Here is a 72,089-nt window from a genome sequence, read left to right as displayed (position 1 = left end):
AGAAAGTTTCAATGATTGAAATAAGAGTTTAGAACACTTAACCATTATTGGATTGTGACATGTTGTGTACTCTTGCACATATGTTGTCCATGTCCGGGAACCATAGTATGCGTACCCGTATGCGTACCTGTTGGTTTGAGAAGTCCGAGAACCTAAGTACGCGTACCCGTATGTGTACTGGCGTAAGGTTCATGTCCGAGATTTTCAGCTGGGATTGGTGGTATGCGTACCCGTTCACGTACTGGCGAAACCCAATTTTAGTCCGGGTTTTCAAGTATGCGTCCCCGTTTGCATACTTGAAGGTTAAAGTTCTAAAATCGGTTGTGTACATGAACTAATACATTTATATATTAAGGAATGCATTCTTTGCAAACCTTGGCTATATTGTTCATGAATTGATTTGAGTGAATGAAACCGATTTTGCTTTGATTGTGTTCTTGTATACTTCTATGAGAATATAGCAATTGAACAACTCTTTAACTAGTTTTATTTGAGTCATTTGAACTAGTTATGATTAAGATGAACAAGGTTGATATGAGAGTGTTCATATAGATAACCTTGGTTAACTATTGTTGAGCCAACATGGTGTACACGTTTAGGTACAGCTACATAAACCTAAATGAAGGTACATTTCATTTGTGTGTAACAAGCTAAGTTCGATCTGACGGTTGAAAGATATTAGCTTGAATCTAATCAGGTTTTCATCTAACGATGAATATTGAATGATTTGTTATCAAGGTAACTTAGATTGCAAACCCTGATTTGAAAACTATATAAAGGAGAACTATAGAAAATGTGAAACCTAATGCCCACACCTCCTGTGTGATACTAGTTGCATAAGCTAGAGTCGATTCTCCTTTAACCTTAGGTTTTTCACGAAACTCTGTAGGTTAACGACTTAAAGACTTCATCGGGATTGTGAAGCCAGACCCAATTATTTTCTCTGTAGTTGCGCGATATGATCTTGCATCTTCTATCGTGTTTGAGTATTATCTTCTTTAAGATTGGCTCGAGATTTATTCTCCGACAGGAAAGATAAAAAGTAGTCACATACATCTTCGTCTCATCGTTTGTGATTCCACAATATCTTGTTTCGTTACCATACGATTAAGATTATTGTCAGTGATTGATATTTCTAGGTTGTTCTTCGGGAACATAAGTCTGGTATATCAATTGGTTCATGTTCACCTTGATTTATCAAAAGACAGAATAAAAACCGAATAAAGAATAGACATATATGTGGGAGAAAAATTCGTTTATAGGTCTTCGACTTTGGGTCGTAGCAACTCTTAGTTGTGGGTGAGATCAGTTAAGGGAATCAAGTACGAAGAATCCGATGTGGTTCTAGAGGCGTAAAACGTTTATTAATGTTTTCCATAAAGTGAAGGACCGTATCATCTATCAAGAATGTCACAAGTTTGATATTAATCTGGTTCATAAAGTTTGTTATACCCACCAACTGCCTTAATAACTATGACACGAGAAAAGGTCAAATTAATATTATCTACTTCAACTTATTGATCAACTTATATAGCAACTAACCCAATTAATTCTGTAGACTATAGTATTATATTTCGTATCAAATTATACATATTATTTATAAATGCCAGTTGAAGTTTATCTAACAACGTCATTTCGGTGCTCAAAATCAAAGCCACTTGAATGAAGTTTATCTAACAATGTCATTTCGGTGCTCAAAATTAAAGCCACTTGAAAGTGTAACAATACACAAAAACGACAAACATTTAGTATGTTTTTTCAAATTAAGAGAAAAGCTTAATTTATGACAAACAAGTTTCAATAACACAAAATTGGTTAAAAGACCAAAATCAACAATTTTTGGGTAAAATGGACAGTTAGATTTTGATACTGTTTAAATGGCCAAAAATGTAAAAATAGACAGGATGTAACCAATTTCATCGTGACTTTTTTCAAATATTTTTTCATATTTTTAATTTAAACAGGATGTATCCAGTTTTATCCTTGTTATTTTTTAAATTTAAGCTACTATTTTTTTTTTGCCATTTTACCCAAACTTTTTTTTAACCGTCCATTTGAACCGTGATTTAAAAATATTTGGACAAATGACCCATTTCAGTTTCAATAATGTTTACACAAAAATCATGTCCGTGATATATGAAAGTCTTCCAACTAAGAAAAAAAAGACCAAGATTAGTTGTAACAATATATTGAAAGCACCTAAACTAGAACTCCATGAAAAAAAAAGGCAGATTTAATGCCCTGAATAAGTTCATCGCTAGGTTTTTGTCTACTCCCATATGCTCTTTCCAAATTGATTATCAACAAAAATGAGAAACAGAACGGATATATTAGTTCTAAATGACTGATATGACTGAAATATATAAACCGTCCCGATGCTCTGATACAGTAGTCAAACACTGAGTACTACCATGCTTGGTCTGAATGTGTAATTGGCCTGGTTTTTTTTCTTTAATAAGTAAAACTTATTCCTTGGAAAAAAACAAAAGAAAAATTAAGATACGGTGTACATGTAGTGGCCTTGGAAGAACTAATGAGGATATACGTACATAATTAAAAGTGTGGAAGAAAAAGAAATCAGTGTATGTACGCGATAACGATGATTTGTCCTAACGTTTTGGCGATAAGATACCCAAAATAGCAAGTATGACCACGTTAATTAGACTAATATATAATATGGTAACAAAGACTTGATAAGTAACTAATAGTTGCGCAACCTAAAGTTGGTGATGGTTGTATTAAAGACATTGATCATCGAGTCACTACCTCTAGATCTCTTCTCTCTTTACAACTCTTAACAAGTTGAAGTTTATCTATATATATATATATACATCTTAAGATCACTCTAATCAAGCCAACACTAAACGACTCTTTCTCTCTCTCACACACACTCACTCCCTCTCTCTCATGGAAGATCATGTAATGATAATATTCGTACTACCATTTGTGTTTTCTCTAGTGTTTTTACTCTGGAAGAAGTTGGTTGAGAAATGGAGAGGTCAAGCTTGTTATATATTGGATTATGAATGTTACAAACCAACCGATGATAGAAAACTTGATACACACTTCTGTGGAAATCTCGTAATGAGAAACGAGACTTTGGGTCTTCCGGAATACAAATTCCTTTTAAAAGCCATTGTCAGCTCAGGCATTGGTGAAGAAACTTATGGACCTAGAAACATCATCGCAGGTCATGAGAATACTCCAACTCTCAAAGATAGTCTCGTTGAAGTAGAAGAATTCTTTTACGATACTCTCGATAAGCTTTTCGCGAGATCGAATGTTTCTCCAAAAGACATTGATATCCTGGTCGTTAATATCTCCATGTTTGCTACTTCTCCTTCTTTAACTGCAAGGATAGTTAACCGTTACAAAATGAGAGAAGACGTTCAAGTGTTTAATTTGTCAGGCATGGGCTGCAGTGCTAGCTTGATATCAATCGACCTTGTTCGAAACATCTTCAGAGTTCGTAAGAAAAGATTGGCGATCGTCGTTACCTCCGAATCTATAGGCCCCAACTGGTATTCAGGAAACGCCAAGTCCATGATTCTTGCAAACTGTCTATTTAGATCAGGTGGGTGTGCTATTCTTTTATCAAATAATCCACGTTTAAAACATAAAGCCATGTTTGAATTGAAATGTCTAGTTAGGACTCACTTAGGTTCAAGTGATGAAGCTTATGAATGTTGCATGCAAAAAGAGGATGAACTTGAAAGACCAGGATTTCATCTAGGCAAAAACTTACCCAAAGCTGCGACTAGAGCATTCATAGAAAACTTAAGGGAACTAGGACCTAAAATATTACCATTACCGGAGTTAATCCGTTACGTTCTAGTATCAAACCTTCGTCGGTACGTGACATCAAAACAAAGTGGTGGCGGTGTTGGTAGTAGTGTGAATTTTAAGACTGCCGTCGATCATTTTTGCCTTCACACCGGTGGAAAGGCGGTTATTGAGGGAGTTGGAAAGAGCCTGGGGTTGGCAGAAGACGACATAGAACCGGCTAGGATGACACTACATAGATTTGGTAATACATCAGCCAGTAGTCTCTGGTATGTCTTAGGGTATATGGAAGCAAAAAAGAGACTTAAAAAGGGAGATAGGATTTTGATGATAAGCTTTGGTGCTGGTTTTAAGTGCAACAGTTGTCACTGGGAGGTCTTAAGAGATTTGGATGATCCAAATGTTTGGCAAGATTGTATTGCTAGTTACCCTCGAAGTAACTTAAGTAACCCTTTTATGGAGAAGTATAGTTGGATTAATGAAGCTGATCCAAACACAAGTACAGATGAATTGATAAAGAAGATGAAATCACAGTTTTTGAGTGACTCTCACACTTGTTAATGGTGTTTCTTTACGTTTATATTACTTTCATTAATTAATTGGTTTATATTTGATTTGTTATTATGTAATTATAACATTGACTACATATTGTAGTCAATTACATATATGTTGTTTTTAAGTCATCTGTTTGTCACTTAAATACACAGATTAAAACGTTTTTCGTTGTAACTTGTTTATTAATGGATATACTATGAACGAATAATGTTGTGTTTGTTCTTTGTTTCAATTAATCCTCCTCCGATAGCTAGCTAGCTAGCTAGGGGCAGACAGACCCACAAGAGCTAGCCTGTTCACATTTAAAATAGTACTACCTGCTACTAATTAATACTGAGTTGAGCTACATTCATGAAATATCAGTATTTGACAGTTCATCTATGCACGGCAATTGGTTTTATGAAGAGAAAGACATTTCTAAATGTAGCAAGATAGGTACAAATAGTTACAACTACCTGATATTTGTAATTAATTTTGCTTTACAACCTTTACTTTTTTTTTATAAGAAAAGGAGTCACAGCGTCTAGAAAGACAGCCCACTCGTGGTTACATCCAGGGTATTGTCTGTGTTAGCTCTAGTAACAGGGTTATCCCTCAAAATAAAGTTAACGTTATTACAGTAATCCTCGACTTGATCTGTCTGCTCTGCTGGTTCCAGTGGTAAAGTCCTTGAAGTTTCTGGTTCCCAAGCATTGACCTGTTAAGGACACAACAACAAGGGAGTAGTTAGTATAAGGTTGAGCATCACTAGTAGCCTGGTACATATCAGCTGGATCAATGTGCATGCTAATAGCGATTCCAAATTTATCAGTTGTGTGTCTTTGTTGGTTGTAGTTCTCAGGAGGAGAATTAGAGTTGTTAGACTGATAGTAAAGATTATTGATAATATGCCCTGGCTTATGATGAATTCTTGAGTGACTGCATAAGTGCTGAATTATTTCTTTAGCAGTAACAGAGGCAATAGGAGAGATTTTCCTAAAGACCCAGTCACATCTGGCTTTCCAGATGAACCAGCAGATAGTGGCATAAGTTTCATTCCAGCTGGCATTAACATTATCAGCCTGGAACCAGTTGTTGAGCCACTTATGAAAGGAGTTGAAGGAGGAGAAGAGATTATGATGAGCTCCAAAAATATGCCTCCAAACTTCAGAAGCAGCAGGGCAGGATAATAGGACATGTGTTATATCTTCAGCTCCATTCTTGCAGTAAGTGCAAATTGTATCAATGTAACTCAGGATGCTATCTGTCTTAGCATTAGTTGGGAGAATGCCATGGCCACATTTCTAGATGAATAGATGTATAGCAGGATTAGTATCAAGTCCCCAGATTTGATTCCAAGGGGCTATTTGAGTATCCTTAGCATATTTGTCTTGTATCTGTTTATCATAGAGAGACTTGACATAGAACTTGTTGTTAGAGGTGAGAGACCATCTGATATCATCCTGCTCATTTGGGAAGTGGGGTGTTTGAAGAATAAGATTTTGGATATCAGGTATGAACCATTGGTTTAAGATGCTGGTGTCCCATTCCCCATAGGTGTTGAATAGTTGGTTAACTGTTCTGAGATTTTCTGGGCAGAGGATAGGTTTTTGAAGTCTTCCAGAGTTATTGGGAATCCACCTGTCATCCCATATGTGGATTTGCATTCCATTTCCAACCTTCCAAATGTAGAACTGTTGGATTAGAGCTATGCCTTCCAAAATTCCTTTCCAGATCCAAGAGTCAGTGTTCTTTGGTTTTGTGTCTAATCTTATAACTTCAGTGTTGGAGTAGTGGGAGGCCTTCATAGTGCTGCTCCATAATGAATCTGGTTCTGAGATTAGTCTCCAGGCAATCTTTGTGAGCATAGCCATGTTGAAGAGTTCCATATTTTTGAATCCCAGACCACCCAATTCTTTAGGTTTATTTACTGCTTCCCAAGCAAAATAGTAGACTCCTTTGGATTTGTCTTGTTCTTTGTTCCAGAAGAAGTATCTTTGAATGGCATTGATCTCATTGCAACTAGTTTTTGGGATTTTGAAACAGTTCATCTGGTAGATACTAGATGTGGAAGTCACTGATTGGATCATTGTCATTTTCCCAGCAGTTGAGAGATTTGTCTTCCATCCAGCAAATCAGAACTTGAGTTTGTCAACACAAGGCTTGAAGGCTTGTATCTTGCTCTTAGTGGTGAAAAGAGGGGATCCCAGATATTTGTCTGATGTGTTAATCCTTTGAACTTTCATAGTATTACTGATACTGTCAGCTAAATCAGGAGCAGTGTTCTTGCTGAAGAAGATGCCATATTTTGAGAAATTAATTAGCTGGCCTGAAGATTGACCAAATTCTTTAAAGATCTGTATAAGATTATTGCATTCCTGTAAATTAGCTTTGCAGAATATCATGCAGTCATCAGCAAAGAGAAGGTGGTTGATTGCTGGAGCATCCTTTCATATTTTGATTCCATGGATTTGTTGTTGGGTTTCAGCATGAGTCAGGTATCTGGAGAGGGCTTTCATGCAGAAGAGAAAAAGATAAGGGGATAGGGGATCCCCTTGTCTTAGGCCTCTAGAGGGTTTGAAAAACTTGCCTGGAGATCCATTAACAAGAACAGCCATGCTTGTGGTGGAAATGCATTGGTGTATTAGATTGAACCACTGAGAACTGAATCCCATTTGGGACAGAACTTGAAGGAGAAAATCCCAGTTGACTCTGTCAAAGGCTTTTGCCATGTCTATTTTTATGCCTACTGTGCCATTACTCCCTTTTTTCCCTCTTCTGGTATTCATGTGGTGGATAATTTCATAGGCTATGGCTATGTTGTCAGATATTTTTCTTCCATGTATGAAGGAAGATTGAAATGGAGATATGATTTTAGGTAGCAGGGGTTTTAGTCTTTGAGCAATGAGTTTAGATATGATTTTGTAGGTGGTGTTGCACAGAGAGATGGGTCTGAATTGAGCTGGAGTGGTAGGCTTATCAGTTTTGGGAATGAGAGATATGAAAGTGGAGTTCATTTCTTTGAGGATATGTCCATAGGTAAAGAAATTTTCAACCATGTGAATGATGTCTTCTCCCACAATATCCCAGTTGGCTTGAAAAATTTTTTTGGGGAACCCATTGGGACCTGGGGCTTTGTCTCCAGCCATGCTAAAGAGAATGTTTTTAATTTCCAGAGGTTCAGCTGTTCTGAGAAGATTCTGGTTCTCTTGTAAAGTAATGGTAGTGGGGATAAGCTTTATAATGAATGGATTAATGGTTATGGTTTCAGCAGTAGCCATATTAGCAAAGTGATTAGTGAAGGTCTTGGTGATTTCAGCATTGTCTTGGATCCAGGTGCCATCTTCTTTTTGTATGGAGTCAATCTTGTTCCTTCTGTATCTTTTCTTAATAGCAATGTGGAAGTATCCAGTGTTTCTATCCCCTAGCTTGATATTGCCATAAACTTCTTTGTTCCACTGCTTCAGTCTGACTTTTATATCTCTAAGTTTCCTGGCTATTTTAATGGATAGAGATCCTTTATGAACTGTATTCCAGCATTCAACTATAATACTCTTGCAGTCTTCATGGTTGATCCAGGGGCCAAAGAATTTGAAGGGTATTTGACCTAGTTTCCAATTGGGATTGGTATTGATGATGATTAGGTTGTGATCAGAACCTATGGCAGTGAGGTTTGAAATAGTGGTGTTGGGTTGAATATCTAACCAAGCTTCATTAGGTAGACCTATGTCTAATCTTTGCTCAGTGAGATGAGGACCAGTTCTTTTGTTAGTCCAGGTGAAAGGGCATTCAGTATAGCTCAAATCAGAGAAATGAGCTTCTTCAATCTTTCTTAAGAATATATCAGCTTCAGCTTGATTAATAGGATGTTGGCTGAATTTCTCATGTTCATGAAGCACAAAATTACAGTCACCCATGATCAACCAAGGTAGAGAGTTAGTAGCACATGTATTTTCAATCATATTCCAAGAGTGTAACTTACCATTAGTAGTAAAGGGACTGCCATAGTAGCCAGTAAAAAGCCAAGGTTCTCCATGCAAAGGTTTAATGGTGGCATTAATGTGATGGTCAGAGAAATCCTCAATTGTGATATCTAAGATGGTTTTCCAAGCAAGAACTAGACCTCCAGCAGTTTTGGCTTTGCCCTTTGGTTCAACAAACCAGAAATTAGTGACTCCTATATTTCCTAGGATTTTCTTAAGATTTCTAGATTGTTGTTTAGTCTCAGAGAGGAAGATGATCTCAGGGTTATGTTTATTTAGCATGCTTTCTAGGTATCTAATAGTATCTGCTTGTCCTAAGCCCTGGCAGTTCCAAGCTATGATCGAGTAGAATTGCCAAAAAATAGGATATGGTAGGATATGCGAAAATGATGATTTTGTATCCTAGGATTAAATGCAGTTTCCCAGTATTGTAATCGACGTTAATTCATAGATCAATTTTCATAAACAGGCTGATATATATGGTAATTTGGACAGGAGTTTGTTGTGAGTTACCTATTGATGTTAGGTGGATTATCTCCCTCCAGATTACTAGTAGTAGTGTTCGACAGTTGTTCCTCATCCATTGGGGTATGTTGGTTGTTGCTCCTCTTAGATGATTGGTGCCCATTCCACTGCATAGCTTGATACTCAAATTGGCTGGATAGGTTGTACAATTTACGCTTAGGATCAACCAGCTGAGGGTGTTGTTCGGCATCAACAACTTTTAGTTTCAACTCACTTCGTCTCCTCTCCCATAAAATTTTTTTCTAGTTGTTATGGTCTTCCATCATCTGTTTTTGTATATCAGCTAAAGTAGGAAGGTTTTGGAGCACATTATTTGGAGAAATGATAGCGTTTGGCTGTTGAAAGTTGGTATTGGTTTTAGGGAAAATGGTTGTGGGATCCATAATTTCCTCTAATTCATGGGAAATGGGTACTGTAATGTAACTCTTTCTTGCTGCAGCCTTGATGTTGTTTTTCTTTTTCTTCTGAGATTCTTTGTTTCTGTAATTCTCCACCAGTTTCTTATGTCTTTTTTGACATGCAATGGCTTCAGGGTTGGTAGTGGGGATGACTCCAGTGGTTGGTTTATCTAGACCAGCTTGAAATATTAGATGTTGTGGCGATCCATCCAGTTCTTCACAATGGTTTCTAAGAAGAGTCTTCTGTTGAGCTTCCCTCATCTTAAAAAAAATTCTTCCGCTCCAGCTTTATCAGTGTAGTAGTGGATTGTGGGTGGTTTTTTGGGGCTAGTTGGTGGAGTGATAGTTTTGTTGGAGGACGTTGGAGTGGTGGGTGTTGATGGAAACTTGTTTATGGAGGTGGATGTATACTATTTGACTGGAGTTTTCTGAGTTTTTTCTTCTTCTTCAATGCACAGTGGACCAGGGTGATCAATAATTCTGCAGACTTTACAGAAAGCGATACCATTTAGAGCATATGCTAATTCAATCCAGTGAGAGGTGTTATCATCCTCATATGCATCAACGCCATATTTTAGAGATTTAGTAACATTTATAGTGATCCGGACTTCAAGATTTTTCTCATCATCGTCTCTTCCATAAGCTTTCTTAGATGCTTGGTAGATTCCGGCTGGTCCAATGAGATGTTTATGTCTGGAATGCTGTGAGTTGGAATTCGCTTGACCAGTGCCCAAATGCAGACTTTGTAGAAATTAGCTCCATCAATGTAGTCTGGTCCTGAATATGGCACTTCAGTGAGAACTATGAGCTTTTCAAATATTCCTCTTGTTCCCCCTTTCCTGAAAACCTTGTAGTCTTCAATACTAGTCAGCCTAATTTGGTAGTAGTTTCTTCTTTTCTTCCAGAGGGGAACTTCAGCATTCCTGTGTAATTCCCAGTTGTTGTTGATGAATCTTATTATTTTTCTTGTTTCATAAGAGATTTTGCTGCAATATCTTCCAATGAAAACCCATTTCCAATCTATCTTCTTCTTAGGTAGGATATTATCTTGGTTGACAAAAACTTTTGGGAATAGGTCTTATGGGATAGTTAGTGATGAGTTCATTTGTTTCACAAGGTTGTCTATATTTTCTGAATTTTTCGTTCCTGAAGAAGATGCCATGAAAGTATGGAAGTTGGTTTTAGTGTGGAGGTGTTTGTGGAGGAGGTGTATATGAAAGGAGGTTTCAATTTTGGGGGAAGAGGTTGTATTATTCTGATACACTTTAATTTGAAATTTGAATTGTTGGGTGGCAGTCTTCAGATAGTACAAGTTGTTTTTACTTTGGAGTGAAACAAAATGTAGAGGAAGGTGCCAAGAAATACTAGTGCTATAGGATAGATACCAAGCATAATTCCATGGTTTCCAGCTAATAGGGTCTTTATCAGAGTTAATGTTGACGTTGATGTTGCTCTGGACTACTAGTAATCTGAAGGAGTATAGCCTGCAAAAATAAGCAACACCAATACAATTTCCACTATACAGAGGATAGAAGAGAGAAATATGATAATTTTTTTGATTTGTACTTAATAAGTTCTTTTTGGTCAAATTTTGAACTTGACAAGTCTTGGGTTTTGAGCTCCATGTGATGGGTGTGAACTGTATGGGGTGATAGTGATGTATGCTTTGCATTCTGGTTATGGACAGCATTGAATACCAGTTGGGTTGGTTTGTGCGTGGGTGGTTATGACAGTGCTTGCATTTTGCAGTCCATGTGATGAAGATGTACTTTGTGTGATGGTTGTGAATGAAGATGTGTATCCTAGAGACGGTAAAGCTATTGTACCAGGTTAAGAAGTTTGTAAGAAGAGTGTTGTAGAATCTAAAGTAATTTAAATCTCTCTTGGTTTTGGACTGCAGTGTGACAGCGACTTGAGAGTCAAGGCATTTTACCTGTTTTTGACTAATAGCTAGGATGAAGACATACCTGGTACATGTGCATTTACAAACCTTGTTCTCTATCTCGTAGTTTGTCCTTCCTTTGAACTTGTTGACTGTGATATTGGAGCTTGGGGGTTGTAAGAGGATCCAAAGCCACGCACGATTACCAGCTGAGCACATGGGCTTGATCAGGATGCTAAACGTTTTCTCCTCTATGTGATAGAAAGTTAATGGGCTTCCATTTGCTACTGTAATCCCTTCTTTGTCGAATAGAATGGAGAGCGGTTGTGGGTCGGCATATGGATTCAACTTCCAAGTGTTTGTTGGAAGCCAAAAAGCTTCCAAGTGTTTGTTGTCGCCTCTGAACGGCCTGTGAGTTGGGAAAGCATTCAATAGGTCTTTGCATGCACTTAGTAGTCCTGTGCCTCCTCGTAATCTCGACTAACTGATCTCGAAGATGTAATTTGGATGGTTGAGATGTGTTGATTTTTGGTCTTCTCATCCATAAGGAATGATGGGGAAAGATTAGTTCTAATTTCCAATTCAGTAACTCTGTAACTTCCACTTTCCCTCTCTGCAATTTCCAGTTAGTGCTCCAAAAATTGAAGCTTTGAATAAGCAAGACAAAATTGCGTATCTGAATCAGAACGATCTCCCAGCCATGTCTTCGAATCGGGATACCCGGGTTGCACCAGATAAAAAGAGGGCCAAGGTGAATGTGCAAGAGAAACAGGTATTGATTTTGGATATTCATGTAAGAATTTCTGGTTTTTAGGTGTTGATAGTGGATTTCATAGTTGTAATTTGTTTTATGGGTACATGTTATGATGGTATTGATTGGGATTTTCCCATTTTTCCAATTTGGCAGGTAGTAGATATCAGTAGCATCAGTGAGGTGCCAAATCCCAGCATGCATGAAGGTGCAGAGAGTGTTGGAGGAAGTAAGAAAAGGAGAGTTGATATGCATGATAGATCCAGTGCATATGTGTTGAATCCTCAGCTTCCACAACTCCAGGGAGAAAAAGAAGGATGGGTGGTGTATGTCGTTCACCCTGACAAGGGTCAGTTTGTGATCAATGAGGGTGTGGTGCTTGTAGGGGATGAGCAGGTGGTTTGTGGTGGTGCAAGACATGGATTTTACTCTGCACCAGTTCCTGTTTTGAGCAAAGCCAAGATTCGGGAGAATGATTTCCTTGGTTTCCCCAATGACGTGGTAGTCTTCCCCAATATCTTTCTTTTGGCACCAGAGATGCAGCAGATGGAAAAGGATGTTTATGATATTGCCCTTTTCGGCCCAGTGAGATAACTTCCTCTAATGATGTTCCTGATGAAGTGGTTATGCATGTGTCTACTCCCAGGGGTAACTATTCTGTGCCAATGCGGAGGACTACACCAGAGCGGGATGATGTTGACAAGAAGGCTGCACCCGAAGCCTGACCTGATATCAGCCATCCCCTTCCAGATGGTGAAGTAAGATATCCTGTAAATGTGTTGTCTTTGTTTCTTGCATATGTTTTCCATGGATAGACAATTAGGATTAATGGTATGGATTATGGGTTTGATGTTGGTTGGTTTCAAGATAATGTTGACAATGTTGATTAATCTAATGGTTATGTAGTTCTAGTTTATTGAATTGTTCTTGGTTGAGTGGTTATTGTGTGTAATTTTGGTTTTGAGCTTGACATAGTGACTAAATAATTTAGCAGGGGGAGTTTGGAAGAGGGTTGTCATGAAGGGTTGAGACTGATTTATGGGGTTAATAGTCTTATCAGGTTTTTCATAAGGACTATTCCAACTGGTATTATAGGCAAATTTGCTATCATAGAAATAGATTAACATATGAGTATTGTAATGTAACACAGAGCATTGAAATTTCTTACCAGATACACAAAGAGGTAGTTGAGAAGTAGAATTGCCAGCAAACATAATCCAGGAATTATATGGCTCTTTAGAATCAAATAGGTAGAATCTTAAGTAGTTTATTTTCTTCCAAATCAACTGACTACTAAATAAGTTCTGAATATAGATGTTCTGTATATTTGTGGGATTATTATTGAAAATTTCAAAGGAGTTGTTGAACAGGGTAGACCTGGGATCTTTCATAACTTGCAGAACATGTAAGTCGGATTTCCTCCCAGGGAAAGCTAAGGAATTGGTATTGAGAGTGATGGGTGTCTTGTTTGTGATTTCTGTGTATCTCAAGACCTCATAATGTTCAAGACTTATTGTGATTTTAGTGATTGGGTTGAGGTAGAAAAGTGTTTGGAAATCAATTCTCAAAGTTAGCTTGCCGATTTCAGGGATTTTCTTGGTGATTGTATACTTGCAGGCAGTAGAGTTGTGATTGTGTTCAATGTACTTGCATTGACAGGTGAGAATTTGTGATTTGAGATTCATTTGAAATTTCCGGCTAGCACATCCGATGAGCTCCGGCCAAAAAAGATCGTTGGGGATACCGTTTGAGGAAGAAAACAGAAAGAAACAGGAAGAAACTAGTCGGAGAGAGGAGAATAATCAGGCAAGGAGAGAGGAGAGAGGAGAGAAGGCAGAGCTCGATTTACCCATATTTGATGCTAACATCTATGTTGAGAAATTGCTTTTACAGCCTTTACTTGATCTTTGAAATTCAGCATTTCTGAATTCTACGTTTTGCAAACATCTCCCTTCCTTGAATAATCAATATGTGGGTGGGTACCTTTACCAAGACACTTCAATGGAGGTTCCAATTTATCTGCACCTTGATTGACTACTTGTTTTGCCACTGGACATGGTTTTCTAGTTTTCAAGGGTGACAGAGTTTTACATAGAGATATGGAGATAGCTAATTTTGGGTCTCATTGGTCGCTATTGTCTTGACACTGACAGAGAGTGATTTTAGTTTATTTTTTTCTGTTGCAGTTCTAAACCCACCGTTTTCAATAAGGATGTCCACTAGTCCTACCATGCACGTTAATTCGATGCTAGCTAGTACGACTCATCATTAAAGGGTACTTCAAGGTTCATTGATATAACGTGTCCTTCTTATTATACACTTAAAAAATCTGATTCGACTCTATTAGATGCGAATTTTACTTCAAATTTATTACAACTCGATTTAAATCTCTAACAATATTTATTAGGTATTTAATCGACATCCTTCAGTTCAAACACTGTCCACGAAACTGCACTCGGCTGTTTCCGACTTCTCGCCGTCTTACTGATGCAATGTCGTAGTCAAACATGTAGCCTTGTCCAACCAATAAGCGTTTGTACTCCAACGGTTAGGATAATTGCCTTCCAAGCAATAGACCCGGGGTCTACTCCCGGCAGACGCATGTACATTTTATTTTTTTGCAGACCACTGACAACCTAATAGAGACTTGCTTTTTGTTAAATGTTACAGTTATTCCTTGAGAGTCGTTTTATTAGTTAATAATCTTCAAAGAATGCACTCATTTATCAGTACATATGTATCCAAAAAGCACCAACTCGATCAAAATCTACCAACATGAAAAGAAACAATATCACCAGCTATGCAAAAAAGATCGATTTACCAATAATCCCCGCATGAACAACTTCCATTCTTAAAGTGGTGAAACCGGTGCATATCCCTCACTATGATTTCTCTTCCTGTTACTAAGGAGATATACTTAGTGGCGTTATGGCAATGGCAGTCACCGCATACACGAAGGTTCTTCCGGATGTGGATGGTGGTTCCTGGATTGGTGTTTATAAGCCCAAAAGAAATAGCAAGTTTCTCGCTATGGGTGTTGACAAGTTGTTTCTTCACATTATCTTCGACATCATGTATGGAATTCGTATTAGGTACATAGCCAGCTTTTTTAATCTGGTCGACTAATTTCTCTAGCCTGGCATATATCTTTTCGCACTGCGGGTGACTCGTACTGCCAGAATAAAATGTGTGGATTTCATTTCTCAACTCAATCAAACTTATACCTGGTGTCTTTTGAAGCCCTTTCTTGCTCATCATTTTTCGCACATTAGCTACGTTTTCCCACATTGAAGCATCAGAATAGATATTCGCTAATAAAACATGGTACCCACCTTCTTCAGGGTCCAGTTCAAACAATCTCCCTGCTGCTTTCTCTGCTAACTCAACATTTTTGTGAATCTTGCAAGCTCCCAACATGGCACCAAACACACTAATCCCTGGTTTAGTACGCATCTTCTCGATGAAATCCCAAGCTTCTTTAAGCCGTCCCGCACGGCCAAGAAGGTCAACCATGGCTCCACAGTGATCATTTGCTGGCTCCAACCCATAATCTTGCTTCATGCTGGTGAAGAATTTACAACCTTCATCCACCAAACCAGAGTGGCTACATGCTGAAAGAACACAGAGAAAGGTCACATTGTTTGGTTTGACTACACTGTGTTGCATTTCTTCCAAGAGTTCCACGGCTTCTTTTCCGAGACCATGGGTCCCATACCCATCTATCATTGAATTCCATGTCATAACATGACGGTCTTCCATCATGTTGAATAGTTTCCTTGCCGTGTGAACACCCCCACACTTGGCATACATATCTACTAAAGCGGTCATGACGAAAATATTTTTGTCGAAGTGAGATCTAACAATAAGTCCATGAATCCACTTAGCTTTACGTAAAACCGACAAATCTGCAAGGCCAGCAATTACACTCACCATCGTAAACGAATCTGGTTTTACGTTTTCCTGATCCATTTTGCGGAAGAGATCAAGGGCCTCACTTACTCGTCCATTTTGTGCATAACCTAAGATCATAGTGTTCCAGGAAACAAGAGTTTTCTTCTTTGACTTCCGAAACAGCTCAGCAGCTAAGTCTACACTCTTACATTTGGAATACATCGCAATCAAAGAGTTTGTCACTGAAACATTTGAAGTCAGCCCGACTCTATTAGATAGTTCATGAACAGTTCTCCCTTGTTCTAGATCCCCCATATCAGCACAAGCATGTAATGCTCCCATAATAGTAACATCAGTTGGTTCCACACCTTCCTTCATCATCTTCTTAAAGATCAGAATAGCTGCTTCCGAATCTCCACTCTCAGCAAATCCATCAATCATAGAATTCCAAGAAACTACATTTCTCGTTCTCATCCTGTCGAAAACTAATCTAGTTTTCCCTATCAACCCACATTTTGAATACATGTTCATAAGTGCAGTTGAAACATTTACTAACGACCAAAAACCAGCTCTTATAACATCCCATGAATCGATTTACCAATTCTTGAGGACTTGATATCCCCACAAGCAGGTAAAACTGTAACAACTGTAACCAAATCAGGCGAATTCCCATCTTCTTGCATCCTCAAAACTAACTCCAAAGCCTTCCTTGAAAACCCATTTTGAGCGTACCCAGCAATAATAGTATTCCAGGAAACTAAATCTCTGTTAGGCATTCTCTCAAACATCTTCCAAGCATCGTCAATGTGATGACACTTTGCATACATGTTAACAACTGCTGTCATAGAGTAAACATTTGTACTAAACCCATTACAAATCAACTGAGAATGAACCATTTTACCCATTCTAAGATCAGATTTATCTCCACAAATCTTCAACAAATAAGTAAAATTATAAACAACAGGACGAATATCATCACATAACATTTTAGCGAAGAATGATACAGTCTTTTCAAGTGAAGAATTTTTAACATGACCCTTTAAAATTGTATGATAAAGAGGATCCACTTTATTTTCGATTGGATCAAAAATCACTCGAGCTTCACGTAATCTACCGAATTTAGAGAATAAACTAACTAATTTCGTTTGGAATAAATGTTCCTGGTAAAACCCGTTTTTTATTATTAGAGGAAGGATTTGATTAAGTTCTTTCATGTTTGAACAAATTTCAAGAAGAATAGCAGATGGGTGTGTATATACATGAGATGGTATATGAGTTCTATGAGAATGCGAGGAAATAGTGGCACTAGCAGTAGAAGAAGATGAAAAAGATGAGTGACGTTTAGGAGGTATTACACAATGGCGTATTTTAGAGGAAGATGGTGAAATTATGAATGATGGGGAGAAGGTTAATAATGTTGAGCCCAGTTTCTTCTTCTTCTTCTCTATTTCTCTGGTTCACCCTCTAACTTCTTTATCTTTTCGCGCGTTTTCTTTTCTTTTCATTGATGGTTACATCCACACCGTTCAGCTTTGGAATAATATCCGAATCAACGGTGTGTGCTGGGACCCAGACTCTCATCCCACTCTATGTATGATGACAACTCACTTAGTTTTGAGGTGCCCTTATCCAAAATTGGGGTGTCTTTAGTACCTTTTCAGGCCTCCTAAAACGTTTTTTACCAAAAATATTTACACACATAAAACATCATGATAAGTACAAAATTAAGCACTAACAATATATAAAATTGAGACAAATCATACGTATAAATGTGTCTATCAAGTTGTTGTTGTTTTAATAGAGAAGGCCCGAGTTTGGGTTCCAATAGTTGTTGCCATTGTTGATGGAGTTGATCGAAAATATGATGGGAAGTGTTTTAGAAGTCAGGAAAGTAAGCATCCAGGAGATGCTACTATATCAGAGATGATCCCGATGTTGGCAGGTATTGTTGGTCGTGAGGCTGAGCTGTAGTCGCTTAATTATAAAGATTGTTGCCACGAACTCATTGGAAGGAAGGAGATGAACTCGATGGAAGTGGTTAGCTTGGGGTTGAGTTTGATTGACTGATGATGTGTGCTTTCATCGGTGATGTAGTAGAGACAAGATGGAGTTGAGCACGGTATGGGATGGATTGAATGAGAAGAGAGCATATATATGGGTCGAGTTTAGGAGAAAACACAGAGTCTTGGTGACACGACTTGGAGTTTGAGTTTTGAAATGACGAGGGTGCCCAAATACACCATGTTTATCGTTTAAACCTATAAGTCTGATACCAAGTGTAATCGTCTACGGACAAAGACAATACAATACAACAACTAGGTATTCACTTGATAATAATTACGGTTCAAAACCGATTTACTATAGGATAAACATCAAGTGATTAGGATTAACGTACAAGTGTATTTTTAGATTTAAGTATAATAAAACAATCATAATTGCGGAAATTAAAAGTAAATGACGCAACAAGATTTTGTTAACGAGGAAACTGCAAATGCAGAAAAATCCCGGGACCTAGTCCAGTTTTGAGTACTCTCATAATTAAGCCGCTACACAAAGTACAAAGTCAACTTCGTATAGTTGAGACCAAGTAATCTACCCAAGTTACCTAGTTCTCTCAGTATCCTTGCGTCTACGAACGTCTGGTCTTGCTTTACCGATGTAAAGTCTTAAGCACTCAACTCCTTTTGATCGTCTTCCAAACAGTAAAGGAACAAAGTTGTTTGGTAACAACTTTATTCAATCTTTAAAATAAAGATTCGTCGAGTACGACAAAGGATCTTTCGTTTAAACAAGTAAACTCCTTTGTCTGGTTTAGATCAATTAAGATCCTTATTACCGAAGTAATCAGATCCAGATTTGCAATCAATCTAAATATATCTCAAAGAGAACTAGAAAGAGATGTCGATCTAATCAACTATATAATCACAAGTCTGTCATAGATAAACAAGATTTATTCGGATCCCAACCGATTAAGATGTGTGTACAAATCACGAGATACAAAAATAAATAAAAAAAAATCTTTCTTAGAGCACTGCTCGGTCGAACTCGCATGCGTTGCTATCTCAAGCATGTTTGTCAATGTTAGTGATTAAAACTATAAGTCTTGATTTCTAGCCTATTTATAGATGTCTCGGACTAGGACGTAGATTGTGTAGTTGATATTAGTTTTCACGGCGTTCAACATTTGAAGACGAAGAACTACTAAGGGGATCTTGTGGAACTTCATCGACAAAAGGTATGTGGAGACTTGAACTCATCTATCACTTGGAAAGTCTACTTCTACTCTATATCCTATATTGAGACATAAGTCGTATTACGATATAGTTTTCTATATACACATTTGAGATTTCGAGTTGAGTAGTCAATCCAATTCTCTTCCGAGAATTCTAGAAGAGAGTAATGGGAATAAGGTTCCAGTTGTTCCTAAACGCACTCAGAAGTGGATACCAAAGAAAGTCAATGATGTTTTGAGTGTGGAAAGGAATGATCTCCCAGAAAATTCCATGACTATGAAGTTCTTTGGAAAGATGGATTTGGATGTGAAAGGTTCTAAAAACGATCTCTTTCATGATAATCCAAAAGTCACTTGTGGTGAGCAAGACATTTTTCACCTCAACACAACTTTAGTGTGTTGTAAGTGCAACCTCACCAAGGAATGCCTTGCTATGTATATGGTGAGGGAAGCACGAGAACTGGGGAAGACATATTATGTCCGGTAAGGCTGTAGAATTCGATTGGATTCTTCTAAAAAGGTATGTCTATAAACTTGAGCAATATTTGTGTTTTTATTTGATTAAAGTACTTATAATGATCCGTGTACTTTGCTTATCGTTCATTTCTACCTAACTTGATCTGTGTTTATGGCTTCTAAATGTTTAGGTATGAAAATAGTAGTTCGGGATGTTTGGACTTCATAGTAGTCATACCAAGTACGCATACTATCGTTTAAAATCAAAATCCAGGGGTTTTAGTACGCATACCCATTTGCATACTACCCCAGGTCATGAAAATTCGTTTGCATACCCGTATGCATACTTGCCCGTAGACGTCGATATTCGGTAAACCTGTTTTGGCCGTATCTTCTTTGTCCAAACTCGGAATGACCTCATTCTTTTTTCATTCTCTTTCTATTTGAATTCTCTTCAAAATGGAGATGAGAATTCTTGAATTTGGAAGAGTTAAGACTGGTAATTGTCCTGTCTCTTGTTTTTGAGTGTTTTGCTCCGTTTCGTCCACTTCTCTTGGACTTGGGCACTTGGATTCTTGGAGTACCACTCTTCTCAGCTCATTTGTAGCTTTTACAAGAATGGTGTTGGTGAATCACAAAGAAGGAAGTTCAAGAATGGGCAGTAGTACGCATTGCTATGGGATTCTTGAATGTTCACAATCATCCTGTGTGAACTATGGTGCATGGTCATTAATGGCTTTGTATGTTCTTCTTTGAAAATATTTTTATACGCCTTCAGTAGATATTCTTGGTGTAAATCCGTGCGAAAAAGATTGATTCTACCCTGTAAGGACGAATCATCTTATATGTGCATTACGAGTTTGTCTTGATGCCTAGGAAACTTCTTAGGAGAATTAATTATTGTTTTTGAGAAGGATTACTAGAGTTTGGAATAGAAATTATTTTGATTACACATACCTATTACCAAATGTTTTCATCTTGCAATAATTTAGATTTATTTATTTAAATTCTAAGGTTTTTGGAATGTGATTCTTGCAGTATTAATCTTTATGGTTTCATATATTGCAAATTGTTATGAGATATGTTGTTTACGTCCGTGAACCTGTGACTGTCCCATACTTGTTCAAAAGTTATCTCTATTATGTCGGTATGAAATTGTTGATAAAAGATATAATGAACTTTGACTTACAAAAGTTAAAGCCTTTTATGTCATTATTTGATGGAAGAAAGGATAAAACTTTTGTTTACAAGGATTATGTCTATTGTATGTCATTGAGCAAATAGTGATGGAAAATAGAATAAATCCTTGTGTATTCCGCAGTATTGGTCGATCTCCGATCCACAATTTTTGTGCATATACTGTGTTGCTCCGTAAGTTCTCTTATGTCGAGCATGGCCAATTGAACTGATCACTTTTTGTGTTTAATTTAGTTGTATATTCCAATTGAACTAATCACGGGTTCTCTTGTGGTTATTTCAATTGAATTTTTTGGATACAAATTCATGTTTTCATGTGATTTGGTTTTATCCAAAGAAACCCTTCCTTTCTTGTAAAAGCAAGGACGCCTTTGTTGTTCTTTCGGGAATGGCATTATATAGGGGGGAGTTCTTTTTGAACTTGTACTTAATTACCAAATCTTTGAGGGGGGTGCTGATGTGGAATATTATAGTGGATATCTTGTATCTTCAAAAACTCCTTGATAAATGCATTTAGCTTCGGCTTTATGATTGCATCTAAATTAGTTGGTATGCTATTCTCTTTTGGTCATGAAGTACTCTATGAAAATTTCATGAGGATCCCACTAGTTTTTGTACCTTTGCCAATTTATATTGACAAAAAGGGGGAAAATTAATGTGTAGTTTCATACTATAAATACATATGGTTTACGGATCATTATGTAAGCGGGAGTGGTTTTCATGTTGAGATGAAGTATTGACTAAGGGGGAGTGATACATATCACCATAGTACTGTTGTCAAAGTTGTTATACAATTGAACTTTGATGCTGTGTAATAATACTATGACACTGTATAACGATGATTGAGAGCATTTGTTTTCTCATTGTTATCACTACGGATCTTCAACAACTATCATGCTGAGTTGAAAACGTTTAGGATCATGGAGTACTTGGAAGTGACGAAGTTTTTGAGTCGTGTTGAAGATGCCAAGGAGATCAAGCATTTGGATGAGAAGCTACAATTTTTATTTATTTTGTAATCCATATGTATTGATAGTTTTGTCACTAAAATTGACAATGGGGGAGATTGTTAGAGCACTGCTCGGTCGAACTCGCATGCGTTGCTATCTCAAGCATCTTTGTCAATGTTGTGATCAAAACTATAAGTCTTGATTTCAAGCCTATTTATAGATGTCTCGGACTAGGACATAGATTGTGTAGTTGAGCTTAATTTTCACGGTGTTCATCATTTGAAGACGAAGAACTACTAAGGGGAGCTTGTGGAACTTCATCGACAAAAGGTATGTGGAGACTTGAACTCATCTATCACTTGGAAAGTCTATTTCTACTTTATCTCCTATATTGAGACATAAGTCGTATTACGATATAGTTTTATATATACACATTTGAGATTTCGAGCTGAGTTTAACTGGCTTACATATTTCTCGAAATATGTACTGGAAAGCTTTCGCTTCGACCAAGTTCATCTTATATCATGTGAAAATTGCCGAGTAACATCTTACATGGTCTATGCGATACAATCATTTGGTGTAGACTTGGAATGTTTTGATAATGATTATTTCAATATCTTGAAAATTTCTTTGATGCTAATAGTGCGTGAAAACGGGTATTGTCATCCTCTAAGAATGTTTCAATGATTGAAATAAAGAGCTTCGAATCATGTAACCATCTTTGGGTATAAGCATATAGTGTGTTCTCACATTTGTGTATAAGTCCAAAACCGGGAACCAAATGTGTACATACTTATGTGTGTACTAAATGGTTGATGGAAAATTTCTGTTGAGTTTGGAAATTAAAAACCAACTCAACCAGTTACCAAAGTACGCGTACCCGTACGCATACTGGTGGAAAGTTCACGTTTGTGAATTTTCGCTGAGTTTGAAAAACAAAACAAACTCAAATATGGTTACTTAAGTACGCATACCCGTACGCAATCTTAAGTAGTTACTTTCTAAAATCAGTTGTGTACATGAACCTAAACATTTCTAAAATAAGGAATGCAATCTTTGCAAACCGTGGTTATAATGTTCATGTATTGATTCGAGTGAATCAAAGCGATTTTGCTTCAATTGTGTTCTTGTATAATTCTATGAGAACATAGCAATTGAACAACTCTTTAACTAGTTTCATTTGAGTCATTTGAACTAGTTATGGTTAAGATGAATAAGGTTGATATGAGAGCAATCATATGGCTAACCTCGGTTAACTATTTGTGAACCAACATGGTGTACACGTTTAGGTACGGTTACATAAACCTAAATGAAGGTACATTTCATTTGTGTGTAACAAGCTAAGTTCGATCTAATGGTTGAAATATATTAGCTTGGTTCAATCAGGTTTTTCATCTAACGGTGAATATTGAATGCTTTGTTACCAAGGTAACTTGGATTGCGAACCCTGATTTGAAAACTATATAAAAGATAACTCTAGCAACTGGGAAACCTAATCCACACACCTCATGTGTGTTACTAGTTGCATAAACTAGAGTCAATTCTCCTTTAACCTTAGGTTTCTTTCGAGATCCTGTAGGTTAACGACTTCAAAGACTTCATTGAGATTGTGAAGCCAGACCCAACTATTTTTCTTTGTAGTTGCGTGTTCTGATCTTGCCCGATTCTATCGTGCTGAGTACAATTGAAATAATTGACTCGAGATTAATTTTTCCGATAGGCAAGATAAAAATAATCAGAAACATCTTCGTATCATCGTTTGTGATTCCACAATATCTTGTTTCGCTAGTCGATTAAGATTATTGTGAGGTGATTGATAATACTAGGCTGTTCTTCGGGAATATAAGACCGGTTTATCAATTGGTTCATTTTCACCTTGATTTATCAAAAAAAGGAACAAAACTCTTAGGTATTTCTGTGGGAGACAGATTTATTCAATATATAGACTTTTCAGTGTGAGACAGATTTGTTTATCAAGTCTTCGACTTTGGGTCGTAACAACTCTTGGTTGTGGGTGAGATCAACTAAGGGAATCAAGTGCGTAGTATCCTGCTGGGATCAGAGACGTAAGGAATGCAACTATACCTTGAATCAGTGTGAGATTGATTAGGGTTCAACTACAGTCCAGTCCGAAGTTAATTGGTAGTAGGCTAGAGTCTGTAGCGGCTTAATACGGTGTGGTGTTCAATCTGGACTAGGTCCCGGGGTTTTTCTGCATTTGTGGTTTCCTCGTTAACAAAATTCTGGTGTCTGTGTAATTTCTTTTCCGTATTATATTTGGTTATATAATTGAAATATCACAGGTTGTGCGTTAAGATCAATCAATTAGAATATCCAACCTTTGGTTGTTGATTTACATTGATTGACACTTGAACATTGATATTTGGTACCATTCAAGTAGTTTCACATAATATCAGGCTCGCGGATTTCTATCTGTTTGATTTGCTGATTATATTGTGAAACAGAGATATTAAACTCTTTGATATACTTTAATCTAGATTGAGTCTGACTGTCTAGTTGATTCTCTAGAAAGTGTATTGGAGTAAGTCCTCTCAGATTTTCAAACGAATTGTTGGGTGTGGTTGTTAGACCCCCCGCATTTTCAATCTTCTTGTCTTCAAATCTTCAATTGCCTTCTTATGTACCTGCACGCCACAAACTTGAATCCACTTATGATCGATCACACACAGAACGAAGTCTGTTAACAATGGATGATCACAAGTTGTCTTCAGATCTAAAAACAATTCTAAAGATCCCATTGAAAAAATGAGGGCACCCAAATACACCACAATCTTTTAAATATCTACCTATAAGTCCGGTTTCTTAAGTGATTGTCTATGGACAGAGTCGAGACAATACAACTTAAGTCTTATACCTTGTGTGATTGTTTATGGACGAGGTGGAAACAATACGAAAACAAGATATTTACTTGACAATAGTTACGATAATAACTCATTGACTATTAGGATCAAAGTCAAGTAATTCGGATTAACGTACATGTGTAATTTACTTAATTATAATAAAAATTATAATGGGGAAAACAAAGTAAATGACACAGAAGGATTTTGTTAACGAGGAAACCGCAAATGCATAAAAACCCTGGGACCTAGTCCAGTTTTGAATACTCTCATAATTAAGCCGCTATACAAAATCTAATACCAACTTCGTTTAGTTGAGACTTAGTAGACTACCCCTAGCTACTTAGTTTCCTCAGTATCCCTGCGCCTTCGACTTTTAGAGTCACGCACGTGAATCACCAATCCTTTTGATCATATTCTAAACAGTAAAGGATAAATCTGTTTGGTAAATACTCTATTCAATCTTGGTAATAAGATATATAATTATATATTATTTCAGTTGTTGACAAAGGCTCTTCCGTTTAAACTAATAAACTCCTTTGTCTGGTTAAATTAATCTAAACTTTGATTACCGAAATAACCAAATTCTAGCTTTGCAATCAATCTATATAGACTCAAAGAGTAACTAAGGTGATGTTGATCTCATGCAACTAGACAATCAAGTCTATCAAAAATAAACACGATTCTAGTTGGACCCCATTCGATCAAGGTTTGTGCACACAACTCACAAGATACGAAAACTAATAAGAAAAACTTCGTCGTCTTCAGATCTTCATTTGTCTTCAATAATAACCTGCAAAGCACAAGTTGAATCCTCTTGTGATCAATCACACAGAGAACGGAGTCTATTAACAATGGATTATCACAAGATATCTTTAGATCCGAAAATGGTTCTAAAGATCTCGTCGATACTTTGATCTAGTTTGAGTGAGCCTTATATCAGGAGAGAAGGTTCTCAAGAATAAAAACTAGGTGCAATCAAAGTTTCAACAATCGTTAGTCAATCAAATCAATAATCGAAAATTAAAATATCAGTGTAATTATCTAGTTTCCTACCAATGGTACTCGTAGAGCTTCTTCATCCCACAGAAGTCTTTAAACGAGCGGTCGTAAGAGATTTCGCCTAATTAGGGTACTTTCCTTTCCGGATAGATTGCTCCACTAGAAACAACAAGAATGAAGTTTGCATGGCTTTTAGGATACTTTCCTCAAGCTAAAACTTTTCCTACCGATAAGTCCTTTCTCCGAAAGTGATTGTTTATGGACTGAGTCGAGACAATACAACTAATCGGTTCACACTTCCTGTGATCGTCTATGGATACGAGATCGAGGCAATACAACAACGAAGTATGTTACTTGATAAAAAGGTTCGAACTTAACCAAACACAATAGGATTCACTTATCAAGTAAATAGGAATTAACGTTTGTGTAATTTACTTTAATTATAACAAAACAATTATAATGCGGAAATATAAAGTAAATGACATGACAAGATTTTGTTAACGAGGAAACCGCAGATGCAGAAAAACCCCGGGACCTTGTCCAGAATGGAATACTATCAGGATTAAGCCACTACACAAAATTACACCTAACTTCATATAGTTGAGACCAAGCAACTAAACCTATAGTTCACCTAGTTCCGTCTGTATTCCCACGCCTCCGACCTTAGTCACGTACTTGGAACAATTCCTTTGGTTCGTATTCCAAACAGTAAGGGACAACAAATCTGTTTGGTGTCAACTATATTCAACCAAGTGATATGAGTCGGACAAAGGCTCTTCTGTTTATCTTAACATAAACTCATTCGTCAGGTTCTTAGATCTATCTTATATTCAATTACCGAAGTAATCGTTTAAGATTAAGCCAACAACACTATTAATCCGAAGAATTGTGTTGATGCCGATCTACTCAATTAATCAATCCAATCTATCACAAGGATAAACCGACTATTAACTGGATCCTCTTTTACCGAAACAAGTATTGTGCGCACCAAAGATTATGAACCCACAAATCAGAAATCTTCAATATCTCCTTCGTCTTCAAATCTTCTTAGATCTTCAATAATAACCTGCACGCAATCACTTGAATCTCTTGTGATCAATCACGCACGGAACGGAGTCTGTTAACAATGGATTATCACAAGATCGTCTTCAGAACTAACAACAGTCTAAAGATCCCTGTCGAAACTCTGAACTAGTTTGAGTGAATCTTATATCAGAAGAGAAGATTCTCAAGCATAAAAAAACTAGGTGCAATCAAAGTTCAACCACCGTTAGTCAATCAAATCAATGAAAACAAAAGATAAACGCAATTATCTAGTTTCCCACCAATGGTACACGCTAGAGATTCTTTATCCCAAAGAAGACTTTAGATCGAGCGACCGTAAGAGATTTCACCTAATTAGGTTACTGTCCTCTCCGAATAGGCGGCTACACCAGTAACAACACAACAAAGAGGAAGCCTGAGAAAGGCAAACTTCGAGTATTTATAGACAAGGAAGTTTGGACACCAAGGAATTTCAAAAACCGAAAATATTCTCAAGATATTCATTAAAGCACAAATTCGGTTATCATAATTCCTGGAATGCTCTGTCCAAAAATAATGATCGAAATCTCTCGGAAAATCTCTAATTAGTAAATGCACATTACTAATTCTTATTTCCCTACAAAATGAAGTTAAATACCTTAATTAAAATATTCTTAACTTATTTATGTTTCGATCTTGGGAATCTCTTCCCTTAGCTATTAAGGAATAACTCTGAACAATTAAATAATAAACATTCATAGCACATGTTCAAAGTATGTTGAAATCCTTACTTTGTAAGTTCTCTTTCACACTTACAACCTTGAAACCGATTTGCCACACTTCCAAACAAGTTTAATTAGAATTGGTTCATCTGACTTTCAAGAACTATGTGATTGATCAAATAACATTCAATCACAATCATGGGTTTGTCGGTTCTACCAAGACAAGTTTCGGTTCTACCTTCTATGTGAGTACTGTGCATAGCCACACTAGCTTTCCAAAATTCGGTTGACTAGGTACTAGGATTGGTTCCCCACATATATATGGTATCTAACTTATATGTGTTGCACATGTCCATAGGATCGGTTCCCCTTTGCCTAAAAACGTGTTCCGCATGTTCATAGGATCGGATCCCCTTTCTGTTATAAACCTTATTGCACCTCATACAAGGATCGGTTCCCTTTTGTGATGTACTACACCTCTTACTAGGATCGGTTCCCCTTTCCAATATTTGGTCAGACATAAAATCACAAACCCGATCATACCATCTCAGGTGATTACTTAAGATTGGTTTCCCTAATAAAAGTCATACCAATACATAAGTCAGGCCTTTGTCAATAGTTCTACCAAGAACACAACAAGTCGTGAATATTTATACTCAATCACACATATTGGTTGTTCATAAGATATGCAATGAATAAAAAAACCAATAACGCCTGGCAATTTCCTTTTCGGTTCACAAACAAGTTTATGAACTTACTTCTTTAGAACACATGTAAAACATTGTTCCCTAGGATGAAATCCTCACCTCATACCCATACATAATCACAATAGCATTCAAATGATTATGGGGATGTCTTATCTACAAAGTTTAATGGTTAAGCAATAAACCTCGTATTGTATTCCTTAATACTATGTCTATCTAGAGTTCAAATATGCTTCATAGTTTTGTTTTCAATATACACGACTTGAAAGATACGTTAGGGAATGAAACAGTTCGAGTCAAATATCACTAACCTCAAGTAGAAGGATGATTGTTGTCGTTGTAGCTCCTTGCTTCAAGACTTTGCAATACTTGTAATGTCTCATATCCTAATACTTTCAAGCTAACCTATACGAAGTTGGCTCTAGTACATAATCAAGCGACTCTTAACATGAGTTTTGATTCACTAAAATATGACAACCAAACTTGACATACCAACGCTTGGTGGGTTCAACCGAGCAATGCTCTAACACAAACCATATTTCCGAAAACTCTCTTAGAAAACTTCTATTATTAGTCTAACACATTAATTAATAATATTCTTAGAGGATATGCTTTAGTTGTTGGTAATTAGAACATATATTATGAGAATCATAATTAAATGCTTTTCAAGTTTTCGGTATGGGATCACCTTGAGTATCAAGTAATATCTTTGAATAATTAATGATAAGAGTTTTGTACATGTTCAAATATGTCGACATCTAGAAATTTCTCAGCAAACCCTAATTCCAAGCTTCACACAAAATATAAAGAGATATGTGAATACTGGAAACTCGGTTTTGCTCCTTCGGATCAGTTGTACCAAACACATAATTAAGTTGTGATCGGTTATACCATGCTCCCCAAACTAGTTGTGACCGTTTACACCTTGCTTCCCATAGGTAGCTTGTGATCGATTACACCTTAATTCCCGAGTTAGCTTGTGATCGGTTACACCTTTGTTCCCAAAGAAACTTGTGACCGATTACAAATAACTTCCCAAATTAGCTTGTGATCGATTACTCCTTGCTTTCAAAAGGTAGCTTGTGACCGATTACAACTAAGTTCCCAATGTAGCTTGTGAATGGTTACACCATGCTTCACAAAGTAGCTTGTGACCGATTATAACATGATACACAATATAGGCTATGACCGGTTATACCTCAAATCTCAACAAGTTAAGATAGGTTTTACCTTGTCATCTTATATTGGTCATTCAAAAGATATTCACTAAAGAACCTGACCAATCATGATTTCCTTTCGATCATAAAAAAATTTCATATACGTACTTCCTTTAAACAAATGTTATAAAAACATTGTTTCCTAGGGTGAAATCGTACATATATCTTACTCATAATCAAGTAACTAAATACAAATATTATGTTGATGTCGTATTTACGAAGTTCCAAAAGATAAGCATTTATACTTCGTAATTCAATAAGTTCCTTGACACTTTGATCATAATGATATGGCCAGGTCTAACCGCTAGAGTATTATATATATACAACTTTGCATGTTATGCTTTTGTTTATGGGTAAAAACTGTTTCTGCTGGTTTTGGTAAATTTGGGTGTGTGGATGAGAAACAAATTTAAACCTAAAACAAATGCACTGCACGGGAGTACTTTAGATTCGAGTGATCAATCTGTACAGTCCTGGCCTAAACCAAGAAATGGTCGTTCCAGTCTTGCTCCGGTCACAAAGTGAAGGAGATGGGTTAGTCTTAGGGAGGGAAGATAAGAAGGTGTTGAGACCAGAATGGTTAATTCTGAAGGTGTGGCTATTTTATGACTTTTATCAGAATTTGGAACTGGCTTACGGAATGAAAGCTATCATACCTTAGGTATTTTTCTGGATACTGTGTTGTTGTTCTAACCAAAACCTGTTTCTGGTTTAAATAGGTAAAACCTATTTATACAAGTCATATTGAATGCACCCTAATCTCATAGAAAGTGGGAATGATGGAGTGATGGAGAAGTGGGGTCATGTGTAAATGCCAGAAACCACGTTCCCACTATGAAAGAAACGGGTTAGTTTACACCCACTACTTCTTGCCTCCACTAACTTACCTGCTTTCTGACACTTTCTTATAATGGGCGTGTTGCACGTCGCACGTTGTAAACCGCCAGACCAATACCCTGATGAGCATCCCCCTGTTTGTAACGTGTTTGATGTCTCGAGTATTTTCGTGGAAAACGTGTAGCTGATTGTTATGCGTGGTAAGTCAAAGTCAGGAGACTTGCCGCATGAGAATAGCATGTGATGCTATTAGGCTTGTCTTGGCTGGTCGCAGACTTGCCACAGGGCCTGTCAATTCTGTGGCGAATTTGGACGGCTGAGATTGTAACTCATGAAAAACGGTGGCCATTGATTATGGCCACACTCTGTTGGCGCCTGATAATAGCACAATGACACCATTAGTAGTGGCTTATTTAGCGCATGCCAGTGGCACAATGGCATGGTTGGCATAGTTAGCGCATGCCGGTGGCACGATGGTGCAAGTAGTACCTGGCGTAGCCATGGCCGCTAGATTTTGGCACATTGGTGTTAGACCCAAATATGGCTTGGAAACATTAGTTCCAGTTGCCACATCACTCCCAATGCTCTGGGTAGCATTACTTGGCTTGGTTAGCGTAACAACTTTAACTAAATTAGGGTTTGGCATGCCGAAACCCTAATTAGTGCGTGTGGAATGTGGCCACGGCACGGTGATGTTTTTGTGCAAACGGTGCCATGGCTATGCCAAAGGAACTATAGCAAGGGTATAATGTGGAAACGGCCACATGAGCAAGGGTTGCTATGAGTGGCTATGGTATGACGTCATTCTTAGGGTTTCCTGGGTCCCGCATGGCTCGTGGCATGTTGTGGGGCCCGAAGTGGCGTAATTTGGGCCACGACTGGAAATTAGGGTTTCGATTAACGCCATTAAAGCAAGGTCGTGTTTCTGATTAGGATACCCTAATTGAAGTCTGTTATGGCGTTGGCCATGAACAGAAGGTGGGTTAGCACGTAGGCGCGCTATTTATGGCACGTTGGCACGTTCGGCATGTTGTTGCGGCAAAGTGGCACGTTTGGCATGTTTGGTATGCACGTTTAATGCATTGTCGCGGCATGGCATGTTTGGCATGCCATTAGCATGCGGAGCGGGATGAAACGTTTGGCATGCACGTTTGGCATGCCATTGGCATGTTGGCGCGGTTTTGGAAAGCCAATTTGGCATTGTGACCATCTGGTGTAATTTTGCCTCTTTTAATACTGTGGCAGGTTTAGAGCGACCTGATTGGTCGATAAAAAGAGGGGTCGGCCAAGCATGGGCGTGGCCACACTTCCAGTACGCGTAGCAGATTTAAAGCGACCTGATTGGTCGATGAGAAATAGGGGCCGGCAAGTATGGGCCCAGCCACAACTCATGTGCGTGTGGCGGGTTTAAAGCAACCTGATTGGTCGACGGGAAACAGGGGCCGGTCAGGCAACATGGGGTGTGGCTGCTTGCAAGTGGCGCCGACTGGCCTATGGCATGGCCACACCTCCCTTTGTTGCTGCTCCTATCCCGCGGCTCCTTTTATTCCTTGTTTTCTGATTTTGGGTAGGATTTTGCACCTACTAATCCATGGCGGATAAATTTCCTAGTTCGCCTAAGCTTAATTTCGATCGGCGGGGTATAATATACTGCGCAGGGCGCAAAACCCTAATTTTTGCAAATTAATCAGAGTAATATCTGAATCTTGTGAATTATCACAAAAATTGATTGAATTCTCTGTGTTGACACAGAGTTCTTTAAGTTTATTTCCAGAGAGCAGTGTGCTTTCCGATTGAGTACTTTTATACAAGGACCTTAACCTTGATACTTGGAAATTCTTGCTATTCTGCTGCGAGTGAACACAAATTGTCATGCCATATCAATATTAAGGGTTCAGCCGGGGAACATAGCATAGGGAAAATACTCGGCAGGCTCCGGCATTAATGAGTAATGCAGCTAGCAGCTTATGCACTCATTAGGCTCTATGCTAGTGAACAATTCATCTAGGAGCTTGAGTTTCAATATAATATGAAGAGAGACATAGGCACTCATCAGATTTTGATATATTCTCCAAATCCCCTGCGGAATATAGACATATCAATGTCTACTACATCTGATGTCGGGTCAGGTAGATAGACTTTTACAAATTTATCCCTGAACTAAAAACCACCATCAACAACTTTCAATATAATACGACTTGAAAGATACGTTAAGAATGAAAACAAGTCAATTCAATATTACTAACCTCGAGTGGAAGGATGATGTCCTCGTTGTAGTCGTTACTTCTTCTCATTTTTCAGGTCTTCGGAGTAATACTTGTACGTCTCAACATTCCTAGACTTTCTAGTCTAACCTAAACGAAGTTGACTCTAGTATTTAATCAAGCGACTCTAAATGAGTTCTAGAAAAATATGACAACTAAACTTTACATACTAACACTTGGTGGGTCCAACCGATCTATGGTCTAACAATCTCCCCCTTAGTCAATTTTAGTGACAAAACTCTATTACATATGGAGATAAACGAATTACAAAATAACTCATTCTTCATACGCTTAATTCCAAGTTTCAACAACACAATAACCTGCATATATCCAAAAAATAAATGTCGTTGTTGACATTTGAATAACAAAAGCTTTTAACCCCCCCCCCCCCCCCAAGGGCAAGCTAGGTAAATATTCAATCCGAACATCTTTGTTATTCCCCTTTTGTAGTATGAAATACCACACAACATGATGATATGTTTCTCCCCCTTAGTCTATGCTTTACTCTATCGTTAGATATAGCATTTAAGCACATATATCCTTTCCTACTGATTAAAAATCACTTGTTCACTCCATATATTTTCCCCCCTTTTTTCCACAAAAATGACAAAGGTCCGAGCAAACAAAAGGACAAACCAAAAGGATCTTACAAATCCATAAGACTTGTACAACCTACAAGAGTTAAGCACGAAGGTTTCACATACCATTTTAGATAACCAATACTAAAACCGAAACTAGAAAAGTAATTTATCTTTAGTATGTTATCAAGGAAACAATTGTCCGATGCAATTTTCCCTTTAATCTGACAAAGCGACGAAGATAACTTAATTCTTTTATCGAACCGACTGTGTATGTATAATCGCTTATTTAGATAAGATACAAATAGATATCAGAATTAACTTTATATCTCTTATCATGCTCTAATTATTCCATAAAATAACTTAGACTTTTCCCTTTAGACAAGACAAACACTAGGTTAGTTAACTAGTTTTTCTTGTCAAGGAATTCGATTAGACTTGAATAACCGAATCCTCCAATCGATAAGTCTAACTAAGATCAGAATTTACTTAGTTTCTCTTATCCGAAATCAAATAGACTAAACAAATGACCTCGTAATTTCGTTAAGCCAAAAAGAATAGAAACAACCCAAATAAATTGACTTACTATAGTTTTCGTTAAACGAAAGTAATTGAAATTAATATAACCAATGTAAGCACTACAATTGCACCGAATTTCGTTAAGCAAAAACACTTGATATCAAACAATAAAGAAGATACCAAATCGTAAGCCAAATATATTGACACAATTTTTCTTAACCGGAAACAATTGAATCACAATTCTCAATCCATAGATTCCATACAACATAATGGAACATGTCAATTGTACTGAAATTTTGTTAAGAAAAAGAAAAATATATGTAATAAACTCAAGCTTTTCTTAAACAGGAAAAACGGTTAACTAACAATAAAAATCGTTACCTCAAATTCCGCAGCCACTTCTCCCCAGAAAGATATATCGTTCAAACGCAAGTTCAAATAAGAACTCTCCCCAAGTTAGTTGTTATCTGAAAAGACGAGGGTACCCAAATACACCACAATCTTTTAATTATCCACCTATAAGTCCTTTGCCGAATGTGATCGTCTATAGACAAAGTCGAGACAACGCAACAGATTCGGTTCACACTTCGTTTGATCGTCTATGGATACGAGATCGAGACAATACAACAACAAGATCACTTGTGTGATTGACTATGGATACAAGATCGAGACGATACGACAACAAAGTGTGCACTTCATAATAGGTACGATATTAAACCGAAAATCTATAGGATCAACATCAAGGGTTACGGAATTAACGTACAAGTGCAATTTACTTTAATTTATATAAATCAAAATATAATTGTGGAATAATAAAGTAAATGGCGCCACTGGAAAAGCGGGGGTCTAACAACCTCACCCAATATTTCGTTTAGGCAATCTGTAAGGACAAACTCCAATATAATTCCAAGAGAATCAACTAGACAGTCAGACTCAATCAATGGAAATATATCCAAGAGTTGTATCTCTGTTTGACAATGTAATCAGCAAATCAAACAGATAGAAATCCGCGAGCCTGATTATTATGTGAAACAACTTGAACGGTACCAAAGACCAATGTTCAAGTGTCAACCAGTTTATATCAACAACCAATGGTTGGATTATCTAATTGATTGAACTACGCAGAACCTGTGATATTTCAATTATATAAACAAATATAATGCGGAAAAGAAATAACACAGATGCCAGAAGTTTTGTTAACGAGGAAACCGCAAATGCAGAAAACCCCGGGACCTAGTCCAGATTTGAACACCACATTGTATTAAGCCGCTACAGACACTAGCCTACTCCAAGTTAACTTCGGACTGGAATATAGTTGAACCCTAACCAATCTCACACTGATCAAGGTACAGTCGCGTTCCTTACGCCTATGAATCCCAGTAGGACTATGCGCACATGATTCCCTTAGCTGATCTCACCCACAAGTAAGAGTTGTTACGACCCAAAGTCAAAGACTTGATAAACTAATCCGTCTCATACAGAAAAGTCTATTTGTTAGAGCATAGCTCGTTTAAACCCACCTAGCGTTGGTATGTCAAGTTTGGTTTTCATATTTTAGTGAATCAAAACTCATGTTAAGAGTCGCTTGATTATGTACTAGAGTAAAGTTCGTATAGGTTAGCTTGAAAGTATTAGGATATGAGACATTACAAGTATTGTGAAGTATTGAAGATGTGAAGAAGCAAGGAGCTACAACTACAACAATCATCTTTCCACTTGAGGTTAGTGATATTTGACTTGAACTGTTTCATTCCCTAACGTATCTTTCAAGTCATGCATATTGAAAACAAAACTGCGAAGCATATTTGAACTCTAGATTGACATATTATTAAGGAATACAATACGAGGTTTATTGCTTAACCAGTAAACTTTGTAGAAAAGACATCGCCATAATCATTTGAATGCTATTGTGATTATGTATGGGTATGAGGTGAGGATTTCATCCTAGGGAACAATGTTTTACATGTGTTCTAAGGAAGTAAGTTCATAAACTTGTTTGTGAACCAAAAAGGAAATTGCCAGGCGTTATTGGTTTTGTTATTCATTGCATATCTTATGAACAACCAATATGTGTGATTGAGTATAACCGTTCACGACTTGTTTGTGTTCTTGATATAACTATTCACAAAGGCCTGACTTATGTATTGGTATGACTTTTATTAGTGAAACCGATCTTAAGTAATCACCTGAGATGGTATGATCGGGTTTGTGGTTTTATGTCTGACCAAATATGGGAAAGGGGAACCGATCCTAGTAAGAGGTGCAGTACATCACAAAGGGAAACTGATCCTTGTATGAGGTGCAACAAGGTTTATAGCAGAAAGGGGAACCGATCCTATGAACATGTGAAACACGTTTTTTGGCAAAGGGGAACCGATCCTATTACCTAGTCAACCGAATTTTGGAAAGCTAGTGTGACTATACACAGTACTCACATGGAAGGTAGAACCGAAACTTGTTTTGGTAGTTACGTTAAACCTATGATTGTGATTGAATGTTATTTGATCAATCGTATAGTTCTTGAAAGTCAGATGAACCAATTCTAAACTTGTTTGGAAGTGTGGAAAATAGGTTTCAAGGTTGTAAGTGTGAAAGAGAACTTACAAAGTAAGGATGTCGACATATTTTGAACACGTGCTATGAATGTTTATTATTTAATTGTTCAAAGTTATTCCTTAATAGCTAAGGGAATAGAATCCCAGGATCGAAACATAAATAAGTTAAAAATATTTTAATTAAGGTATTTAAAATCATTTTGTAGGGAAATAAGAATTAGTATTGTGCATTTACTAATTAGAGATTTTCCGAGAGATTTCGATCATTATTTTTGGATAGAGCATTCCAGGAATTATGAAAACCTAATTTTTTCTTTAATGAATATCTTGAGAATATTTTCGGTTGTGGAAATTCCTTGGTGTCCAAACTTCCTTGTCTATAAATACTTGAAGTTTTCCTTTTTAGCAAACTAATCCTTCGTAACAACAGACTTCCTTTTTGTTGTGTTGTTACTGGTGTAGACGCTTATTTGGAGAGGAGAGTAACCTAATTAGGCGAAATCTCTTACGGCCGCTCAGTTTAAAGTCTTCTTTGGGATTGAGAAGCTCTAGCGTGTACCGTTGGTGGGAAACTAGATAATTACGGTTTATCTTTTGTTTTCATTCATTTGATTGACTAACGGTGGTTGAACTTTGATTGCACCTAGTTTTTTTATGCTTGGGAATTTTCTCTTCTGATATAAGATGCACTCAAACTAGTTCAGAGTTTCGACAGGGATCTTTAGACTATTGTTAGTTCGAAAGACGATCTTGTGATAATCCATTGTTAACAGACTCCGTTCTGTGCGTGATTGATCACAAGAGATTCAAGTGATTGTGTGCAGGTTATTATTGAAGATATAAGAAGATTTGAAGACGAAAAATATATTTAAGATTTCTGATTTGTGGGTTCATAATCTTTGGTGTGCACAATACTTGTTTCGGTAAAAGAGGATTCAATTAATAATCGGTTTATCTTTGTGATAGATTGGATTGATTAATTGAGTAGATCGGCATCAACACAATTCTTTGGATTAATAGTGTTGTTGGCTTAATCTTAAACGATTACTTCGGTAATTGAATATAAGATAGATCTAAGAACCTGACGAAGGAGTTTATGTTAAGATAAACATAAGAGCCTTTGTCTGACTCATATCACTTGGTTGAATAGAGTTGATACCAAACAGATTTGTTGTTCCTTTACTGTTTGGAATACGAACCAAAGGAATTGTTCCAAGTACGTGACTAAGGTTGGAGGCGTGGGAATATAGACGGAACTAGGTGAACTATAGGTTTAGTTTCTTGGTCTCAACTATACGAAGTTAGGTGTAATTTTGTGTAGCGGCTTAATCCTGAGAGTATTCAATTTTGGACAACGTCCCGGGGTTTTTCTACATTTGTGGTTTCCTCGTTAACAAAATCTTGATGTGTCATTTACTTTATATTTCCGCATTATAATTGTTTTATTATAATTAAAGTAAATTACACAAACGTTAATTCCTATTTACTTGATAAGTGAATCCTATTGTGTTTGGTTAAGTCCGAACCTTTTTTATCAAGTAACATACTTCGTTGTTGTATTGTCTCGATCTCGTATCCATATACTATCACACGAAGTGTGAACCGGTTAGTTGTATTGTATCAACTCAGTACATAGAAAATCACTTTCGGAGAAAGGACTTTTAGGTGGGAAAAGTTTTAGCTTGAGGTATATTTGGGTACCCTCGCCTTTTCACTATTGAATAGATAAATCTGTCTCCCACAGAAATACCTATGAGTTTTGTTCCGTCTTTTGATAAATCAAGGTGAACAGGAACCAATTGATACCCCGGTCTTATATTCCCGAAGAAGAGCCTAGTAATATCAATCACCTCACAATAATCTTAATCGTACGGTAGCGAAACAAGATATTGTGGAATCACAAACGATGAGATGAAGATGTTTGTGACAACTGTTTATCTTGCCTATCGGAGATTAAATCTCGAGCAAATCTTAGAGAAGATAGTACTCAATATGATAGAAAATAGCAAGATCAGAATACGAAACTACTGAGAAAATAGTTGGGTCTGGCTTCACAATTCCAATGAAGTATTAAAGGTGAATCGACTCTAGTCACAACTAGTATCACCCGGGAGGTGTGGGTATTAGGTTTCCCAGTTGCTAGAGTTCTCCCTATATAGTCTTCAAATCAGGGTTTGCAATCAGTGCTACCTTGGTAACAAAGCATTCAATATTCACCGGTAGATGAAAACTGATTAGATTCAAGCTAATATTTTTCAACTGTTAGATCGAACTTAGCTTGTTACACACAAATGAAAAGTGACTTCATTTAGATATGAGTATCTGTACCTAAATGTGTACACCTTGTTGGCTCAACAAAAGTTAACCGAAGTTAGCCATATGAACACTTTCATATCAACCTTATTCATCTTAACCATAACTAGTTCAAATTACTTAAATGAAACTAGTTCTAGAGTTGTTCAATTGTTTATATTCTCATAGAAGTATGCAAGACACAATTGAAGCAAAATCGATTTTGATTCACTCGAATCAATTCATGAACATTATAGCTACGGTTTCCAAAAGATTGCATTCCTTAATATATAAATATATTAGTTCATGAACAAACCGATTTTAAAAAATAACCTACTCAAGTATGCGAACGGGTACGCATACCTCCAAGCTCAGTTGAATTTTCGGACATGAACTTTACGCCAGTACGCATACGGGTATGCATACTAAATTTCCGGATTTTCATTAACCAACCAGTACACATACGGGTATGCATACTATGGTTCCCAGATTTGGAATAACATGCAACAGTTTAGCATACAAGTACACATACTGTGCTATATCCAATCATGGTTAATTGTTTTAAACTCCCATTTCAATCATTGAAAACATTCTTAGAAGACGACAATAGTTGTCTCACACAAACTGTTAGCTTCAAAGCAATTTTCACGTGATCGAATGATCAATACGAAAAATTCCAAGTCTATATCAAATGACTGTCTCACACAAATCATGTAAGATGTTACCATACGATTTTCACATGATCATCTTTTGACTTTCGTCAAGAATATAAGATGAACTTGGTTAAAGCGAAAGCTTACCAACACATATTTCGAGAAATATGTAAGCGAGTTAAACTCAGCTCGAAATATAAAATGTGTATAATCGAAGTCTATATAGCTATACGACGTTTGTCTCAAATAGGAGATAGAGTAGATAGACTTTTGAGTGATAGATGAGTTCAAGTCTCCAGATATATTTTGTTGATGAAGTTCCACAAGATCCTCTTCGTCTTCAATCGATGAACGTCGTGAAGTCTAATGCTCAACTACACATTTTATCCTAATCCGAGACATAGCTATAAGTAGACTAGAAATCAAGACTTATAGTTTTGGCAACTAAACTTGAAAAACAAGCTTGAGATAGAAACGCTTGCGAGTTCGACCGAGTAGTGCTCTAACAATCTCCCCCTTTGTCAATTTTAGTGACCAAACTATCAATACATATGGATTACAAAATAAACAAACTTTGTAGATTCTCATCCAAATGCTTGATTTCCTTGGCTCTTCAACATTACTCGAAATCTTCGTCACGTCCAAGTACTCCAGTGATTCTGAACGTGTTCAACTCAGCATCATAGTTGTTGAAAATCCGTAGCTATCACAATATATAAAAACAAGATGTCTTTGTATTGTTATACAACGTCATAGTATTATTACACAACATCGAAGTCCAATTGTATCACAACTTTGACAACAATACTATGGTGATATGTATCACCCCTCCTTAGTCAATACTTCATATCCTGTAGATGGGGAAAAATGATTTGATGGTTTTTACGGAATTGAGGAGACGACCATGCGGAGGAGACTCCTTGAACCGAGCGAAATATTTAACCTCACACAGATGCACTGCAAAAAGGGAGTGCTTTAAGTTCGAGAGATCAATCTGTAGGACTCCGGCCTAAACCAAGACAATGACCATTCCAGAGTCAATTCGGTCACAAGAGAGGATGGGTCGATCTGTAGGAGGGAAGATGAGAAATTTGTGAGATCAATGGTGATCAAGGATTGTTGGTATGTTTTTGCTTGAAAATATTTTATGAATGATTGAGTTTACTCAGTTGAGAGTAATTGCTAAGACGATGAGTTCGTGTAGACGAAAGACTGTCTATCGAGAATTGTTTGTTCAAACTGTCTGTTCCTCAATCATGATTCAAAGAATTATTTATATTGCTAGAATTGTAAACGCATTGATCCCATGAAGTCTGACCGTTGCTGGAGTCAAAGAGTGGGGAAATGGAGATCGCGTTTAAACCAGTTGCTCATCGTGCGGAGACTTGGTTGATTTTCCATCCACTACTTTGCTAACTCCTCCAACTGATTGCATGACTTGCTCACATTCTCATCATGGGTGAACACACGTGCCGTAGGCCGCCAGACCAAAACCCTAGTTAATATCCCCCATGTGACACGATTGATGTCTCGTGATTGTGGAGTCTGCAAGGCAGACGTGTATTTAGTTAGTCAGTTGCTGACTTCATGGGACGATGAGTCCTTGCATTGCTGAGTCGAACAAATGTTCCGGGACTCATGAATTGAACATGTCTTTTGAGACAGAAGTACAATTGTCGAATAAATGTTGATAGTTAAGGTGAACAAATATCGTTCATTCGATGAATTGTTGAATATTGATAGTTGAACCAATATTCCTTAGTCTGAGAAAATATTGCTCATTTGATGAATTAAAATATCAATTCAAAATACTGGTAACTGAACCGAGTATAATTAACTAAAATGTTGATCACGGGATCAAGGTAAAATTATTAGTGTTCGAATCTGCTCAGAATTATGTTTTGCAGAGCTTTCAAAACCCTAATTTTGACCAATTGATGATCAAAGACGGAGTGAAGTAGGGACCGGCTACATGGGATGATGAGTCGATCATGTAACGCCCAGATGCTCGAGTGAGCAAAATATCAAAGTCTCTTGAAGACCAGTTGGTGAAAAGATGATTAAATGCTGGTTTAATCATTTATTCAAATAATGTTCGTCTGAACCTTAGGTGATAAAACCTAATAAATTATGAAGAGATGAAGGACCAACCAAGGGGTCATGAAACCGGTCCTGGTTGGTCACGGGATCGACTGACGATTGTTTTCTGAAATTCCAAATTGTTTGGAAGAGTTTGAACCTAATGTGAACAAATTAGGTCAAATGATGAAAAAGTATGGGACTTGCCTCTTGCAAGCCGAAGATCCAACCTTGGTCGGTCAAGTTAACATGCTCACGTCGCCAAAGTGTCCGCATCTCAGTCCTGAGAACTTTGATATTTTCTGATGTGCGTTTGAGCATCATTTTGAGAAAATATGAAGAAATCAAGGATTTTGCAGAAACTGAGGAAACTTCATAAGATAAAGGAAATAATAATAATAACAAAATGAAGGAATCATGAAGTATGGGACCGGCTATGGCCAAGGCATGGCCGGCCGGTCAATGAGCCCGGTCTCATGGCATTTTTCCTAATTTTGTATTATTTTCATGATTTTAGGGAAATATCATGAAATCAAGGAGTTTGTTGATATCAAGGAGTTTCCTTGAAGTGAAGGAGTTTCCATGGGATGAGGGAAACAAATGATACTAATAATCATAAAATAAGGGCGCGTTGGGACCGGCTTGGGCATGGTCGGCCGGCTAGGGCCCGGTCCCGTGAGTCTTCCCTAATTTTATATTATTTTCATGTTTTGAAGGAAATATCATGAAATTAAGGGGTTTCCATGGGATCAAGGACATAATAATAATAAAATAATAAGAACCTCAAGGTGTGGGACCGTCCACAACTAGGGCATGACCGTCCGGCTAGTAAGCTTTGTCCGGCACATCTTTCCTAATTATTTATTATTTCCTTGATGTGAAGGAAACACCATAAAACTGAGAAGTTTCCTTGAAACGAAGGAATTTTGTTCAAATGAGGGAATTTTCATGAGATCAAAGAAAATGATAAAAATATAATAAAATATAGAATTGGGCGTGGGACTGGCCGCGGCACGATTGGCCGGCCGGTGGGCCCAGTTCCCCGCGCCTTGATTAATATTTTATTATTTTATTCCTATTTTTACATAGGTTCATCGTTCCTTCGTGTTTTGGAATGCTCGTTCGTGCATTCAGGTGCTCGTTAGTGCATTATTGTTGAGTACATTTGCACCATTTTGGTCGGGGCTTACTCGATAGTGGGTCAGATGCCCGTATGTTGAATATTTATTACTAACCCATGGAATTCTACTGGGAATAACCATAAATTGAAGTAATGAAATATTATGAAGAACGTAGAATATTTTCTAAGGATTAAGTTAATGAATCTAATAATTTGGAAATAATTAATTGATGGCTCTATACTAGCACTATCGTCTAGGAGCATTAATTATTAGAGGATTGGGTGATATGAGCTAGTTGAAGCGTCATATTTATTATGTATAGTATAGTCAGGGAAAACACGTTGTTGCATCCTGAAGATGTTATCGCTCTATACTAGCAGGCAAGCTGTCTAGGAACCGTCCAATCATAATAATTCTATACACATGTATTTTATATAGTCAGGGAAAACATTGTTACATCCTGAAGACGTTATTGCTCTATACTCGCAGACAAGCTGTCTAGGAGCCGTCAAATCGTTCGATTATATATAAAAGTAATTACTGAAATTGCTCAGTATTCATGAGATATGCCGTTGCCTAAGTTGAGAGACTGCATATTCACGTATGCTCTGAGAGACAATGTACTCAGTCAGAGATTCTTGTGGCATGAGCTTTCATGCTTCAATAAGAGACATGAGCCTCAATACTCATCTGATTGCTGGATCAGGAGCATGTACAATTACGGTTTTACGATTTTAGCTTTTGTCGAAAATACACCATCTACATTAAGTCCCCTGCTTAGTGAGGGACAGTCATGTTCCTCAGTCAGCACTGGATGGTGATTTTTTTTTTAGTTACAGACGAAATAAATAATTGAACTTAGTCGTAAGATAGGATGTTACCGGATTTTCGATTGCGTGAGCGAACCATGGCTTGAACGAAGATCCCAGTGGTACGATAGAGAATCGTCTAAAGAGCGTAAATTGGTGTAGCACCGCTGATTTGGTGATGAAACCTTGGTCGATTTAGGATTCACGGGTCCGGGCCCAAGAAAGGAAATCCGTTTTAGCGCGGACGTTCGTTCGTCCGTTTAGTTTAAGAAACAAACAAAATAGACCTGAGTCTAATGATAAAAATTTTGTCTATGAGCTTTCACGAAAAACAAATATTTATTTTTTAAATATGTGAGATTTCACAAAGTGGAATAAACTCTCGTTTCAAAGGTGGATGCTCGTACGAGAGAATTCTTTTGAACAGACGTGCGTCTGTTAGTAATAAAATTTTGTTTATGAGCTTTCATGAAATTTTTTATCTTCGAGCTTTCATAAATCTTTGAAAATATACTCTCGCTTCAAAGACAGATGCTCGCGCGAGGGAGCAAATATATATATATTATTATTATTTTCAAACTTACGTGAGTTTCACGTTAAATATATATATTTTGTAAAACCAATGTTTTGATTTTGAACAACTGTTGAAAGTAGACAATTATACATGGTGAAATAATGTTTGTATGTAAGTTTTCACAATTGTAGAATGGACGTTTGTCCAATTTTTGAAAAACCAGTGGATGTTAAAATTCACGTGAGTTGTTCACGGTTTTATGAACATCAAGTCATGATTTTGAATAATGAGTTTTGCTCGTCTTTGCAGGTTTGAAGGAACGAGCAAGTTTTCGAAATTCTGACGTTATGATCACTACAGCTAGTGAAATCGTAAATAGGCAAGAGTTGAATTGTTACCATTTTGTTACGCGTTTGTTATTGGTATATCCATGACTCCATGTCTTTCGCCTCAGATAGTGGTGACTTCTGGTTACAACCAGTCTTCTGGCTTTTCCGGGGAACGCTCTATGAAGTCAAAGATGAAGACTTCTGCAGATGCTCATGCCGAGGTGAATCAACCTTTCAGAGACGCTGGAAGGCTGACACATTGTACGTCTCTCGATCATATGGGAGTCGTCCGTGCTAATATATATGCTTTATTGGTATTAGCAGATGCAGAGTGAAAGCAGGGACGTGATGGAATATCACAGAAGAAAAGAGCTGAAGATGAAAAGCCCATATCTCATTAGCAGAAGCACCACCGACTTCAGCAAGTGAGACTATCGGCTGAAGATGAATTCAGGATTTGCGTTGATGGTGTAGATCCTGATTCAGATGTGGATGAACGAATAATTTCGCCATAATTCGTCATCAGAAAATTCAGAAGCCGGTCTTTCAGTAAAAACGCTGTAGAATCTTCGTCCGATGTCGTATTTTCGCGGTCTACGCATGTTTTTCATCCTCGGAAGATTTCCAAGATTTAGTAAAGAATATTTTCTAGTTTTGAGCATGTTTAGGGGCCCAAATAGGCGAAACATTAAACTTGCAAGAGATTTCAAGAAAATTTTCAGCTGGCATGTAGTCCAATGTTTTGGACACATATCTTTGCTAGTTTCTCCAATTGCTGCGAATTTTGGATATGCTGTATATGACATCCATATAAAGATAATGGTATATGAACCATCCCTATATTCTTCACCAATTTTCCCAGCTCGCTTTTTTGTGCGGGACAGTGTAAAATCATCTCAGACGATCTTGTTGTAAAACCATTCACTTGTGTCTTGAACGGTTGGTGAAGGATTTCAATGTCATTGATTCTTTTGAGATCAGGACCCCTTGATTGATAAATGAGCATGGTGCTTGCAGCCATCTTGTTTCTGTCAGTCGTAGAAACATCACTTCTGAAACCCTGGCCACGGGACCATAACTGAGGTTGCTCTCAAGAGGGGGTGGTGTAATGACCATGGATTCATGTCCCGGTGGTAGAATTACTTTTATAATGAATGATTATCACATGAGAGTCTGGTGCCACGGGTCTTGGACTGTGAAACTGATCGTCATGATCAGTGGACCGTCAGTCCCCAGTATTTTGTTAAATCTCTCCTTTTCGTTTTCTCTTCTCCTGGAAAGACTTGGATAGAGGACCCAGGTATAAAAATTGATGTAAAGAACTAGGTGGTCGAAGTTGGAGGTACCTTGATGAAGTACTTAGTGGAAAGACCTGGTGGACACCGATCGACTATGGAAGTTATGAATCCCGTCTAAGAATTGCTGCTTGCATGTTGTATGCTCTGGAAGTTGTAGGAACCTCATACGATGTCGGAATTCGATGCTTGGCGCCATATTTTGAAGCTAAGAGACTGAGTTATCACATGAGAAAATAATCACTCAATTTGGAGTTGTAGAGGTTAGCCAACGCAGCGTGCACATTTATAACTGTAATCATGTGCAAGTTTTCAGATTCCATGAACTTGAGTGTGGAGGCCATATCTTTCAGCTCGTATGTCCGATTTATACGCCCTTTTGGTATGTTATACAAGAGACATAGACGGACATCTTTCATTGAGGAAGTATTGTCCCATTCCTCACTCATTGGTACGTTTTTGTAAACCCATGGGCTGAAGTATGTTGTATCTCATTTGTAGAGGTGATGAGAACATCTTGTAGAAGACTTGGGATTGTGCCTGCATGTTGTGCAAGATTCGGAAAGACTTTCATGTATACACACCTTGATATAAATCATTAGTGCTTGGAGAAGTCTGATCCATCGAGTAACACTTCAGAGAACAGATAGTTGATGAAGCTGGTCATGAGGATGTTTCCCCTAACACCGTCGTTGATGCTGGATCACGATACAATTTTCTCCAGAAATGCTTGTTGATGCCGATACTATGGTCGGAGTTGCTCCAGATACCGAAAAGGATAGATCCATGATTATCGACATAGTCTTTACTCCTTTATCCAGTGAGCCTTTACATTCACGAACTAATTGATGAGTTGAGCGTCCCTAAGATGAGGGTGTAGGGTTTAACCCAAATTCTCCCAAACCTTTACTGTGAAGTGCCTTGTCAGGGAATCGATGTTGTTGCAGTAGATAGCAGTGGCACTTTCCATTCTGGATGTGACCGGTGAAGAGAGGAAGTTCCTCAGTCGTGCAAGGGCTTGTGATGTAGAGAGACCCGTTGATGAAGTTTCATGGAATCACATCAGGTTGCAATAACTTGTTATGTGGATAACATTTATTGAAATAAAATTGATTTCTCCAATAAGATCAAGTCCCCGGTGTAAGTTGAAGGAGTTTGCGCCATCCATGGATGAATGATATTGCATCTGCTTCAGAAGTCTTATCATGGGATAAATTTTGTTACACTTTGATCGTGCTGGTGTTAAATCAGTGTGTCATCGTTGAGATATTTGTGTTGAAGCTAGAGGCGCTATTATAGAAGGTGTACTCTTTGATTGGGAGTACAATTTGAAGGCTTCTTAGAATAAGTCACCGAGAGATGAGCAGTTTTTGATTTTTCAGTTGGCCTTGGAAAAGTAGGCGATTGACTGTTGTAGGGATTTTCTTTTGGTTTGATAAAGATTTTCATTTAAATAAACTGATGTTGATTGCTGAAAGAGATTCAATTACTGAATGCAAGTATTGCATATATTTTGGAGGGATTGATCAAAACACGAATAAACTTCAAACTGAAAGAGATTCAATTACTAATGTTGATTGCTGAAAGAGATTCAAACTTCAGATGCTTGAGGGTCAATGCATCAGATCCCTCCACAGAACGTCTTAGGCATGATCATCTTGGCCCTGAATATCTTCTGTTCGGCTTTTCCTTCATTAGTCCTCCAACGTGTGAGATTTCATGCTCGTACAGGCGTCAGCACTTTTCCATAATTCGGCGGTGGACATTCCTGAATGCGGAACAGAAGTATATCCAAGACTTTCCTTGTCATGATTGCATATCACTCTAAAATGAACATTCCAGTGAGATGCTCATTTCGAAGAGGTGCGACCACTTGATAAAATATTGTTGTGGTGAAGATATCCATTCATGACGTCTTGCAACGGCTAAGTTGTTAGCAGAATTGAGTCCCCATGCTAGGAGAACTTGTAGAAGAATATATGATATGGACATAGGAGGAATGAGACTTGCCTGAGTGCAAAATATTTTGAGAAATGTCAATGCACCTTCTTCGGGTTCTTGTTTCAACCTCATCAGAAATTCCTCTCAGTGCCATGACGACGGAGCGCTCACCAAATCCCCTGGATCGAACCTTCTTCGTTGGAGAGATGTGAAACCAAAGTCGTTTTGTCATCATCCATGGATCAATGTTCGTCCGAGGACAATGTCATATCCTGAATATTCCTTGACTATAAAAAACTTGGCTTCTATCTATTTTCATCTTGAGAGTAATGTAGCCATAAGCATCTCTGAGCGTTCCTTCATGATTCTTGATTGAGATGGGAACATGAGTAGCTTCTTTTCGAGTGATGCCTGCGGCTCTAAGAGTCTTAAGTGGAATTAAGTTGATGACGGATCAACGTTCTTCCAAATTTGTTTCTTTTGAGATCGACTATGGTAAGCAGTCCACGGTCGTGCATCTCCTTGTCTGTGGCTGAAGGCCCAGGGAGTATTTCCGAAAATGAACAGTCATCTCCCTGAAATGATATGATTCAGTATTGTGAACATGTCTTTCCTTTGTGCTTTCGACGGATAAAATATTTCACATATATGTTCGACCATGAACCGCTTCTTTGACAGGTTGTTCAGAGAGATATTGTCCTGACTGAGAGAGGATCCCTGTGCACCCCTTCAGTCCCCAGGTTAAGTTCTCCTGATTCGACCTTTTCCTTGAAGATACGCTTCAAAAGCTTGCAGTCGCTTGTTGGATGATTGACGAACCTATGAAAGCGACAATAACGAGGATTCTCCATTTCTTCTTCAGTCGGCTTTTTCTTGACGTATGGAAATTTGATTGCACCATCTTGGATCCAGACTTCTAGCAGATCATTTTTTCAATGGGAAGAGGGAAGTCCGGGTCTGTCTGGTCATTTTGTTGACGCTGAGTCCACATTTGTGCATTTCAGGTTTGATTGTCCTTCCTTTGTGGAGAAGCCTGGAGAACTGGAGAAGCATGCTTGTGTTGTTGGGTAGGAGTTTGTGCATTGTCATTCCTTTGTGATTTCGAATGAGCTGGAGAAGTATGCTTGCGTTGTGGTTCAGCTTTTCGTTTGCTCCCTTCTACAACAACATTTGTGCAAGGTTGCAGGTTGTACTGTTTGTTGATTAAACGTCTGCTACCTCGAGTTTCCTGTGATTCTTCGGCTTTTGTAGTTTTAGCTTCCTCAGTAAAGCAGGTGTAGTGGTTTCTGATCTCTTATCCGCTTCATGAAGTTCTGAGAAAGTATGGAACCTGAGATTTTCCAGTAAAGCTCTGTAGACTGGAATCATTCCATTAATGCACAAGTCCACGAATTGTTGTTCTGTGACATTTGGATCATGACAGTACAGGACTTGAACTCTGAACCTTTTCACATAATCATTAGGATGTTTATTGCTCCTTTGAAACATCCTTCCAAGATCAGAGAGGGTGAGTTGCTCTGAAACGAAGAAATATTTTCAGTAGAAAGTATTAATCATTTCTCCCCAACTTGTGATACTTCATGGTGTGATGTTGTTGTACTAGGTATATGCTCTGCCTTTCAGAGACTTTGAAAATTCCTTCAGACGGACGACATGGTTGTGCTCATGTTCACCCAATGCTTCCAGAAACCGAGAAATATGTTCTCGAGCATTGTCTGTTCCATCATAAAGGGTGAATGTTAGAGAGGTATAACCTTTTGGCAGAGGAATCCTTTGTGTAGCATCAAGGTATGGAGGTTGGTGACGGTGGACAAAATACGTCTTATATTTTCCACGATCCTCCAAGAGGCGCTCCAGATCTTCACGAGTGATGAAACTTGACGGCTCCTTCGTTGGTTGGTTGTATTATATGCAGCTTTGTGAACTTCATCGTCATCCACTACATGAATTGGAGTGACTTCAGGATCAGCGTTAGCTTTTCCTTTCTCCTGAGTTTTTTCTGACATCTTGTCTGTAAGAGTCTTGAGATAATTGCATAACTCTTTCTGAGTGGCCGCCATGTCAGTCTGATTCTTGACAAGAGTCTCTTGCACCTTGATGAGATCACCTATGGTAGGCGGATTTTCTCTAATTTCTTCAGGAAACCGTCCGTAGAGAGGATTGTTCCCGATGTTGGTTTGAGGAAGAGGGGTACCACTAGTGCCGTTGTTAGAAGCCGGAGCAGTTTCTGGAGTACTACCAGTATTGCTAGTGCTAGCATTGTTTGGGTTAGGATTTGTAACTGAACCTGACCTAAGATCAACCATTTTTGTGAGAATTGTATTGCAACCGAGAGATTAATCTCCCACTGTGGTCGCCAATCTGTAGATGGTGAAAAACGATTTGCTAGTTTTTACGGAATTGAGGAGACGACCGTGCGGAGGAGACTCCTTGAACCGAGCGAAATGTTTAACCTCACACAGATGCACTGCAAGAAGGGAGTGCTTTAAGTTCGAGAGATCAATCTGTAGGACTCCGGCCTAAACCAAGACAATGGCCATTCTAGAGTCAATTCGGTCACAAGAGAGGATGGGTCGATCTATAGGAGGGAAGCTGAGAAATGTGTGAGATCAATGATGATCAAGGATTGTTGGTGTGTTGTGTATTTTGCGTGAAAATAGTTTCTGAACGATTGAGTTTACTCAGTTGAGAGTAATTGCTAAGACGATGAGTTCGTGTAGACGAAAGACTGTTTATCGAGAATTGTCTGTTCAAACTGTCTGTTCCTCAGTCATGATTTAGAGACTTATTTATATTGCTAGAATTGTAAACACCTTGATCCCATGAAGTGTGACAGTTGCTGGAGTCAAAGAGTGGGGAAATGGAAATCGTGTTAAAACCAGTTGCTCATCGTGCGGAGACTTGGTTGATTTTCCATCCACTACTTTGCTAACTCCTCCAACTGATTGCATGACTTGATCACATTCTCATCGTGGGTGAACACACGTGTCGTAGGCCGCCAGACCAAAACCCTAGTTAATATCCCCCATGTGACACGATTGATGTCTCGTGATTGTGGAGTATGCAAGGCAGACGTGTATTTAGTTAGTCAGTTGCTGACTTAATGGGACGATGAGTCCTTGCATTGCTGAGTCGAACAAATGTTTTGGGACTCATGAATTGAACGTGTCTGTTGAGACAGAAGTACAATTGTCCAATAAATGTTGATAGTTAAGGTGAACAAATATCGTTCATTCGATGAATTGTTGAATATTGATAGTTGAACCAATATTCCTTAGTCTGAGCAAATATTGCTCATTTGAGAAAGTATTGCTCGTTTGATGAATTAAAATATCAATTTAAAATACTGGTAACTGAACCGAGTATAATTAACTAAAATGTTGATCACGGGGTCAACGTAAAATTATTAGTGTTCGAATCTGCTCAGAATTATGTTTTGCAGAGCTTTGGATTCGAAACCCTAATTTTGATCAATTGATGATCAACGACGGAGTGAAGGAGGGACCGACTACATGGGATGATGAGCCGACCATGTAACCCCCAGATGCTCGAGTGAGCAAAATATCAAAGTCTCTTGAAGACCAGTTGGTGAAAAGATGATTAAATGCTGGTTTAATCATTTATTCAAATAATGTTCGTCTGAACCTTAGGTGATAAAACCTAATAAATTACGAAGAGATGAAGGACCGATCAAGGGGTCATGAAACCGGCCCTGGTTGGTCACGGGATCGACTGACGATCGTTTTATTAAATTCCAAATTGTTTGGAAGAGTTTGAACCTAATGTGAACAAATTAGGTCAAATGATGAAAAAGTATGGGACCGGCCTCTTGCAAGCCAAAGAGCCAACCTTGGTCGGTCAAGGTAACATGCTCACGTCGCCAAAGTGTCCACGTCTCAGTCCTGATAATTTTGATATTTTCTGATGTGCGTTTGAGCAACATTTTGAGAAAATATGAAGAAATCAAGGATTTTGCTGAAACTGAGGAAACTTCATAAGATGAAGGAAACAATAATAATAATAAAATGAAGAAATCATGAAGTGTGGGACCGGCTATGGCCAAGGCATGTCCGGCCGGCCAATGAGCCAGGTCCCATGGCATTTTTCCTAATTTTATATTATTTTAATGATTTTAGGGAGATATCATGAAATCAAGGAGTTTGTTGATATCAAGGAGTTTCCTTGAAGTGAAGGAGTTTCCATGAGATGAGGGAACACAAATAATATTAATAATAATAAAATAAGGACGTGTGGGACCGGCTTGGGCATGGTCGGCCGGCTAGGGCCCGGTCCCGTGAGTCTCCCCTAATTTTATATTATTTTCATGATTTGAAGGAAATATCATGAAATTAAGGGATTTCCATGGGATCAAGGACATAATAATAATAAAATAATAAGGAACTAAAGGTGTGGGACCGGCCACAACTAGGTCATGACCGTCCGTCTAGTATGCTTGGTCCCGCACACCTTTCCTAATTATTTATTATTTCCTTGATGTGAAGGAAACACCATAAAACTGAGGAGTTTCCTTGAAACGAAGGAATTTTGTTCAAATAAGGGAATTTTCATGAGATCAAGGAAAATGATAAAAATATAATAAAATATAGAATTGGGCGTGGGACTGGCCGCGGCACGACCGGCCGGCCGGTGGGCCCAGTTCCCCAGCGCCTTGATTAATATTTTATTATTTTATTCCTATTTTTACATAGGTTCATCGTTCCTTCGTGTTTTGGAATGCTCGTTCGTGCATTCAGGTGCTCATTAGTGCATTATTGTTGAATACATTTGCACCATTTTGGTCAGGGCTTACTCGATAGTGGCTCAGATGCCCGTACGTTGAATATTTATTACTAACCCATGGAATTCTACTGGGAATAACCATAAATTGAAGTAATGAAATATTATGAAGAACGTAGAATATTTTCTAAGGATTAAGTTAATGAATCTAATAATTTGGAAATAATTAATTGATGGCTCTATACTAGCACTATCGTCTAGGAGCATTAATTATTAGAGGATTGGGTGATATGAGCTAGTTGAAGCGTCATATTTATTATGTATAGTATAGTCAGGGAAAACCCGTTGTTGCATCCTGAAGACGTTATCGCTCTATACTAGCAGGCAAGCTGTCTAGGAACCGTCCAATCATAATGATTCTATACACATGTCTTTTATATAGTCAGGGAAAACATTGTTACATCCTGAAGACGTTATTGCTTTATACTCGCAGACAAGGTGTCTAGGTGCCGTCAAATCGTTCGATTATATATAAAAGTAATTACTGAAATTGCTCAGTATTCATGAGATATGCCGTTGCCTAAGTTGAGAGACTGCATATTCACGTATGCTCCGAGAGACAATATACTCAGTCAGAGATTTTTGTGGCATGAGCTTTCATGCTTCAATAAGAGACATGAGCATCAATACTCATCTGATTGCTGGATCAGGAGCATGTACAATTACGGTTTTACGATTTTAGCTTTTGTCGAAAATCCACCATCTACATTAAGTCCCCTGCTTAGTGAGGGACAGTCATGTTCCTCAGTCAGCACTGGATGGTGATTTTTTTTTTAGTTACAGACGAAATAAATAATTGAACTTAGTCGTAAGATAGGATGTTACCGGATTTTCGATTGCGTGAGCGAACCATGGCTTGAACGAAGATCCCAGTGGTACGATAGAACATCGTCTAAAGAGAGTAAATTGGTGTAGCACCGCTGATTTGGTGATGAAACCTTGCTCGATTTAGTATTCACGGGTCCGGGCCCAAGAAAGGAAATCCGTTTTAAAGCGGACGTTCGTTCGTTCGTTTAGTTTAAGAAACAAACAAAATAGACCTGAGTCTAATGATAAAATTTTGTCTATGAGCTTTCACGAAAAACTAAAATTTATTTTTTAAAAATGTGAGATTTCACAAAGTGGAATAAACTCTCGTTTCAAAGGTGGATCCTCGTACGAGAGAATTCTTTTGAACAGACGTGCGTCTGTTAGTAATAAAATTTTGTTTATGAGCTTTCATGAAATTTTTTATCTTCGAGCTTTCATAAATCTTTGAAAATATACTCTCGCTTCAAAGACAGATGCTCGCGCGAGGGAGCAAATATATATATATTATTATTATTTTCAAACTTACATGAGTTTCACGTTAAATATATATATTTTGTAAAACCAATGTTTTGATTTTGAACAACTGTTGAAAGTAGACATTATACATGGTGAAATAATGTCTGTATGTAAGTTTTCACAATTGTAGAATGGACGTTTGTCCAATTTTTGAAAAACCAGTGGATGTTAAAATTCACGTGAGTTGTTCACGGTTTTATGAACATCAAGTCATGATTTTGAATAATGAGTTTTGCTCGTCTTTGCAGGTTTGAAGGAACGAGCAAGTTTTCGAAATTCTGACGTTATGATCACTACAGCTAGTGAAATCGTAAATAGGCAAGAGTTGAATTGTTACCATTTTGTTACGCGTTTGTTATTGGTATATCCATGACTCCATGTCTTTCGCCTCAGATAGTGGTGACTTCTGGTTACAGCTAGTCTTCTGGCTTTTCCGGGGAACGCTCTATGAAGTCAAAGATGGAGACTTCTGCAGATGCTCATGCCGAGGTGAATCAACCTTTCAGAGACGCTGGAAGGCTGACACATTGTATGTCTCTCGATCATCTGGGAGTCGTCCGTGCTAAGATATATGCTTTATTGGTATTAGCAGATGCAGAGTGAAAGCAGGGACGTGATGGAATATCACAGAAGAAAAGAGCTGAAGATGAAAAGCCCATATCTCATTAGCAGAAGAACCACCGACTTCAGCAAGTGAGACTATCGGCTGAAGATGAAGTCAGGATTTGCGTTGATGGTGTAGATCCTGATTCAGATGTGGATGAACGAATAATTTCGCCATAATTCGTCATCAGAAAATTCAGAAGCCGGTCTTTCAGTAAAAACGCTGTAGAATCTTCGTCCGATGTCGGATTTTCGCGGTCTACGCATGTTTTTCATCCTCGGAAGATTTCCAAGATTTAGTAATGAAGCTTTTCTAGTTTTGAGCATGTTTAGGGGCCCAAATAGGCGAAACAGTAAACTTGCAAGAAATTTCCAGAAAATTTTCAGCTGGCATGTAGTCCAGTGTTTTGGACACATATCTTTGCTCGTTTCTCCAATTGCTTCGAATTTTGGATATGCTGTAGATGACATCCATATAAAGAGAATGGTATATGAACCATCCCTAGATTCTTCACAAATTTCTCCCAGATCGCTTCTTTGTGCGGGACAGTGTAAAATCATCTCAGACGATCTTGTTGTAAAACCATTCACTTGTGTCTTGAACGGTTGGTGAAGGATTTCAATGTCATTGATTCTTTTGAGATCAGGACCCCTTGATTGATACATGAGCATGGAGCTTGCATCCACCTTGTTTCTGTCAGTCGTAGAAACATCACTTCTGAAACCTTGGCCACGGGACCATAACTGAGGTTGATCTCAAGAGGGGGTGGTGTAATGACCATGGATTCATGTCCCGGTGGTAGAATTCCTTTTATTATGAATGATTATCACATGAGAGTCTGGTGCCACGGGTCTTGGACTGTGAAACTGATCGTCATGATCAGTGGACCGTCAGTCCCCAGTATTTTATTAAATCTCTCCTTTTCGTTTTCTCTTCTCCTGGCAAGACTTGGATAGAGGACCCAGGTATAAAAATTGATGTAAAGACCTAGGTGGTCGAAGTTGGATGTACCTTGATGAAGTACTTAGTGGAAAGACCTGGTGGACACCGATCGACTGTGGAAGTTATGAATCCCGTCTAAGAATTGCTGCTTGCATGATGTATGCTCTGGAAGTTGTAGGAACCTCATAAGACGTCGGAATTCGATGCTTGACGCCATATTTTGAAGCTAAGAGACTGAGTTATCACATGAGAAAAGAATCACTCAATTTGGAGTTGTAGAGGTTAGCCAACGCAGCGTGCACATTTATAACTGAAATCATGTGCAAGTTTTCAGATTCCATGAACTTGAGTGTGGAGGCCATATCTTTCAGCTCGTATGTCCGATTTATACGCCCTTTTGGTATGTTATACAAGAGACATAGACGGCCATCTTTCATTGAGGAAGTATTGTCCCATTCCTCACTCATTGGTACGTTTTTGTAAACCCATGGGCTGAAGTATGTTGTATCTCATTTGTAGAGGTGATGAGAACATCTTGTAGAAGACTTGGGATTGTGCCCGCCTGTTGTACAAGCTTCGGAAAGACTTTCATGTCTACACACCTTGATATGAATCATTAGTGCTTGGAGAAGTCTGATCCATCGAGTAACACTTTAGAGAACGGATAGTTGATGGAGCTGGTCATGAGGATGTTGCCCTGACACTGTCGTTGATGCTGGATCACGATACAATTTTCTCCAGAAATGCTTGTTGATGCCGATACTATGGTCGGAGTTTCTCCAGAGACCGAAAAGGCTAGATCCATGATTATCGACATAGTCTTTACTCCTTTATCCAGTGAGCCTTTACATTCACGAACTAATTGATGAGTTGAGCGTCCCTAAGATGAGGGTGTAGGGTTTAACCCAAATTCTCCCGAACCTTTACTGTGAAGTGCCTTATCAGGGAATCGATGTTGTTGCGGTAGATAGCAGTGGCACTTTCCATTCTGGATGTGACCATTGAAGAGAGGAAGTTCCTCAGTCGTGCAGGGGCTTGTGATGTAGAGAGACCCGTTGATGAAGTTTCATGGAATCACATCAGGTTGCAATAACTTGTTATGTGGATAACATTTATTGAAATAAAATTGATTTCTCCAATAAGATCAAGTCCCCGGTGTATGTTGAAGGAGTTTGCGCCATCCATGGATGAATGATATTGCATCTGCTTCAGAAGTCTTATCATTGGGATAAATTCATTTACACTTTGATCGTGCTGGTGTTAAATCAGTGTGTCATCGTTAAGATATTTGTGCTGAAGCTAGAGGCGCTATTATAGAAGGTGTACTCTTTGATTGGGAGTACAATTTGACGGCTTCTTAGAATAAGTCACCGAGAGATGAACAGTTTTTAATTTTTCAGGTTGCCTTGGAAAAGTAGGCGATTGACTGTTGTAGGGATTTTCTTTTGGTTCGATAAAGATTTTCATTTAAATAAACTGATGTTGATTGCTGAAAGAGATTCAATTACTGAATGCAAGTATTGCATATATTTTGGAGGGATCACGAATAAATTAAGAAAATCCTGCTTCAAACTTCAGATGCTTGAGGGTCAATGCATCAGATCCCTTAACAGAACGTCTTAGGCATGATCATCTTGGCCCTGAATATCTTCTGTTCGGCTTTTCCTTCATTAGTCCTCCAACGTGTGAGATTTCATGCTCGTACAGGTGTCAGCACTTTTCCATAATTCGGCGGTGGACATTCCTGAATGCGGAACAAAAGTATTCCAAGACATTCCTTGTCATGATTGCATATCGTCTCTAAAATGAACATTCCAGTGAGATGCTCGTTTCGAAGAGGTGCGACCACTCTATAAAATATTGTTGTGGTGAAGATATACATTCATGACGTCTTGCAACGGCTAAGTTTTTAGCAGAATTGAGTCCCCATGCTAGGAGAACATGTAGAAGAATATATGATATGGACATAGGAGGAATGACACTTGCCTGAGTACAAAATATTTTGAGAAATGTCAATGCACCTTCTTCGGGTTCTTGTTTCAACCTCATCAGAAATTCCTCCCAGTGCCATGACGACAGAGCGCTCACTAAATCCCCTGGATCGAACCTTCTTCGATGGAGAGATGTGTAACCAAAGTCGTTTTGTCAGCATCCATGGATCCATGTTCGTCCGAGGATCATGTCATATCCTGAATCTTCCTTGACTATAAAAAACTTGGCTTCTATCTATTTTCATCTTGAGAGTAATGTAGCCATAAGCATCTCTGAGCGTTCCTTCATGATTCTTGATTGAGATAGGAACATGAGTAGCTTCTTTTCGAGTGATGCATGCGGCTCTAAGAGTCTTCAGTGGAATTATGTTGATGGCGGATCAACGTTATTCCAATTTGTTTCCATTGAGATCGACTATGGTAAGCAGTCCACGGTCGTGCATCTCCTTGTCTGTGGCTGAAGTCCCAGGGAGTATTTCCGAAAATGAACAGTCGTCTCCCTGAAACGATGTGATTCAGTATTGTGAACATGTCTTTCCTTTGTTCCTTCGAAGGATAAAATATTTCACATATATGTTCGACCATGAACCGCTTCTTTGACAGGTTGTTCATAGAGAGATTGTCCTGACTGAGATAGGATCCATGTGCACCCCTTCAGTCCCGAGGTTAAGTTCTCCTAATTCGACCTTTTCCTTGAAGATGCGCTTCAAAATCTTGCAGTCGCTTGTTGGATGATTGACGAACCTATGAAAGCGACAATAACGAGGATTCTCCATTTCTTCTTCAGTCGGATTTTTCTTGACGTATGGAAATTTGATTGCACCATCTTGGATCCAGACTTCTAGCAACTCGATCACTTTTTCAATGGGAAGAGGGAAGTATGGGTCTGTCTGGTCATTTGTTGACGCTGAGTCCACATTTGTGCATTTCAAGTTTGATTTTCCTTCCTTTGTGGAGGAGCCTGGAGAACTGGAGAAGCATGCATGTGTTGTTGGGTAGGAGTTTGTGCACTATCCTTCCTTTGTGCTTTCAAATGAGCTGGAGAAGTATGCTTGCGTTGTGGTTCAGATTTTCGTTTTCTCCCTTCTGCAACAACATTTGTGGAAGGTTGGAGGTTGTACTGTTTTTTGATTAAACGTCTGCTACCTCGAGTTTCCTGTGATTCTTCGGATTTTGTAGTTTTAGCTCCCTTAGTAAAGCAGGTGCAGTGGTTGCTGATCTCTTAGCCGCTTCATGAAGTTATGAGAAATTCTGGAACCTGAAATTTTCCAGTAAAGCTCTGTAGACTGGAATCATTCCATTAATGCACAAGTCCACGAATTGCTGTTTTGTGACATTTGGATCATGACAGTCCAGGGCTTGAACTCTGAACCTTTTCACATAATCATTAGGATGTTCATTGCTCCTTTGAAACATCCTTCCAAGATCAGAGAGGGTGATTTAGTCTGAAACGAAAAAATATTTTCAGTAGAAAGCATTAATCATTTCTCCCCAACTTGTGATACTTCTTGGTGCGATGTTGTTGTACCAGGTATATGCTCTGCCTTTCAGAGACTTTGAAAATTCCTTCAGACGGACGACATGGTTGTGCTCATGTTCACCCAATGCTTCCAGAAACCGAGAAATATGTTCTCGAGCATTGTTTGTTCCATCATAAAGGGTGAATGTTGGAGAGGTATAACCTTTTGGCAGAGGAATCCTTTGTGTAGCAGCAGGGTATGGAGGTTGGTGACGGTGGACAAAAGACGTCTTATCTTTTCCACGATCCTCCAAGAGGCGCTCCAGATCTTCACGAGTGATGAAACTTGACGGCTCCTTCGTTGGTTGGTGAATTAAAATATTGCTCGTTTGATGAATTAAAATATCAATTTAAAATACTGGTAACTGAATCGAGTATAATTAACTAAAATGTTGATCACGGGATCAACGTAAAATTATTAGTGTTCGAATCTGCTCAGAATTATGTTTTGCAGATCTTTGGATTCGAAACCCTAATTTTGATCAATTGATGATCAACGACGGAGTGAAGGAGGGACCGACTACATGGGATGATGAGCCGACAATGTAACCCCCAGATGCTCGAGTGAGCAAAATATCAAAGTCTCTTGAAGACCAGTTGGTGAAAAGATGATTAAATGCTGGTTTAATCATTTATTCAAATAATGTTCGTCTGAACCTTAGGTGATAAAACCTAATAAATTACGAAGAGATGAAGGACCGATCAAGGGGTCATGAAACCGGCCCTGATTGGTCACGGGATCGACTGACGATCGTTTTATGAAATTCCAAATTGTTTGGAAGAGTTTGAACCTAATGTGAACAAATTAGGTCAAATGATGAAAAATTATGGGACCGGCCTCTTGAAAGCCAAAGAGCCAACCTTGGTCGGTCAAGGTAACATGCTCACGTTGCCGAAGTGTCCACGTCTCAATCCTGATAATTTTGATATTTTCTGATGTGCGTTTGAGCAACATTTTGAGAAAATATGAAGAAATCAAGGATTTTGCTGAAACTGAGGAAATAATAATAATAATAATAAAATGAATAAATCATGAAGTGTGGGACCGGCTATGGCCAAGGCATGTCCGGCCTGCCAATGAGCCAGGTCCCATGGAATTTTTCCTAATTTTATATTATTTTCATGATTTTAGGGAAATATCATGAAATCAAGGAGTTTGTTGATATCAAGGAGTTTCCTTGAAGTAAAGGAGTTTCCATGAGATGAGGGAAACAAATAATATTTATAATAATAAAATAAGGACGTGTGGGACCGGCTTGGGAATGGTCGGCCGGCTAGGGCCTGGTCCCGTGAGTCTCCCCTAATTTTATATTATTTTCATGATTTGAAGGAAATATCATGAAATTAAGGGATTTCCATGGGATACAGGATATAATAATAACAAAATAATAAGGAACTCAAGGTGTGGGACCGGACACAACTAGGGCATGACCGACCGGCTAGTAAGCTTGGTCCCGCACACCTTTCCTAATTATTTATTATTTCCTTGATGTGAAGGAAACACCATAAAACTGAGGAGTTTCCTTGAAACGAAGGAATTTTGTTTAAATAAATGAATTTTCATGAGATCAAGGAAAATAATAAAAATATAATAAAATATAGAATTGGGCGTGGGACTGGCCGCGGCACGACCGGTCGGCCGGTGGGCCCAGTTCCCCAGCGCCTTGATTAATATTTTATTATTTACTATTTTCTTCCTATTTTTACATAGGTTCATCGTTCCTTCGTGTTTTGGAATGCTCGTTCGTGCATTCAGGTGATCGTTAGCGCATTATTGCTGAGTACACTTGTACCATTTTGGTCGGGGCTTACTCGATAGTGGCTCAGATGCCCGTACGTTGAATATTTATTACTAACCCATGGAATTCTGCTGAGAATAACCATAAATTGAAGTAATGAAATATTATGAAGAACGTAGAATATTTTCTAAGGATTCAGTTAATGAATCTAATGATTTAGAAATAATTAATTGATGGCTTTATACCAGCACGATCGTCTAGGAGCATTAATTATCAGAGGATTGGGTGATATGAGCTAGTTGAAGCGTCATATTTATTATGTATAATATAGTCAGGGAAAACACGTTGTTGCATCCTGAAGACGTTATCGCTCTATACTAGCAGACAAGCTGTCTAGGAGCCGTCCAATCATTTCTATACACATGTGTTTTATATAGTCAGGTAAAACATTGTTACATCCTGAAGACGGTATTGATTTATACTAGCAGGCAAGCTGTCTAGGAGCCGTCTAATCATTCGATTCTATATAAAAGTAATTACTGAAATTGCTCAGTATTCATGAGATATTTCGTTGCCTCAGTTGAGAGACTGCATATTCACGTATGCTCTGAGAGACAATATACTCAGTCTGAGATTCTTGTGGCATGAGCTTTTATGCTTCAGTGAGAGACATGAGCTTCAATACTCATCTGATTGCCGAATCAAGAGCATGCACAATTATGGTTTTACGATTTTAGCCTTTGTCGAAAATCCACCATCTACATATCCCATAACAAATTGCAATATATGAAATCATAAAGATTAATACTGCAAAATCATATTCCAAATAAACTTTAGAATTTAAATAAATAAATCTAAAAACATTGCAAGATGAAAACGTTGGACATATCTATGTGTAATCACAATAATGGCTATTCCAAACCCTAGTTGTCCTTCTTAAACACAAGAATAAATTCTCATAAGAAGTTTCCTAGACATTGAGACCTCTGAAAAATTCTTTATCGTCCCCGAACTCCTTGTCGTCAACAACCATGGGAATATATGGTTCGTGAAGAAAGGAGTCAATTCCAACAAACCTTCTAGGCTGATGATGTCGAACCAGGGCCTTCTGAATTTCAAGAGTTCTCATAACAAAATCCTTTATTTATTGAGTCTCCTTCCTTGTCTCTTTCAACTCTTCAAGAACATCAGAAAACTTCTGAAGGAACAACTCTTGGCTTCCTCACATTCCTTCTTTTTCTTTTCAAAGTTGGAGGTAACGGAGATTTTTCTTTTTCCTTCATGATTGATGGCTTAACAATCATATTAACATCTTTTCCATCAGAATTTATGATGCTTGGAGTCTCCATAGCAATAGGGGTTTGTGAGAGGATTTTCTTAGAGCAATCTCTACAAGCAAACTTGTGATAAAAGAGTTTCTTAGGGAAGGAAAAAAGGACTGTAGGGTTACGAAACCTTTATACACTTAAAGTATTCACGTACGCACAACTCTTACCCTATAAAAGGCATAATTGTCCATTTTAACCCTCTTTCATTGATTCAACAGGGAAGTCCTTTCCGATATCAATTAGATATGAAAAGCGACACGAATTCCAGACTTTACAATGCTCTCAGAGCAAAAAACATAAAAGAAAAATCAAAACAATCTAACGACTTTTTTTTTTCTAAAGCTTGAGGTGTGAAAAATATTGTCTCTTGTGATCAGGCACATGAGAAAAGATGCACTAACCAACACAATTTAAGTTGTGTTTGGGTGAACAATAATCTGTCCACCATACCCTTTTCGATCGGAATTCATCGAGCCATGTTTCTCATAGTGTTTAGACCATAAATTTCTTTCTAATGATATAGACTCGTCCTTGGAAACTAACTTCTTTGACGAAGATAAAATCTTACATACCTCAGCGGTCTTTTGAACAAGTTTGAGCTTGTTTGCTAATCGATTCGCTATTCACTGAAGTTTGTTGACATGCCTCATTTTGTGTTTGTACTTGAAACACTTTAAAAGTTCATGACCTTTGAGTGAACAATAAGAGCATGTCAACCTGCAATATGATTCAGACGCCCGAGATGTGCAAGCTGCTAAGTGGAACCTGAAAAATTAGACAGGGAGTTTCCAACAGAAAGATCAATTTTTCTTCCAGACTGGTTGAGTTCTCTTCTGAAAGAAGCGCAACACTTGGTTTTTCTTCTTCATTAGAATCATAGTTGTCAGACATTTCATCAAAAGTTGCAGCTAGACCTCTGTTCCCAGTGTATTTCTTACGATTTGGACACTCATTTGCAAAATGACCAAAACCTTTACACTTAGAGCACCGAGGCATATCCTCGTCATCAGTTTCATCATTATCCCTGTAGGAGGAACACGATTATGGGGTTTATCTAATGACCTGGATTTATCTCTGGAGAACCGTTTATTTCTCTTTAAAAGAAGGTCTCTAAACTGTCTTGTGATCACCGAGACTGACTTGTCAAGATCTTCATCTGATGAATCGACCTCAGAAACATCGTCTTCAGAGATGCAAACACTTTTAATTTTATCAAGTAATTTAGTGTTCCTTTGTGCTTTGAAAGCAACATCCTTTCCAGATTTGTATGTATTCTCATGATCAAAGATCTTTAAATTCCCAACCAGAGTATTTCTGGAAAGCGTTGTGAGAATATTTCCTTTAACGATGGCATGCTTCTTAGAATCGTATCTGGATGGCAGCGATCTGAGAATTTTCATCACAATGTCCTTTTCAGGAATAGTCTTACCCAATGAAAAATATGCATTAACAATTTCAGTCACTTTGTGATTAAACTCATCAAATGATTCTTTATCTGCCATACGAAGGTTTTCCCAATCAGAATTTAGGTTTTGAAGCCTAAATTCTTTTTCACATGTATTCCCTTCAAATACGGTTTCTAAGATATCCCAGGATTCTTTATACTTCGTGCACGTAGTCACATGATGCTGAAGATCTAGGGTAATGGCATGTATAATAACATTTAAGCCGTCAGAATTTTTCTTTGAAGCAAGGATTTCTTCTGGCCTATATCTACCAATATCCTTAGGTATAGATACATCGCCTTCTGTATTAACTGGAGGATCATAACCATTAACAACACGTGCCCATGTTTTAAAATCACGAGCTTGAATAAAAGCACGCATAACGATTTTCCACCACAAGTAGGTTGAGCCATCAAAGACTGGTGGTACGTTTATAGAGATACTGTCCATAGTGTCAGATCACTACAAACACAAACTTATAAGGTCTTAAACGTGTTTGCTTGCTATGATACAAATTGAAAAAGTGGGGGTACAACAACCTTACCTAATATTTCGCTTAGCAATCTGTATGGACTAACTCCAATATACTTTCAAGAGAATCAACTAGACAGTCAGAATCAATCTTAATAAAAGTATATCCAAGAGTTATATCTCAATCTATCAATTAAATCCACAATCAAACAAGTAATAATTTTCGAGCCTGATTGAATATAAGAGAGATAAACTTGAACGGTACCAAACACCAAGGTTCAAGGATTAATCAATTTCAATCAACAACCAAAGGTTGGATTTACCAATTGATCGATTCAACGCACAACCTGTGATATTTCTATTATATAACAAAACATAATGCGGAAAAGAAATAACACAGACATCAGGAGTTTTGTTAACGAGAAAACAGCAAATGCAGAAAAACCTCGAAACCTAGTCCAAATTGAACACCACACTGTATTAAGCCGCTATAGACACTATCCTATTACAAACTAACTTTGGTCTGGACTGTAGTTGAACCCCAATCAATCTCACACTGATCCAAGGATACTATGCACTTGATTCCCTTAGCTGATCTCACCCACAACTAAGAGTTGCTACGACCCAAAGTCGAAGACTTTAATAAAAAAATCTATCTCACACAGAAAAGTATACATGAATAGATAAATTTGTCTCCCAAAGAAATACCTACGAGTTTTGTTCCCTCTTTTGATAAATCAAGGTGAACAAGAACCAATTGATATACCACACTTATATTCCCGAAGAACAGCCTAGAAATATCAATCACCTCACAATAATCTTAATCGACTAGCGAAACAAGATATTGTGGAATCACAAACGATGAGACGAAGGTGTTTGTGACTACTTTTCTATCTTGCCTATCGGAGAAATTAATCTCAAGCCAATCTTACGATTGTACTCAAATACGATAGAAACAACAAGATCAGATCACGCAACTATAGAGAAAATAATTGGGTCTGTTTTCACAATCCCAATGAAGTCTTTAAGTCGTTAACCTACAGGGTCTCGATAGAAACCTAAGGTTAAAGGAGAATCAACTCTAGCGTACACAACTAGTATCACATAGCAGGTGTGGGGATTAGGTTTACCAGTTGCTAGAGTTCTCCTTTATATAGTTTCCAAATCAGGGTTTGCAATCTAAGTTACCTTGGTAACAAATCATTCAATATTCTCCGTTAGATGAAAACCTGATTAGATTCAAGCTAATATATTTCAACCGTTAGATCAAACTTAGCTTGTTATACACAAATGAAATGCACCTTCATTTAGGTTTGAGTAACCGTACCTAAACGTGTACACTTAGTTGGTTCAACAATAGTTAACCAATGGTTAGCCATATGATCACTTTCATATCAACGTTATTCATCTTCACCATAACTAGTTCAAATGACTAAAATGAACTAGTTAGAGAATTGTTCAATTGCTTAGATCTCATAGAAGTATACAAGACACAATCGAAGCAAAAATGGTTTTGATTCACTCGAACCGATTCATGAACATTATAGCCTCGGTTTGCAAAGATTGCATTCCTTAATTTATAAAAGTCTTAGTTCACGAATAAATCGTTTTTAGAAAATAACCCACTTAAGTACGCATACCGGTACGCATACTTAAGTACCCGGATTGAGCTTGTTTTTGGTTCACAAACTCCAGCAGAAATTCACGGGATATAAACTTCCGACAGTACGCATACAGGTACGCGGACTTAGATCTGGACATCCTAAACCAGTAAAGTACGCATACTTTGGTTCAAGGATTTTGGACTTACACAAGTATGAGTTCAAATACAATGTTTATATCCAATCATGATTATATATTATAAACTCTCATTTCAATCATTGAAACTTTCTTAGAGGATGTTATATAGTTGTTGTTCACAAACTATTTTTCATCAAAGCGATTTTCAAGTTATTGAAATCATCAACATGACTTTCGTCACGAGTAAAGATAAACTTGCCCAAATCGAAATCTTAGCAACACATATTTCGAGAAATAGATAAACGAGATAAACTCGGCTCAAAATAGCAAATGTGTATAATCGAAGTCTATATAGCAATACGACTTTTGTCTCAAGATAAGAGATAGAATAGGTAGCATTTTGAATGATTGATAAGTTCAAGTATCCACATACCTTTTTGTCGATGAAGTTCCACCAGTTCCTTGAGTAGTTCTTCGTCTTTGTATGATGAACGTCGTGGAGTCTAGAGCTCAACTACACTTACTATCCCAGTCCGAGACTTAGATATAAGTATACAAGAAATCAAGACTTATAGTTTTGTCAACTAAACTTGACAAACAAGCTTGAGATAGCAACGCTTGCGATTTCGACCGAGCAGTGCTCTAACAGACTCAAGCTAATATCTTTCAACTGTTAGATCGAACTTAGCTTGTTACACACAAATGAAAAGTGACTTCATTTAGATATGAGTAGCCATACCTAAAAGTGTACACCTTGTTGGATCAACAATAGTTAACCAAAGTTATCCATATGAACAATTTCATATCAACCTTATTCATCTTAACCATAACTAGTTCAAATGACTCAAATGAAACTAGTTCTAGAGTTGTTCAATTTTTTATATTCTCATAGAAGTATAGAAGACACAATTGAAGCAAAATCGATTTTGATTCATTCAAATCAATTCATGAACATTATAGCCATGGTTTGCAAAATATTGCATTCCTTAGTATATAAATGTATTAGTCATGATCAAACCGATTTTAGAACTTAACCTACTCAAGTATCCAAACGGGTACGCATACTTAAGTGGCCGGACTAAGTTTGGGTTCACCAGTATGCGAACGGGTACGCATACCTCCAAACTCAGTTGAATTTTCGGACATGAAGTTTACGCCAGTACGCATACGGGAATGCATACTAAGTTCCCGGACTTTCATTAACCAACCAATACGCATACGGGTATGCATACTATGGTTCCCGGACTTGGAATAACATGCAACAGTTTAACATACAAGTACGCATACTATGCTATATTCAATCATGGTTAATTGTTCTAAACTCCCATTTAAATCCTTGAAACATACTTAGAAGACGACAATAGATGTCTCACACAAATTATTAGCTTCAAAACAATTTTCACGTGATCGAATGATCAATACGAAACATTCCGAGTCTACATCAAATGACTGTCTCACACAAATCATGTAAGATGTTACCAGGCGATTTTCACATGATCGTCTTTTGACTTTCGTCAAGAATATAAGATGAACTTGGTTAAAGCGAAATCTTACCAACACATATTTCGAGAAATATGTAAGCGAGTTAAACTCAACTCGAAATATCAAATGTGTATAATCGAAGTCTATATAGCTATACGACTTTTATCTCAAAAAGGAGATAGAGTAGATAGAATTTTGAGTGATAGATGAGTTCAAGTCTCCACATACCTTTTGCTGATGAAGTTCCACAAGCTCCCCTTAGTAGTTATTCGTCTTCAATCGATGAACGACGTGAAGTATAATGCTCAACTACACATTCTATCATAATCCGAGACATAGATTAAAGTAGACTAGAAATCAAGACTTATAGTTTTGGCAACTAAACTTCACAAACAAGCTTGAGATAGCAACGCTTGCGAGTTCGACCGAGCAGTGCTCTAACAATCTCCCCCTTTTTCAATTTTAGTGACAAAACTATCAATACATATGAATTACAAAATAAATAAACTTTGTAGATTCTCATCCAAATGCTTAATTTCCTTGGTTCTTCAACATTACTCGAAATCTTCGTCACTTCCAAGTACTCCAGTGATTCTGAACGTGTTCAACTCAGCATCATAGTTGTTGAAGATCCGTAGCTATCACAATATATAAAAAAAAGATGTCTTCGTATTGTTATACAGTATCATAGTATTATTACACAACATCGTAGTCCAATTGTATCACAACTTTGACAACAATACTAACGTGATATGTATCACTCCCACTTAGTCAATACTTCATCTCATTTTTTTATCAATATTTGCATAATGATATCATAGACTTAATCTTTGTAATTAAAAGTTCATCCTATCTTCCATCAATATTTGCATAATCACACAATAGGCTTAACTTTTGACATATATGGGACAATCATAGTTCACGACGCAAACACAAATATCCCATAATAATTTTTGCAACATATGAAACCAATAAAGATTAATACTGCAAAATCATCTTCCAAATAAACTTTAGAATTTAACTAGTTGAACAATGTGGAATTACATGGCCTTGTTTAAAAATTCTTACTATCCTTCAGGTAAAGGGAACTGGTCATCTGAAATTATTTATTTATTTTTAGTATGTCGGTATGCTCTTGTAAGTATTTATCATTGTGGATTTGACGTTCAGTTTATACTTAGGTATTAAGCCGGTGGGAAGTGAACTGCAGTGGGGCTGGCATCAACTTGTGTACCTGCTAAATTTCCTGGTAAGTACTTCACTTGTATACTTGCTAGATTCCCTTGTATACGTACAGTTAGAGAGCATACTCTTATGCAGTTGTGTAAGAAATTCATAACTTCTCCAGTTTTTTTATGTCATCTCTTCTATTTTTTGCTTACTTTCAACGTCTAAGTTTACAGTTTTTGTGTTCGCAGGTTATTTGAATGATGCTCTTTTTGATCGGAAAGGATGGAGAACAAAGCAGTCATAAGGTTTCTTAGAAGCTGCAAGTTTTGTAAGTTTCTATATAGGAAGTTAGTAAGTTTCTATGTATTCATTTAGAAATTTGGAACTTAGTAAGTTTCTATGTATTCCCTTAGAATTTGATACTTAACCCAAAAAAATTGGTACTTGGATGAATTTGTATTCTTTTTTGGCATGAATTGGTTGAATGTGATATGAATTGATTTTTGAATGTGATACGAATTGATTGTTGAATGTGGATGATGGATGGCAAGAAAGGTGTATGCAGGTTAATAGAAATTCCGACTTATTTCCGGCAGAAAATGAACTGCCAGTCATATCGACTTGGTCAAAATTGGTCAGTATTGACCAATTTAGACCAGGTCAAGGTTGACTGGCAGTAATTTTTTTGCAGTTACAAAAAAATTCGTAACGGCTGTAAGATGTTAACTTGCCACGTAGTAACGGCTCCGGAGTGTTACTAATTTTCCACGTAGTAACGGCTTGAAGATGTTACGACCACGTTGTTACAAAAAAATTCGTAACGGCCCTGAGTTGTAACCGCGTGTCAATTCGTAACGGCTCGCAACTGTTACTAAGGACGCTACAACCAAAATTTGTAACGGCCCCACTGCCGTTACAAAATAAATGTAACACCCCTTTTTGTAACAGGCAAGAGCCGTTACAACCTGTTTTAGTAACGACTCAGTTTTGTTTCTAATCCCAGAATTTGGTGTAGCGAATGTAAACATTACTTAGCATGAACTTCTTTTGGAGTACTTTTCTTCATGATCGGTAATTCCTCTTGAGAATTAGTGATTGGCACAAAAGATTTTCTAATTAAAGCATAGTTTTCTTTTTTCAAGTATTTGCACTGTTCCTGGGCTAGAAGAAGAGATGCATCCAGTTTCTCTTTCTCAACACTGTTAGAGCATTGCTCGGTCGAACTCGCAATTGTTTCTATCTCAAGCTTGTTTGACAAGTTTAGTTGCCAAAACTATAAGTCTTGATTTCTAGTCTACTTATAGCTAAGTCTCGTATTAGGATAGTAAGTGTAATTGAGCTCTAGACTCCACGCCGTTCATCAAATGAAGACGAAGAATTACTCGAGGTAACTTGTGGAACTTCATCACAAAAGGTATGTGGAGACTTGAACTTATCTATCACTCAAAACTCTATCTACTTTATCTCCTATTTTGAGACAAAAGTCGTATTGCTATATAGACTTCAATTATACACATTTTCTATTTCGAGCCGAGTTTGTCTCGCTTATCTATTTCTCAAAATATGTGTTGGTAAGCTTTCGCTTTGGCCAAGTTCATCTTTACTCGTGACGAAAGTCATGTTGATTATTTCAATAACTTGAAAATCACTTTGATGAAAATAGTTTTTGGATAACAACTATTTTAACATCCTCTAAGAAAGTTTCAATGATTGAAATGAGAGTTTAGAACAAGTAACGACTATTTTAACATAGTGTGTTCTCACATTTGTGTTAAAGTCCAAAATCGGGAACCTAAAGTATGCATACCCGTACGTGTACTGACGGTTGTTGGGAAACCGGGAAAGTATACGTACCCCTACGCATACTGAAGGAAGTTTCACGTCCGTGAATTTCTGTTGGAGTTTGGAAGAGTGAATAGGTATGCGCACCCGTACACGAACTGGCGTAACCAAACTCGGTCCGGCTACTTAGGTATGCGTACCCGTTTGCATACCTAAGTAGGTTACTTTCTAAAATCGGTTTGTTCATGAACTAAAACATTTATATAATAAGGAATGCAATATTTGCAAACAGTGGCTATAATTTTCATGAATTGATTCGAGTGAATCAAAATCGATTTTGCTTCAATTGTGTCTTGTATACTTCTATGAGATCTAAGCAATTGAACAACTTTCAAACTAGTTCATTTGAGTCTTTTGAACTAGTTATGGTGAAGATGAATAAGGTTGATATGAAAGTGCTCATATGGTAACCATTGGTTAATTATTGTTGAACCGACTAAGTGTACATGTTTATGTATGGTTACTCAAACCTAAATGAAGGTGCATTTCAGTTGTGTATAACAAGCTAAGTTCGATCTAACGGTTGAAAGATATTAGCTTGAATCTAATCATGTTTTCATCTAACGATGAATATTGAATGCTTTGTTACCAAGGTAACTTAGATTGCAAACCCTGATTTGAAATCTATATAAAGGAGAACTCTAGCAACTGGGAAACCTAATCCCCACACCTCATGTGTGATACTAGTTGTATAAGCTAGAGTCGATTCTCCTTTAACCTTAGGTTTTTCACGAAACCATGTAGGTTAGGTTAACGACTTGAAGACTTCATTGGAATTGTGAATCCAGGCCCAACTATTTTATCTGTAGTTGCGTGATCTGATCTTGCTGTTTCCTATCGTGATTGAGTGCAATCGTAAGATTGGCTTGAGATTTATATCTCCGATAGGCAAGATAGAAAAGTAGTCACAAACATCTTCATCTCATCGTTTGTGATTCCACAATATCTTGTTTCGTTAATCGATTAAGATTGTTGTGAGGTGATTGATGATACTAGGCTGTTCTTCGGGAACATATGTCCCAGTTATCAATTGGTTCCTGTTTTCACCTTGATTTTTCAAAAAACGAAACAAAAACTCGTAGGTATTTCTGTGGGAGACGTATTTATCTATTCCTATAGAATTTTCTGTGTGAGACAAATTTGTTTATCAAGTCTTCGACTTTGGGTCGTAGTAACTCTTAGTTGTGTGTGAGATCATCTAAGGGAATCAAGTGTATAGTATCCTGCTGGGATCAAAGATATAAGGAACGCGACTGTACCTTGAATCAGTGTGAGATTGATTAGGGTTCAACTACATTCCAGACCGAAGTTAGCTTTGTAGTAGGATAGTGTCTGTAGCGGATTAGTACAGTGTGGTGTTCAAATCTGGACTAGCTCTTGGGGTTTTTCTGCATTTGCGGTTTCCTCGTTAACAAAACTTTTGGTGTCTGTGTTATTTCTTTTCCGCATTATGTTTTGTTATATAATTGAAATATCACAGGTTGTGCGTTGAATCGAACAATTGGTAAATCCAACCTTTGGTTGTTGATTGAAATTGATTGATCCTTGAACATTGGTCTTTGGTACCGTTCAAGTTATTTCTCTTATATTCAATCAGGCTCGCAAATTGTATTTGTTTGATTGCGGATTGAATTGAGAGATTGAGATATAACTATTTGATATACTTTTTATTAAGATTGAGTCTGCATGTCTAGTAGATTCTCTTAAAAGTATATTGGAGTTAGTCCATACAGATTGCTAAGCAGAATATCGGGTGAGGTTGTTAGACCCCCGCTTTTTCAATTGGTATCAGAGCAGGCAAACACGTTTAAGACCTCATAAGTCTGTGTTTGTAGCGATCTGAATATGGACAGTTTTGTTATCTCAATAAATGCGCCACCAGATCCAGGGATTCCAGAATTTTCTTCCATGTCTGATTTAATAAAACTGTAGAAGAAATTCTATCTAAACCTCCACCAGGTTTAAAATCCCTTGAAGCTTTTACAGGAATTGAAAAGAAACTTGAAAGCTTATCCTATGATATTGATCTATATCTCCAGAACGAACAGGAATCTCTTGACAGGCTAAATCAAGTTATCATGAATAATATTTATGCCGAGGTTGACATTGATTTACTAATCAGTGAGAGCAGTGCTCCTCCTCTGCGTAAACCAATTAGTTATAAAAAACTAAACGTATTACAAGAGGAGTTTGAATCTCAGTCATCTGAGTATATCATTTCAATGCATGAATCACTTAATTGCTCAGTTCCTGATGCTTCCTATCAAGATAGTAGTATTATCTTCTTTCATGAAGAAGTAAGGATGTTTTTTTTTAACGAAAGAGTTTCCCTTCGCAGTACTAAAAACTATCTGCATAAATTGTCTTTCTTTTGTAGTAAAACAAGAAATCAAGAACGCAATCTTTTTTGTGGGCTTTTCATTTTCTTTGAAAAATAAAAGAAACAAACATCTGGGTGTCTTTCGATACTGGGTGTTGTAAGAGCTGCCGGAAAGAAACTCTTTCTTGATGTCATGGTGCGGAAGGGGGTGTCTTTGTGAATTTCCTGGTAGAGTTTTGTTGAGTTTCTACTCCAAACTCTTTATTTTAGTGTCTTACCCAAACAGGTCCTAATTCGCACACATACGTTTCACACACTTTGAATCCGGTCCCATACGAGTTTGAATCTTGTTCCATAACGTACCTGAACCAGCTCTGGTCCACCGTTTGACACAATAAAAGAGGGAAGAATCTCTTCGTTTTCTTCTCCCTATTTTTCATCTCTTCGGTTCGTGTATGAAGAAGAAAACAACCAGTTCA

At 37.7% G+C, this 72,089-nt stretch overlaps 2 protein-coding genes and 1 pseudogene across 2 annotated transcripts; 1 reads left to right on the top strand and 2 right to left on the bottom strand.

Annotated features, from left to right (window-relative positions):
* Positions 1-2,849: 2,849 nt before the first annotated feature.
* On the top strand, positions 2,850-4,464 carry LOC113308527 (3-ketoacyl-CoA synthase 12-like). The gene has a single exon (XM_026556981.1). It carries the CDS (start codon positions 2,908-2,910, stop codon positions 4,342-4,344), a length of 1,437 nt encoding a protein of 478 aa, XP_026412766.1. The 5' UTR covers positions 2,850-2,907; the 3' UTR covers positions 4,345-4,464.
* Positions 4,465-6,767: 2,303 nt separating this feature from the next.
* On the bottom strand, positions 6,768-8,582 carry LOC113312760. Its single transcript, XM_026561496.1, has one exon. The coding sequence runs from the start codon at positions 8,580-8,582 to the stop codon at positions 6,768-6,770; it is 1,815 nt and encodes a 604-aa protein (XP_026417281.1).
* Positions 8,583-14,547: 5,965 nt separating this feature from the next.
* LOC113312759 lies at positions 14,548-56,727 on the bottom strand (annotated as a pseudogene).
* Positions 56,728-72,089: the final 15,362 nt, after the last annotated feature.

This window comes from Papaver somniferum, chromosome 9 (assembly GCF_003573695.1).
Source record: "Papaver somniferum cultivar HN1 chromosome 9, ASM357369v1, whole genome shotgun sequence".
Classification (NCBI taxonomy): domain Eukaryota; kingdom Viridiplantae; phylum Streptophyta; class Magnoliopsida; order Ranunculales; family Papaveraceae; genus Papaver; species Papaver somniferum.
Note: the sequence above shows the minus strand (reverse complement) of the source record. Positions and strands in the feature narration are given on the sequence as shown.

Excerpts from the sequence above, each read along its gene's own strand:
- LOC113308527 (XM_026556981.1), top strand. The coding sequence starts at position 2,908 with ATGGAAGATCATGTAATGATAATATTCGTACTACCATTTGTGTTTTCT.
- LOC113312760 (XM_026561496.1), bottom strand. The coding sequence starts at position 8,582 with ATGCTAAATAAACATAACCCTGAGATCATCTTCCTCTCTGAGACTAAA.